We start from the raw sequence: 72,089 nt of genomic DNA, 5'->3' as shown, positions 1-72,089 counted from the left end.
GTTCGTTTCTTGGGAGGGGGTGCGCGGGACGGCAGAGAAAGTGGAGGAGTGTGGTTTGGAACCGAACGAGGACGATAAGGGAGTGGGAAAGAGGAGACAGGGGAAGAAAGGTCAAGAGGAGCGAGATGAAAAGGAGAGCTGGCCAGGGGACGTGGGGTAAATGGAAAAAAAGGAGAGAAAAAAAATGGAGAAGGCCGTTTGGAACCTCGGTGGGAGGGAGGGGACGCAGTTGGGGGGAAATTTGCGGCCGGGAGGCGGTCGGTAGCAGCGGGCATCAGGGCCAGACGGCGGGCGAGCCTTTGGAGTCCATCGGAGCCCCAGAAGCTGGCTCGCCTGCTGGGAGGCGAGGGGTGCCCGGCTTCAGAGGGAGAAGGGCAAGGGGCCGACGGCCGACGGGCGGACAGGGATGAGGGGCCGACGGTCTTGGCGGGAGACAAAGGCTCCTGGGGAAGCTGGACGGGGAAGGATTTCGCACCGGCCTCCCTGCCGACCGGTGGGGCTGGGGGGCATCCGGGGGCCCCGGGGAACCCCCTCTCCGGACCCCAGCGGGGATGGGCGCAGACCCCTCCACCCCCAGGGTTTTCTGGAGCTCCGCCCGATCCCGCCCCACTCGGTTCGGGGGATGGGGACACGCCAGTCCGGCTGGGAGCCGGGAGTTGGGAGCTGGGAGCCGGGATTTGGGAGTTGGGAGCCGGGATGTGGGAGTTGGGAGCCGGGATCTAGGAGCTGGGATCTACTTGGGAGCCGGGAGCTGGGATCTAGTTGGGAGCCGGGAGCTGGGAGTTGGGAGCCGGATCTGGGATCTAGTTGGGAGCTGGGAGCCGGGAGCTGGGAACTGGGATCTAGGAGCCGGGATCGGGGAGGGAGCTCAAGTGACTCCGGGCGGTTGGGAAGCGGGCAGCCCCGGCATTCCCACCTCATCTAATCATCCCTCCTCTTCCTCTCCCCCCCCCCAAAAAACCCCCAAACTTGGGGAGCAGCAGGACCGGGAAGGGTGTCCCGGGGACAGACGGGTGAGTGACAATGACGGTCCCCGGCGGGCCTGGCTGTCACGGACTGGTGGGGGGATGGGGAGGGTCTCTGTGGCCTGGCCGCCCCCAGCCCGGCGCCGAGCCCCCTCCCCCCTCCAACCTACCGAGGTTGCGGGGCTCCTGGGGACGGGGGCGAGATGGGGCCCGGGGTCAGGCGGCAGCGGGGAGGGCGAGGCCGGGCTGAGGATCGATGCCTCCCGCCGCTCCGGTCGGGGGCAGGCAGCCCCGCAACCCCGCAGCTCAGCAACCCCGCAGCCCTGCAACCCCGCAGCCCTGCAACCCCGCAGCCCAGCAGCCCTGCAACCCCGCAGCCCTGCAACCTCGCAGCTCAGCAACTCCGCAGCCCCGCAACCCCGCAACCCCGCAGCTCAGCAGCCCCGCAACCCCGCAGGCCGCTCCGCTCTTCCGTCCCTGCGAGGCGCGGGCCGGAGGCGGGAGCCCAGGGCCGGGGAGGCCAACCATCCTCAAAGTTGCCGAATTCGTTGCGGGTTTCTTCCCCAGAGGCGCTGCCGCTCCCCTTCCCGGAGTGGCGGTCCTGGGGGGGGCGGTGGAATCGCTTCTGCCTCGCAGGGGGTGGATTGGCCTCGCTCCTGAGGCCCCCGCAGCCTCCCGCAACTCCTCGCAGGTCCCCGCATCCCACCGCGGTCTCCCGCAACCGCCCCTCTTGCAGACCTCCCTTTCCTCCCCCACCCGCAACTGCACAACGCAGCTTTATCCTCCGACGGCCGGGAAAGGGGTGAAGCTCTCCACTGTCCGCCCTCCTCCGGTCCCGGGCACCTGGTGGAAAACTGCCAGCCCGTCATGGGGCGGGGATGGTCTCCATCTGTTGCCGGATCGTCCGTTCCCAGCGCTTAGTCCAGTGCTCTGCACCTAGTAAGCGCTCCATAAATGCGATTGAATGAATGACCGGCTCATGCCCAGCCTCATCAGCGGATCGACGGCAGAGGAGCCCCGGCTTTTTTCGGTCTGGGGGAGGTGGTGGGAAAGACCGTAAGGGACAAACAACATTTCAGCAGCCGCGAGGTGAACTTGATGGATGTGGGGGGGGGAGGGGGGAGATAAAGAGTTGTTTTGAAAGTGTTTTATGATGCGTTTGGAGCGGAGGGGAGAGCCTGGGGTCCCCCGACGGAAGCCAAGTCCGGGGCAAGCGGCTTCACCTGCCACCGCTTCGCGGCCAAGGGGCCTAATTCAAAGGAGGGAAAATGAAAAAGGGGCTCTTTAGTGGACGCGGGTTTGGAGCCGGTGAGGAAAGGAGGTCCGCCGAGAGCCATACCGACTCCTTAAGGACGGAGGACGCTGCCCCCCATATGCTTCCCCTCACGAATTGCCCCTCGTTTCAACTGTGAGCCCGTTAGTGGGCAAGGATGGTCTCTGCCTGTTGCCGAATTGTCCATTCCAAGCGCTCAGTCCAGTGCTCTGCACACCGTAAACCCTCAGTAAATACGATTGAATGAATGAATCCCTATGCGGAGTGTGCACGCCCGAATATACACCCAGGTATACCTCTTAGGCACGCTGCCTACTGTATCTACAGGGAGGGTATTTACCGAGGGCACATATGTCATCCATATTCTGTTAATAACACGTAATAGCACAGTCCATGAATCCCCTATACTCATGCGTGTGTGTATGTGGGTGTATATTTTCCTATATATGTATGCGTGTGTATATTCCCCATATATGCATGCGTGTGTGTATGTATGTACATTCCCCTATATGCTTATGCGTGAGTGTATGTGTGTGTATATTCCCCTATATCTATGTATGCGTGTGTGTATGTGTGTGTGTGTGTTCCCCTATATGAATGTATATGCGTGTGTGTATATGTACGTATACCATCTATTCATATAGTATATTCTCCCCCGATTTTTCGTATTAGAGGGTCCTTTTAATTATTCAGCCCAAGGGGGGCACCTTTTACTTATGCGCTGGTCTGCCTGGTTTAAGGAGAAAGGTATTTGAAAACGAGCACGGGTATAAAGAACTGCCGCACGCCAACGGTTAGCAAGGAGAGCGTTTACACGAAATGCCTTTCCATGAATAAAAAAAGCATTTTCCAAATGATCTTTCAAAAGCACAAGTCACTCCCCGGCGAGGAACAATGAAACAATCTCCCCGGGTATTATTCAAGCTAATGCTTTCTGTCTTAATAACCGGTTTACCTTGGCGCATACAAATAATAGAAGCCGGGAGCCCGGGACGGCCCCTGGGACGCTCCCCTCTCCCCCTCTTCCACTCCAGCCCCTCAAAGTCATTGTCGAGTGACCCCCGCCGTCATGTGGAGTGTAGTCATTAGCAGGGGCGCTAATTGGATTTGTTTCTCCGTGTCCTTATTTAAGACGTGATTGTGTTTGGGTTCCGAGCGCTGTGTCCAAAGGGGCACAATCAGGGGAGGTGTGAGGCGTGGGGAGCCACGGACCCCAGGGTCCTGAATTCACAGGGATCCCTCTCCCCCTTCCTTCTCCCCACTTTCCTCTCCTCTCCCCTCTTCTCCGCGCCCAATATACCCTCGGGTGACTCGAGTGATCCACGTAACAACCTGTTTCCCACTCAGCGACGTGAGTTTAGGGTTGCAAGCGGCCCAGAGGGAGATTGAGAACTCCTCTTATTTGGTCTGCTAGTCTCTTTCCCCTTTGGGACCCACTTCGACGTTCTCACCTGGTTCCAGGCTAGAAGATCTACATCGATAAGCAAGCCTCTACCTTGGGAAACACCGAGAGGGGAAGCTGCCCACATTTTTGTCCATATTTATGCCGCAGAATACTTAGGTCTGGACTTCCCCCCTCCCCCTTTAATCTAAAGCGGCTGGGGAAGCCACCAGGGGAGAAGGGGGCTACCATCCTAGCTCGCCTTCTAGTCCCTTCTCAGAGGTGATTGGAAAAGATGTCAGTATGCATATATATGTGTGTGTGTGTGTGTGTTTATCACACAGGAGATTGTCCATCCATTCGATCATATTTATAGAGCTTTTACTGTGTGCGGAGCACTCTACTAAGCGCTTGGAAAGTGCAATTCCGCAACAAATAGATGTGTGTGAGAGAGTGGGTGTGAAGGAGAGGGGTGGGGGTGCGTCTCCGAACGAAGGGTGTCAGGACAGGGAAACAATTCAAGCTGATAAGAGGGCATCGTGGAGAGTTGAGCGGCCGCACGCTAATCCCAAACCCTGAGAATCCCAAACCCTGAGAATCCCAAACCTTGAGAATCCCAAACCCTGAGAATCCCAGACCTTGAGAATCCCAAACCCTGAGAATCCCAGACCTTGAGAATCCCAAACCCTGAGAATCCCAAACCCTGACCCGGCCCACCCCCCAGACCGAGGGAGCCCCCGCTTCGATCGGGTGCCGCGGCCCAGGCCCAGCCACCCTGGCCCCAATCTGGAGTTTCGTTCCTTCCAAAAGAGTCTTCTTCGTTCATCTTTGGTTGCTGAACGGGTTCCCTAATTGTCCCGACCGGCCGTTGCTGGCCCGTTCGCGGCCCTTCGTCGACCCTTTCTAATGATCGATGTCCCTATTCTTAAGGAAAAGAGGGACGGTGCCACTTATTTATTTATTCATTTATTTCTTGGGGGTGGGGGGCTACAATTAGAACCGTGGCGGCCCCCTGGGAATGACACCTCCCTCGCCTGCGTTCTTTCAAGTCCCTTTTCCCGCTGTAGAAACAGGCCGGCGGGGCGGGTTGCATAGACCAACAGCGACACCCAGTGGTCGGGCCCGGAGCCGCCCGTCCCCCTCCCGGCCTGGCCGCTGCGTCTCTCCCTTAGCTCCCTTTCCTGCAGGCTGGACTCCTTCCATTTGCCCCTGCTTTTTCCCATGTTTGAAAAGGAGAAAAAAAGATCAAAGGAAGTCCACCAGCCTCTGACTCATCTGTAGACAGTCATTCGGGTGAGTGTTCCCTTTCTAATCCTCCCCTCCTCACCCCTTCTAGATGTGAAACCGTATGTTGGGTAGGGACTGTCTCTCTTTGTTGCCGAATTGTACTTTCCAAGCGCTTAGTGCAGTGCTCTGCACACGTTAAGGGTTCAGTACATACGACTGAAGGATCGGATGCGTGGACTACCCTGGTAACGTAGGCATCGCCATGTCACATCATTCATTGACGCCTCTAGACTGTAAGCTCCTTGTGGGCAGGGGACATGTCTATCGACATGTTATAGCGGACACTCCCAAGCAATTGGTACAGTGCTCTGCACACAGTGAGGGCTCAATAAATATCACTGATGGATAGCCTTTCTCTCTGTTCCATCCTTGACTTTTATTTGTCTACTAGATGCCCAGAGAGGACCACACTGTATTACTAATAAACACTGTCTGATCTTTCTGGATTTGTCAGTGTCTGGATCCTGACTAATCTTAAGCCATGACAGATGATGAATCAGTTCATATGAATTTTGTTTCTCTGTTCAAGAGCCCATGTCCCAGGGTTCATTGATGCTTCTCTTTCTGCCCCTGATTAGCGATGCCTGGCATGATGGGCCTCAACTCCTTCCGCTGTGGTCGTCTTCCAGTGTGTCTCCGTGATACTCTATTCCCTATGCTCAGTAGCTTGGGGAGAGAATGAATTTTCCACCTCTGGGTGGGTGAGCAGTTTGATATCCAACGTAAATCAATGTGATCTGAGTTCATTCCCCAGACCGGCTAGGAGAGATGCTGCACGAATCAGAGTCTGCATATACTAGTTAAACTAAACTAAATAAGGCCAAGGAGATTTGTCTAGAAAAGAAGTGGGAATAAAGAAATCAATCCATCAATCAATGGTATTTACTGTGTGCAGACACTGGAAATGCTAAGTAAAAGATAGTTTCACTAATACCCACCACTGATAAACTAAAAAAAAATCAATATTTCATAAGCATTCTGATACTCTAATTGTGTGCCCAATTATTGAATGAAAACGTTGGCATGTTAAAAATTAAATTTCAAATAACTTGATTTTTGTCATCCTAAATTTAAAAAGAATGAAGTAAATCAGACTTCATTTTTCTCCCTTCCTTATTTTGTAGATTTGTATTGTTGTACTGTAAGGGAAGAAAGTCAAGTGGCAATTTCTGGACGATAGAGCTTCTTGAGGTCAGGGATTGTGTCCACCCATTCTGTTGTACTCTTCCCCAGCACTTAGTACAGTGCTCTGCACACAGAAAAGCACTCAATAAACACCATTCATTGATAGACTGATTGTAAATACTGGTTAAGGAAGGGTTTTGAGCTGACTGATTTCGTTCCATCCCCCCAAAATTGTTGCTGATAACATTTACATTGAAAGTTTTTCACTAAGAATCAAATGATTTTACCAAAATGAAAACCACAAGCATATTGGCCTTTAATCATCTCTTAACCCCTCATCCATACTGAGACAACTGGCCGTTTCCTTGTCTTCCTTGTGTATTAAAATACGACTCCTCTGACTCCTCTATAGAGTCAAATGAACATCTCTATATAGTCGGGGTAGCTGTTTTTCATTTCTCTAGTTGTCTTTATCAAGTCCCTGCTGGCTAATAGAATAAAAAAAAATCAATCAGTGGTATTTACTGAGCTTTCAGCTGCGTACAAGACCCCGTACTAAGCGTATGGGAGAGTACAAAACAATGTTATTTATCATTGTATTATTTCTGCCTAGAAATTCTATCTAATAAAGAAATACATGGATGAGTTACATTCTCCCCCGGATCCCTCACTCTATACCAATCAGCTTTTCTGGCTTGGGTGTAAGCTTAGATTCACATTTCCATAAAGTATTCTTGACTGAAGATGAAGGAATAGACTCAGCAATCTCCCTGTAACAAATTCATGTGTTAAACAGATCTCACTGTAAAACTGACAGACGTTTCTACTGTCCTGGTTATGGGTCTGATTCTTATGGACAGTGTGTGCTACTGATTCTCTGTCTAATTTTCAAATGTTTCAGTGTCTGGTCTTTTGCTTTCTTTCTTTTTTATCTGCCTAGGAAATTAGCTCACTATTGCTTTTCCTTTCTTGGACAAGGTTTAAATCATCTCAGAGGGTGAGAGGAAGTTACAGTTTCAGTATTTGACTCCCCCAGGGCCCTCCCCAAACCTGGCAAACAAATAAAAGTTTGAATAAAATTAGAAACTGTATTTTCTTACCCTGCTCCCACATTTTCAGGACTAAAACACATTAGGCCCAAATTAAATCTATCGACACGGCTGAATTTCATGAATGACTGATGTGAGCCTAGAAGGAGTGTGGCCTAGTGCAGAGGCCTGGGACTCAGGAGACCTGGGTTTTAATCCCTTCCCGCTCTGCCACTTGTCTGCTGAGTGACCTTGTGCAAGTCACTTAAGTTTTCTGTGCCTGTTACTTCATCTGTAAAATGGGGATTAAGACTGGGTGTCCTATGTGGGACAGGGACTGTATCCAACATGGTTCAATCAATCATATTTACTGAGTGCTTACTCTGTGCAGAGCACTGTACTAAATACTTGGGAGAGTACAATATAACAATGTAACAGAGTTGGTAGACACATTCCATCCCCTCAACCTTATAGTCTAGAGGGGGAGACAGAAATTAATATAAATGGATAACGTGGTTATCTTGTATCTACCCCAGCTCTTAATATAGTGCCTAGCTGGTAGTAAGCGCTTAACAGATACCGTTTTTTTTTAAAAGGCATCAGTGCAAGAGATTGCAGATTTGCAATGTCTCACCTTGCAGAATTATTATTCTAGAAATTACCAGAGTGTGATTTGAGGAGGCATTGTTGTCAGATGTATGCAAGCAAAGAGGAGGAGTCCACCAGGGCAATTTATCTAACAACACACACTTCGGATTAGCTTGGGTTTGTGTCAGTGGTTCCAACTGCTGATACTGGAAGTATCTGCTGATGTTTCTGCCATCAGCATTGTTTTTCCAAGACACATAAATTGGACATTTTAATTGGAATCAGGCTAAATTTAATATGCATGTTCTCAAGCAGAATGGAAAGTGTTTCCTCTTTTCCTCTTGTAAAAAGAAGACTCTAGGAGAGTGGAAAACTAGATTTGGGGCCATTTAAAAGCTTAGTTGTGCTTTAGCTCAGGAGAACATTCTTGCTTGATTTCTTTACAAAACGTTTGGATTGGAGCTATTCACTATAAAGATTAATTTTCATGTTTATTTTTCACTATGGATCATCAGGACAAATTTTCATGCAAACTCTTTTTAAGAAATATGACTCGGTATTTTGTGTTCTGAAACACAAATGTATCTCTAGGTTGGCATAGCCTAAACCGTGGGGAAGTGCTCATATTGTTCCAATCAAAATTGACTGCTTTGTCTTGCAAGTCAGGTTGAAAAGGAACTATTTCCCCTGCTCCTTAGGTTCACCGTCCCTGCCCATTTCGATCAATCCCTTTTCTTTCCTCTCCTACTGAGGAACTCAGAGATTCATCTGTAGTCAAATTTTCCAAGTATTCCCATACAGTCACACCCCCAGGAGATACCAAGTCAAGGTGATACATGGGGAAGGAGGTAGAGCTCACTAAAGTTTTAGTGTCTGCCAGATTTCTTAAGACCTGGGCTAATCGACATCACCTTCATTGTTCCACATTTGGACAAAGCTTGACCTCAGGTTGGGGGCCTGCTACATGGGAGCCTGTGGGAAGAAGACTGCCCTCCCCTCTTCCCATATGAAGGGCATAGATAAGCACACTGGTATTGGTACTGCCAGTCAGGGATATCAAATACACTGGGCAATTTTGTACTCTCCTAGCAAATGGATGAACATGAGCTTTGTCATGGTGTCCAGAAAAAGGAAGATCAGTGTCCCAGGATGTAAGTATCCATTAAGTTTGATGTCAACAAGTATAGTAATATTCAGGGGGAAAAAATATGCCACCAAAAAGAAACTAATGGAATCAAAGATTTTAACTAGCATAATGATCAATCATGCCAAATAAACCTGAAGACTCCCATTCTCATTGACGTAAATTTAGGCCTGTTTCAGAACTGCCAAAAACGGTGATAGAAAACTCTTTTACAGGCTATCTACTATAATAATGAAAGTCACTAAACTATTAATCTAGTCCACTGAGCTACGAAGCAGCGTGGCTCAGTGGAAAGAACATGGGCTTGGGAGTCAGAAGTCATGGGTTCGAATCCCAAATCTGCCACTGTCAGCTGTGTGGCTGTGGACAAGTCACTTAACTTCTCTGTGCCTCAATTACCTCATCTGTAAAAGGGGGATTAAGACTGTGAGCCTCACGTGGGACAACCTGATTACCCTGTATCTACCTCAGCACTTAGAACAGTGCTCTGCACATAGTAAGCGCTTAACAAATACCAACATTATTAATAATATTATTAGTTTCCATTAAAACAATTCAAACCATAACATCACAATATTAGGTATATGAGTTGCAATTCAATTACAAGTCTCGGGGGCTGCAGAAGTAGGATCATATCCCAGCTCTGCCACTTGTCAGCTGTGTGACTGTGGGCAAGTCACTTAAATTCTCTGTGCCTCAGTTACCTCATCTGTAAAATGGGGATTAAGACTGTGAGCCCCACGTGGGACAACCTGATTCCCCTGTGTCTACCCCAGCACTTAGAACAGTGCTCTGCACATAGTAAGCGCTTAACAAGTACCAACATTATTATTATTATTATTATTCAACCTTCTTTTCTTCATAAAGATACTTGTAGTAGGCCAACTCTTTTTTAATAGCATTTTGTTAAGTGCTTACTATTTGCCAGGTACCGTACTAATCTCTGGGGTAGATACTAGTTTATCAGGTTGGACATGGTCCCTGCCCAACATGGGGCTCACAGATTTAATGTATTTTATAGATGGGTAACTGAGGCACGGAGAAGTTAAGTGACTTGTCCAAGGTTACACAACAGAAAAGTGGTAGAGTCAGGATTAGAACCCAGGCCCTTCCGACTCCCAGGCCCATGCTTTTGCCACTAGGCCATGCTATTTCTCTTAAGTGTTTCCCTTCTGAGCACCTGTTTATTTTTCCGCTCCTTTTTCCATGAAATTTATTCCATTATATTTACATTTTCATCTGCTTTCTTGAAAGTAGATAGAAGATTTTTTTTTAATCTCCAAACTTGAGCTGGAGGTGGAAAAAGCATAGCTTCTTCTTCTTCATCTGCTTTGACATCTTGCAATAATGCATTTGATTGTCGAAGTTCAGTGAAGTTCTTGTTGGACAACAATTCCTCTGTATGAGATTTAATTAACTCATTGACATTTGTATCATCCATTTCTAAATTAAATTTCCTTAACAATTCAACAATTTTTCAATAATATGATACTTTGGAAAAAAATGCATCTTTCCAAATTTGGAACACAGAAATTGACCATTGTTTTCTTGATTTTCAATCTTTCCGGATATTACTCCAAACTGTTTTCAGAATTTCAGAATATATCAGTATAAAGAATATTCGATTTTATGTAGAAGATATTCTGTTCCATTGTTCAGTAAAATTGGTTCCAGTTATCTGGCTCAATAATTGTTTGCTATTTTGCTGGAGCAATACTCATGCTAATTGCAAGTATAATCCATTCTAACGCAGAAAACAATGCGGAAAGGCTGCATTTGCAAAATAGAAATAGCCTGTAGTATTTATCTTTATGAATTTTCTCTACTATCCTACAACGGTTTCCCCTAATGATTAGTCTGGCATTAAGCAAACCGAATACCTTCGAATAGAAATTAATTTCCCCACCTTAAGTTATCTAACGAAAATTATGTAGCCCACAAATTCAATTTACTGCAATAAAGTTCCTATGCTAATTGCAATTATCCAATTAGTAATTATTACAATTTACATGAAGTAAAAAGGAATGCAATATTATCCAGCATTAGGAAGAGCTGCCTACAATTAGATGGGAATCTGTGACTCCTCGCACTTTTTGGTACTGAACCCTGTGAAGAATGGAGAAAAAGGGTCTGAATCCCCAAACTGTGACCCCAGGGATTCGGTTGGGGCTTAAGCAAATCTAGGAATCCTCTCCCCTTGTACTCAGAACAACCTCTAGCCCCTACAGCCATATCAAATCTATCCTAAATCTCCATCAGGAGGATGTAATGAATATGAGGCCATTTTGGGCAGGGAACTTCTATATCTACTCTTCTGTACTGGGTTCGCCCAAACACTTAATACAACACTTTGCTTGCAGAAGGCACTCGATAAAAACCACAGATAGATAGATTTGGTGGTGCCCAGTTGCTTTGACTTTGATAATCAAGCTGTCTATGAAGTGAAAATATTCTTTGGGAATTGACGGAGGAAACACACTCAATTTCAAACAGATTTTGTCCCTGCTCTGTCCCTACTCTTTTCTAACGTTTGCTAGCAATTCAGCACGAAGATGATTATGGCTCTGCTGTTGGGTAATGCACGTGGTTAAAAACAAGAAGAAATATACCGATTGTTATCCTGTAGGATCATTAGGTCAAAAATTCAAATTGGCTTGTAACATATTCTCAGTAATAGGTCAGAAGGAGAACGCAGGTATTTTAGTTATGCTGGTAATAAATGGACTTTAAAACGGATTTTAAATATTGAAAGGACCCCGAAAAATCATATAATCTACAGGGCCACAGCGACCCCAAGTGGTCATTTCCTCGATTGCACATCTTGACAGAGACAGGCCTGTCAGCCTTCGTTTTTTGAATAAACTTGGCATTATTGCATCTGCAGAGAAACAGCGTGCTAGTGATTCCCCGAAATTTAAATAGGGAAGACTTATGGAGCCCCGACAGCTGGGGTCAGTGTGATCTGATCGTCCTGATCCAGAAAAAAAAAATGCCATTCCCCTCCGAGATTGCAGACACCTCGACATTCACTCATTCAATAGTATTTATTGAGCGCTCACTGTGGGCAGAGCACTGGACTAAACGCTTAGAATGCACAATTGGGCAACAGATAGAGACTATCCCCGCCCAATGACGGGCTCACAGTCTAATCGGGGAGAGAGACGGACGAAAACAAGACAACATGATCACAATAAATAGAATCAAGGGGATGTACGCCTCATTAACCTTGTGTGCGACCTTGTGTGACCTTGGGCAAGTCACTTAACTTCTCTGGGCCTCAGTTACCTCATCTGTAAAATGGGATGAAGACCACGCGCCCCACGTGGGACAACCTAATTCCCTTGTATCTACCCCAGCGCTTAGAACAGTGCTTGGCACATACTAAGCGCTTAACAAATACCAACATTATTATTATTATCATTAACAAAATAAATAAGGTAATAAAAATATATACAAATGAGCACAGTGCTGAGGGGAGAAGAAGGAGCAGAGGGAAAGGGGGCTTAGCTGAGGGGAGGTGAAGGGGGGAAGGGGGAGAGAGCAGAAGGCAGAGGGGGAGCAGAGAGGGAGCAGAGGGAGCAGAGGGAGCAGAGGGAAAAGGGGAAGCTCAGTCTGGGAAGGCCTCTTGGAGGAGGCGAGCTCTCAGTAGGACTTTGAAGAGCGGAAGAGAGTTAGTTTGGCGGAGGTGAGGAAGGAGGGCATTCCAGGACAGCGGGAGGACATGGACCAGAGGTCAACGGCGGGATAGGTGTGACCGGGTGACGGTGAGGAGGTGAGCAGCAGAGGAGCGGAGCATGCGGGGTGGGCAGTAGAAAGAGAGAAGGGAGGTGAGGTAGGAGGGGGTAAGGTGATGGAGAGCTCTAAAGCCAAGCGAGAGGAGTTTTTGTTTCGTGTGGAGGCTTTTAAGAATAATGTTGGTATTTGTTAAGCACTTACTATGTGCAGAGCACTGTTCTAAGCGCTGGGGTAGACACAGGGGAATCAGGTTGTCCCACGTGAGGCTCACAGTCTTAATCCCCATTTTACAGATGAGGGAACTGAGACACAGAGCAGTGAAGTGACTTGCCCACAGTCACACAGCTGACAAGTGGAAGGAGAGTGACATGCCGTGTGGTAGAGCATGCGTCCTTGTCTTTGTTTTCGACTTCCCAAGCGTTTAGTTCAGTGGGCACTGAATACATTCTACCACAATTACAACCACCACCACTGCCACCACTGTTACTGCTACATCCCCTGCCAACTGCGTGAGTGAAATCAGGCACTCCTACAATAGTCCATCCCTGTCCACACGAACTTCGAGTGTTCCCTGGGGAGATCCCCGAATCATGAGGCCTTGCTCCAGAGCTGTGGTATTCCTTTCTCAGATCCCTGTCAATGCAGGCTGGCATTTCAAGCCATGGAACTTGGTGGCTGGAGTGATCAGAAGGAGATTGCGAAGCAGTGTGGCTCAGTGGAAAGAGCCCAGGCTTGGGAGTCAGAGGTCTTGGGTTCTAATCCTGACTCTGTGGCTGCTCAGCTGTGTGACCTTGGGCAAATCACTCAACTTCTCTGTGCCTCAGTTATCTCATCTGTAAAATGAGGATGAAGACCATGAGCCCTATGTGGGACAACCTGATTACCTTGTATCTACCCCAGTGCTTAGAACAGTGCTTGGCAGATAGTAAGTGCTTAACAAATACCAACATTATTATTATTTCCAATTTCAGTCATTACCCTCCCAAACTGATACCACCTCTTAATGGAGAGCCCTAAGGAGACCGCTTCTCTTGCCAGGCCCTGTCTGTTCTGTGAGCAAGACCCAAAATTGTGGTTATGTCTACACAAGCAAAGTGGATTTTGAGGAGATTTGGGGGATTACAACCTCCCCTCCCCCTACATGGCTCAACTGCAGGAGGGAAATCTAACACTCAGGCCAGTGTAACCTCTGTGAGGATTGCCCCTGTGCATTTCTGCCCAGGATTATCCCTTCAGGGGCAAATGCTAAGTCTTACCTCTAAATCCATTATCCTAGGTTCTCTATCCTAGGATCCCTAGGCTGGGATCTCGCAGCCTTAATGATTATGGTATTTGTTAAGTGCTTACTATGTGCCGAGCACTGTGCTAAGCACTGGGGTAGATACAAGGTAATCAGATTGGACAAAGTCCCTGTCCCAAACGGGACTCATGGCCCAAGTAGAAGGAAGACTGGGTATTGAATATCCATTTTATAGAGGAGAAACTGAGACACAGAGAAGCTGTGACTTGCCCAAGGTCACAGAGCAGACAAGTGGTAGAACAGAGATTAGAAACCAGGTTGATTCCTGGTCCTGGTCTTTTTCCACCAGGCCCCACTGCTTTTCACACTCTCCACACCCTACTGCCACTCTGGGCAGGAACAGACAGTCACCAGAGCCAGGGCAGGCTGGCAGTGGGGTGACAGAAAAATCCAGAATCACCAGACTCCCGGAGCAGTGACAATCAGTTGGATGAATTTCTAGATGAATCAGGAAACACTTGGGGACCCAATTAGAACCTCCTTAAGGGCACAACCCCAAACTCTCATTCTCATCCCTGAATGATTGAATTGTAATACACTTACTCATAGCAAATCACCGTATTATCTGGTGAACAAATCAGGTATCCACTAGTGCTGTTCAGATCTGTTCTCTTTAGATTTGCTTTGGACAGACACGCCCATTCGTGAGATGACTCAGTTAACGGAAAGTGAAATTAAACTGATTTAGCTGCCTCAGAAGCACAGTGAATCTTGATTATATGGGTGTGATTCATCCACCAAAATGGGAGTCAAGATGGGTAAGGGTGAGAGCAGGATTTTGCCCCTTTAAAACCTCCCTTCTTTCCTCTCTCCATCCTATGCCACCAATATAGTCATCACATTGTGCTGTCACATGAGGGATTCATGAATTGTATGACTGGCTCTTTGCATACCAGCTGTTCAGTTTCCATTTGGTTTGGCCCAAAAGATTGCCCACTCCTCCATCATGTACTATTAGTGATTTAATGCTCATCTCCCTATCATCATCATAATCATCATTAATTTATTGAGTGCTTACTGTGTGCTGAGCACTGTACTAAGCACTCGAGAAAGTATAACAGAGTTGGTAAAGTTCCCTGCCCACAACAAGCTTACAGTCTAGAGGGGGAGACAGACATTAATACAAATGAGTTTATAATATAAAATTTATTCAAAGAATTGACGATGGAATCAGCATTACACTTTAAACAATACTAACTCCCCAATCTCAAATACTGCACATCTGCTTCTGAAAAAAAAAGTTACGGTCAAACGCTCCATGTATCTAAAGTCCTTTATAGCTCTTGATAATGCCGGCATCAGTCTATAGCGTGGCTCAGAGGAAAGAGTCTGGGCTTGAGAGTCAAAGGTCATGGATTCGAATCCCAGCTCTACCATTTGTCAGCTGGGTGACTGTGGGCAAATCACTTCACTTCTCGGTGCCTCAGGTAACTCATCTGTAAAATGGGGATGAAGACTGTGAGCCTTACGTGGGACAACCTGATTACCCTGTATCTACCCCAGTGCTTAGAACAGTGCTCTGCACATAGTAAGCACTTAACAAATACCAACATTATTATTATTATTATACTAAACTGTAAGCTTCTGGAGAGCAGGAATAGTGTCTACCTACTCTACTGTATTGCACTTTCCAAGGCCTTAGTACCGTGCTCTACATAAAGCAAGTGCTCAATAAATACCATTGATTGATACTGAAAATTACACAACACAGGTCTTTTGACTTTACTTTCTGCATCAGGATTTATTCTCTTGACCTTTTTTATGACCAGACCTCTTTTGTTTTAAATATTTTTTAGACATCAGTGTACTCAGCATGTTGTTCTGGCCAGGAGAGTCTCAAGTGTACAGCAACTAGCTAAAAGGAGGGAAAAAATGTTGGTAAATCTGCATAGAAAGCTTGAAATACTACCACTGACAATAATTATTATATGCTAAGTGCTGAGGTAGAAACAAAATAAGCAGGTGAATCACCAAGAAACAGTTCCAGCCCCGCACAAGGCTTAGAATCTAATAGGAAGAGAAAACATATCTATGGTGCTTGCAAGCTTTTCTTCGAGAGACTGAGGTTAGGCAGTTTATTCTAATTTACACTGAACTAAGAATAAATATAGAATGAAAAGTGAACAGCCAATAATCAGGGCACTCCAGAAGGTGGGGGCGGAGGGGGGTGTACGATGTGGGCCAAGATTCCTTTACTAACTCTGCAAGGGCCCCAGATTCCCAAACAGAATGACTGTAATTTATTTAAGTGTATGCCTCTACCACTTGATTGTAAACTCCTTGGGAGCAGAGGTCATTTCCAGTATTTCGTTCTCTCAAGCACTTTCTGTAGTGCTCTGTGGATGCCACTCAATAAATGTTAATGATGAAAATGGCCAAAGTCAAAATTAAATCAAAATTACAAATTGGGTAGAGTGCCAAGAGAGAGATTCAGGGACTGAGTTTACAGAACAGTAATCAAAGCCAGAGGGGTAAACCTGAAAATGAAAAAGCTCGATTTCCAGATTACACAAGCCCCTCACCATATGCAAAGTCATATGAACATCCTAAGCCTCTTGCTTGGGAGAAGTCTGTAGATTGTAAGCTCCTTGAGAAGAGGAATTGTGTCTAGCAACTCTGTTATAATGGACTCTCCCAGGTGCTTAGCACAGTGCTCTGAACACAGTAAATGCTCAATTAATACCAGTGACTGTTTAGTACATTGATATGCGCCAGTAAGAACTCATAAATACTCAATAAATACCATTGACTGTTAAGTATATTGATATGTGCCAGTAAGTACTCAATAAATACCTGCAATTGATTGGGAAGAGAATGAAAAAGGTTTTATATGGAAATTATGCCAAATTAGCTCAACTCCAGCTTCACTTTTAGTCCAAGTATAGCTTAAACAGGGAGAAAACTTGACTGCAAATCAAACTTCTGATGTGGTTCTAAATAGAAGATCAGAAGCAGCCAACATCAGCCAAAAGTGGCACCAAAAACTTGTGCTTTTCTCCAGAGTATCATGAGGAACTCAATACTTCCAATATTGGGAAAAGTCAAACACCAGAATGCTTCAGTGGCTTCTGAATGATATAGGCAACCCAGGCACTTTGTTTTTGGGAACTTGTACATTCTTTTTTTTTTTTCACACTTTCCACCTCTGCAATTTCCCAGCCCACTTTTAATCATACCAGTTTGGGGCATGTTGCTTTTGTTATGACTAAACATCTAACAATATCTTAGTCCCACTTTACAGATGAAGAAACAGAGGTAGAGAGGTTAAGGGGGCTCATGGTCAGTTAGCTAATGGAGAAGCAGCGTGGCTCAGTGGAAAGAGCCTGGGCTTGGGAGTCAGAGGTTGTGGGTTCAAATCCCACTCTGCCACTTGTCAGCTGGGTGACTGTGGGAAAGTCACTTCACTTCTCTGGGCCTCAGTTCCGTCATCTATAAAATGGGGATGAAGACTGAGCCTCACATGGGACAACCTGATTACCCTGTATCTACCCCAGTGCCCAGTGCTCTGCACATAGTAAGTGCCTAACAAATACCAACATTATTAATATAATTAATGACAGAGCTTGGATTAGAGCCATGCCCTTTCTACTAGACCACACTACCTTCCCCAGCATCAATAACTGGGAATGCACATTCCAGAATGTTGAGGACAATTTGTGGCTGGTAGTTGTGCCTAAATAACTGCCGATATTCTGAAAATGTTATGGAAGAAGAGTATACGTGGCAGCAGATTGAATATGAGGGGTGAAGTCAAAGGCAATAATGCCAAGTTTTCAGGATTAAGAGTCAGAAGGTTGGTGATATTGTTGATCGGAATGGGGAAATTAAGTGGAGAAGATTTAGGAGGGAAGATATGGAGCCCAACTTTGGACATGTTGATCTTGAGGTTTCAGCTGAAAATCCATGTAGGAATGTCCTGGAAGGACGAGCTTTGAGATTATAGAATGGGAGAGAGATCAAGGCAAGCAAGGCAGATTAGGGGGTCATCTGCAGAGAAGTGGTAGTTGGAATCATGGGAGCAAATGAACAGAGGGCAAGTGCAAGGAAGGGTTAATAAAAAGGAGATTCAGAATGGGGCTTTGAGGGACACACAGTTAGGGATGGGAGGCAGAATAAACAAAAGACACAGGGGGAGAATCAGAAGACCTGTCATAAAGAACCAGTTTCCATCTGACACACTGGTTGGAAGATAGCGAGGTGGTATTTTCATAAGGAAGTGGTCCACGGTGATTTAGCCTGAGAGTTTGAGGAGGATTAGGACAAAGTAGAGTCTGTTAGATTTGGCGAGAAAGAGGCCACTGGTGATCTTGGAGAGAGGGGTCTTTTTGGAGTGAAGGAAGATGAAACTAGACTATAGAGGCCCAAAAGTAGGTTTGGAGGAGAGGAAGTGGAGGCAGTGGATGAATAAAACCCATTATAGTAGTTCTGATAGGAATGAGAGGAGGGAGAATGGGTGACTGAATCGTTCAGTGAAGTCAACAGAGTTTTTTAGGGGTAAGGATAAATGTGGGCATGTTTAAATAATGTTTCCTTCTGCTACCATAAGAGGGAAAAAGACTCTGTTTTTTGGCCTAGAATGCAGAGAATATGCTCAACATAGCAAAACCCTCTGTGGTCAGAAACATGTAACGTTCCAACATGAGTGGGAATCAATACTCAAAAAGTTCAGGAGTGAGAATGGAGAAACCCAAGCATAGCTGGGACGTGATCTAACCAAAAATCCTTCCTGCTAATAATCACATGAACCAGACGTAAAAGTCTTCAAATTTAATTTATTAAGACATTCAGTTTTGTCTGTCAGTCTACATCCAAATTTGCTACTAAAAAGAAAATAAAATAATGTCACAACTCACATTAGGATTTACCAACTTTGAAAAAACACTTTTTAGAGCCAAGCCTATCGTATAAATAAATGACTAGTTTCTTTTCATATCAAAATTCACATAAAAAATCACCTTCCCTCCCTCCCCAGTTCTACCTGAAGCCATGATGAATGTAAAAATTTAAATACGACACATCCTTGTCAAAGAAAAGGTGCAAAGTCTATCAACAGCTTTAAAAATGGCATCTGCGGTTTGGTCATACAGTGATGTATTCATTTCCAAAGTGCAAACATTGCCCAAATTTAACACTGTTTTGATTCAGTTGCAAGAATTAAACATTACACAGGATTAGAAAGTACAAGTGGGGCTTTTATCTGTGCCCTAAAGCTCATCTCACCTGTGTCCCTTCGGAGTGGACGACAGAGTGTTCACAAGAGCTTTAGTTTACTTCACACAGCCAGTACAGTATACAATATTAACAAAAATTCATATACATCAAAATGCTGAAGACTCCGTCATAAATTTCAAGAGTCATTACAGATTACATGAATGCAAATGTAATTTCCATGCCCCTGCCCCACCCCCAAAGCCTAATGCAGAGATGACGTATTAGTGCGGTTCAACCTCCAATACAATCGACGCTTTCACATCTTTGATTTTGTTTCAGTGCTGTAGAAAACTCAATCACCACGACTGAGTTCCAATCAAGTCGGGGGGGTGGGCATGGGGCCGGGGGCGGGGGGGGGGGGGGGGGAACAGACATCTAAGCGGTCAATAGTCTCTAATACCTATCTCTGAAACTTTGGGACAAGGCTAACCTTTCCTCGTACAAAGCAAAGTGTCTTTCCAGCATTTGCCTGCTTTTTCCCTTGCAGAGAGCTCTCTCAGATTTTAACCTTTTTTTCTTATCCTCTTGAAAATATTCAAGTTTTGATTTGATTTAATCCCTTACAATTCAGTGGCAGTTTCTGAAGTTGTCGAGATTGAATTTCTTGGCAAACCTCTATAAAATATCAGCATGGGATATATAAATATATTTTCACCAGCAATAACCGTAAAACTTTCACACAATGCCAAGGGATAAAAGCAAGTGGGCTACTGAGAGAATTTTCCTGGATCTCTGGAATGTCTATTCCTGGATAAACATCATCTCATCTGTTCTTCAAATCCAGACACACATTCAGTCTTGAGTTAAATCCTCCTGCAGAATCCCCTGCAGTTCTTGCCTTCTTTCCTCTGCCTGGATGCCCGCAACAGGACAAGTATCAGGAACCAGAGTATTATCTTTGCTGCCAACAGTTTCTTCTTGGCTCTTTGGCCTTTCAACAGCTAGTGTGTTACTGTCACTGGGGCCACTGACATTTCTCCCTGCAGGATGATCTACACCTGGGGGGTCAGTTCCTTGTTGAGGACCAATGTTTTGCTCTGCCCCAGGATTAGGCGGCTGAGTTGGATCTGGTCCTAACCCGGGGAGATAGGAGGAGTTTTTAAGTTGGCAGTGGCACAGAGGGCAGGTCTCTTGCACGTAGAGCCATTTCTTAAGGCAACCCGCATGGAAGAAATGACTACATGGAGTAATCACAGCAGTTTTCATGTCCTAAAACAGAAATGAAGAGAAATATGTAATTCTTCAATGCTCATGCCTTCTTTTAGGTTCCCCCAAAGCCTGTTTTCTATAACTTTTCCCTTCAGAACCCCCAAAGTTCAAATGGATGATCATTACACGGGCTGATACAGCAGTATTTTTTAACCAGTTCATGCTCTTAATTAGTTCTATGAAAAGTGAGTGTCAAGCAAAAGAGCCTTAGAGGAATATAGTTTCCCATAGGTAACAGAGTACATTAATGTGTTTGCACGATACAAATACTGGCCAAAAGCAACAAAAATATATTTCAAAACAGTGATTAAAAACTATATAGACAACCTTGTGAATATATACCAACAATAAAAGATTTCGAATTATCCGCTCTTTAGATATATACTTATTTTTCAGTGCTATTTTTCAAATTCTATTCCGGAAATGGAGCCTTCTGCTACCACTAAAGATCTGTCATTACTAAAAATCAATTTATTATCTACAAGAAAATGGGCTTTAAACTCTATGCGTGCCCATCCAAATACTGCAAAGGCTGAAGGGGAGAAGGGAGGTGTTTAAGCCGAGGCAAATGTAGCATTGAAAGAAATGCCAGCATTAAAATTCAAAAGAGTTTTCACTTAAGAGTGCTAAAACAAGGGTGGTCTAGAGAATCTACTTGTTGATTACATCTTACCACTGGCTTTAAATCATTCAATCAGCTTGCGTCCTCCTATCTGACCTTGCTGATCCATCACAATTCAGCCTGCACACCTCACTCTTCCTGTAAAAACTGTACACCTTGATCTCATTGATGACCCTTTATCCACATTCTTCCTCTGACTTGGAATAATGTTGGTATTTGTTAAGCGCTTACTATGTGCAGAGCACTGTTCTAAGCGCTGGGGTAGACACAGGGGAATCAGGTTGTCCCACGTGGGGCTCACAGTCTTCATCCCCATTTTACAGATGAGGGAACTGAGGCACAGAGAAGTGAAGTGACTTGCCCACAGTCACACAGCTGACAAGTGGCAGAGCCGGGATTCAAACCCATGATCTCTGACTCCAAAGCCCATGCTCTTTCCACTGAGCCACGCTGCTTCTCATGGAAGTCCCTCCCCCTCTGCATACTACAGACTACCACATTTCCCCACCTTCAAAGCCTCATCTCCAAGAGGCCTTCCCTAGTTAAGCCCTCCTCTGGTTACTACCTCTCCTGGCTGTGTTGCCTGTGAATCTTGGATCTGTGCCACTTTAGCAAGTGCTATTCATGCCACCCTGCCCTAGAGCACCTGTGTACTCCATAATTTATTTATTTAAATCAATGCCTGACTCAGTCTCTAGACGGTAAGCTCCTTGTGGGAGGAGATTGGGTCTACCAAATCTATTGTGCTGTACTGTCTCAAGTGCTTAGTGTAGTGCTCTGCACAAAATGCTCAAGAAATACAGTGGATCTTGAGATGAAATATTTCATTTCTGAATAATTTGTTCACCACCAGGGGCCGCCACATACCAACACTATAACTTTACATAAGTACTTTTAAATCAATCACTAGTATTTATTGAGAACTTATTGGGTGCAGGGCACCCCATTAAGTGTTTGGAAGAGTACAACTGAGTTGGCAGACACGATCCCTGCTTTCTAGGAGCTTACAGTCTAGTGGAATACTATATACTCAGTCATCTTATAAAACAGGGGTTACAATCCTGACAAACCCCACATTAAGGAAAGTTGCATTATAATGTGTTGTCTTGCCCACATACATACAATTTCATCTGGCAACACAACTTTATCTAGATGGACATGTGTTGCTGGAAGAAGATTCCCAAATCTCTATCAGTGTCCTACCCAAATGTTAGTTAAAAAAAAACAACAAAAAAACATGTTTTAGAAGAATTGGGTGCTACTGGACTAAAGTTGAAATCCCAGATGGCAACATCATAATTATTTGGTTTCATGAGTTTAGCACTACTGCAAAGATTATTTTTTTATTACCTGCAACGGCTTAGAGTTATCTTAACACAGCATCACCAAGTATGCAAATTACTGAGATTTTGGCTTACAGCAAAAGTATGCAGACTCTGTTTTTAACCATGTCATTCAAGCATTCAGCATTGGAGCCTGAACGACATATTTAAATTGGAAAGTTGGGAGTTTGAAGACATAGATGCTGTTGTAACTATCAATTTTCCCCTAGGGATGAACTTAGGCATGAAAACTTTAAATAAAAACCCAATTTTTTTTTTCAATTTTCAAAAACCCAAAAACTTAGGCTAACTCAGCAATTTTTGCCAAAAGCTGAGAAACCTTGGGAGTCTCCATGCATGCGATAAAGCCAACCAAGGAAAGCAGGAGGCAGTTAGTTTAGGCAGTTGTTCAGACTCTCTATGCAGTATCAGCCATTGATTTTGGAGGTGCGAGGCAATAACGTAACTGCAAGTAGTGAGGAAAGTGGAATCTTTAATCAGAACATATCCCAGAACTGGAGGTGATTACCAAATGATTTCCCTAGTCAGTGGTTTGTGTCCTGAACATGTCCAGGTCCGAGTGTCAAATATTACTTCATGTTGGAGTTCATTCCAGTTGCAAGAACAGAATGAAAGTAGAAGGCAAAATTCAAATTAAACATTTCTTGAGTCTATTTACATTTTCACAGGACATAAAAAAAAATTGGAAACATGATGGTGGGACCAAAACAGGAATTGTGACAGGCATAAAAAAATAAAGGAATAACGAAGTTCCACTGGGGGGGAGGGGGATTCATATTAAAGAGGGCTCTAGAGAGCCTGGTGACAGCTCAATTTATAACAACCTTAACAAAAGGCCAATGCCCTGGCTTTTTCTGATGGCACTCCACCCTCCCACACAACTTGGGCCTCAAGTTCCTGCTACCCCTGCCCTAGGAAGAAGATTGAAGTCTGCAGATTAGAGGTTAGCTATCCTCCCCTGCTGGGTTCTCTTTGTTTCCCCATCCTCTATTCTTCAAAATTCACTGGCCTCTGCTGCTGACCCTTTGTTTGCTTCCCCCCTACTTGCAGTGAGCTTGACTAAGCAAGCAGGTCACACAGCTGTGCAAATGACTCCAAGGGACATTTTTCATTGCAAAGCTAGTTTGAAAGATATAGTCTCTCATTCATCTGACCTGGTTTTCCTTCAATTGTGGATGCACAGTAAATATTAAAAAACATATTAAAACTTATGGGCCAAATTCTCAGATTTAAAAAGTCTCAGTCAGGCGTTTTGAAAATGCAGTCTACTCTATTACTTAGAATTTCATTTTAAAATAACCACCTGTGGGACATTCATTTCTACTTGGACATTCAGATTAAATGGACTGCCAACCCGCCCAAGGCCATGCCAGATTTCCACCCACTTAGACTGTTAAGTAGCATTTGGATACCTGGTAACAGATGGCACAGATATCATTGTGTTTCTCCAGCTGCTCTTTCGTAGCAATGGGCAACGATTTGATTTTATTCACAGCATCTCTGCGGAGCAGGAAACTCTTCCACCCCAACTGGGCTCGCAACCAAACATTGTAGTAAGAATGGATAAAGATAATCATCGAACCCATTACGGTCCACTCCCCAAAAATGGTTTCAGAGACACCATACGCCACAACACAGAGAGCCACAAGGAATTCCAACAGCCGGTAGGTGCCATTCACATAATAGATGACATCATCCATGTTCTCCACAGGCTCTTTTCTGAATTCTTCAACCATAAATAAGACATAAATAAAAAGAGTTCCCAGAACCTGAAAAAGACAGAAAATATTCTTTCAGAAGGTGTAATCATAGGTGCAACAAACAAAATCATCTTTTCTACCACACCTTTAATTATGGGTTTTTTTGGTGACCTCAAGTGCTTACACTCATCTCCTATATTAATGGCCTGGGGGGCTTACAGGTAGTCTATGTATGAGCAGCACCAGCCCAGGAATTCACTGAAATTTCCACATTACAGCACCTGATGTGACTCAGAATCAATGCCATTTATTGACTGCTTACTGTAGGCACAGAACTGTATTAAGCACACTATTTCTCATAGGCTGGGACCAAAAATGGCACCTATTCTCATCTTAGGATTGAGGAAAATGGTATCTGTCCATTTCCAGAGGCTCCTGATTTTCCTGGCATCAACTCCCCAAAAACGATAATAATTATAATTGTGGTATTTGTTAAGAGCTTACTATGTGCCAGGCACTATACTAAGTGCTGGGATGGATATAAGCAAATCAGGTCAGACATAATCCCTGTCCCACATGGGGATCACACTTTTAATCACCATTTTACAGATAACTAAGGCCCAGAGAAGTGAAGTGCCTTGCCCGAGGTCACACAGCAGACATGTGGCAGAGCCGGGTAGAACCCATGACCTTCTGACACAGGCCCACGTTCTATCCACTACAGCATGTTGCTGATAGAGAGGACACAGTTTCACTCACTTCAAGGCAAGGTAGTAGTAGTGAAGGGAGGGCAGGAGGAGAGAAGTAGTAAGGAACATGAACAAAATTTTTATTGTTAAAGCTGGGGGAATTCAATTCAGGACTAGGGTGAAGACTTAAAGCATTTTTAGTTGGGCCATTTAATCACTTCTTATGGTATGTTTTTCGTTCATATTCCAAAAAACTGCTGAACTTAAACCTGTTTTTGGGGGGTTTTTTTGTTTTTGGGGGGTTCTTTTTTGCTTTTTGCAGTCCGAAGGGAAGAAGCTTTCTAAGTTATTCTTTGTTCATCCAAGACTTACATGGTAGTTTAGCAGTCCAGTTCTGCAGTGGAGAAACAGTAGGTGGAAGGCTTATAACTCACGATAAATTCTGAATACTCAAAGACAATGGGTTTTTTTGTTTGTTCGTTGGTCTTTTATGGTATTTGTTAAGCACTTAATATGTGCCAGGTACTGTTCTATGTGATAGAGTATATACCAGCTAAGCAGGTTGAACAGAATCCATGTTCCATATGGGGCTCACAGTCCTACTCTCCATTTTTACAGAAGAGGTAACTGAGGCACAGAGTAGTTAACTGACTTGCCCAAGGTCAAACAGCAGTCAAGTGGGACTAAGACGCAGAAATGCAGAAACCATGAGCCATAAAAAATGGGCCACCTATTATCATTAATTTTCTGAAATTCATTTATTTTATTCAGGCAAAGTATAAGCAAATCATGAATAATATTAAGATACTCCTGTGCCTTACCTGCAGGGAAGTCAAGATGCTACTGGAGATAATGATAAGAAGCCAAAAATCCATGTGAAAAAACTGGCAAATCATGTAGGCCATATAAGCAGGGAATACCAATAAGAACAAACAAAGGCTGACAGCTCGGAAGTGTTTCCATAGGCTCCTGCAGAAACATAAGATCCTTTCCATAAAACTTTTCCCAACTAGTATAGAGGAAATAACTATCAAAGTGAAGTCTTCAGAAATAAGACAACTGGATTTCACTGGGATAAGCACTTTCCTTGAAAAGACAAGACGCCTGGACTCAAGAGAGTGATTTACTCTTCCATAGCACTCCTTACACCCCAAATCACTGTCCATACATTTCACTTGTATGAAGTTCTCAAAAATAAATAGCTCCCAGAACTACAGTTACAAAAAAGAAAAGTTAAATGATCATTCTGCCAATCAATCACATTTATTAAGAGCTTACTGTGTGCAGAGCACTGTACTAAGCATTTGGTAGAATGCATTATTATAATAATAATTTTGGTATTTGTTAAGCACTTACTAGGTGCCAAGCACTGTTCTAAGCACTAGGTAGATACAAGGTAATCAAGTTGTCCCACGTGGGACTCAGTAATCACTGTTTTCCAAATGAGGTCACTGAGGCACAGATAAATTAAGCGACTTGTCCAAAGTCATAGAGCTGATAAGTGGCGGAGCTGGGATTAGAACCCATGACCTCTGACTCCCAAGCCCATGCTCTTTCCACTGAGCCATGCTGCTTCTCTATTGTAACAGAGTTGGTAGACATGGTCCCTGCCCACAATAAGTTTGCAGCCTTGTTGTGCCCTAAAAAGGGAAAATGGAGGACTTTGATGTTCTACAGGGCATAAAAAACTGAAAGTCTTGTATAATCTTGTACTATAGGCACCCTGTAGACAGGAACAATCCTACCAATTCTTTATAGTGTACCCTCCTAGGTGCTCAGTACAGTACACTGCACACAGTAAGCACTCAATAATACAATTGATTGACTTTGTGTTGGAAATCTACACTATATTCTCTTGGGAGACCTCTTTTCTTAGGTCATGAACCCAACAAAGTAAATAGTTGTTTTCTTCTTTCAGGTTCATTAACACAAGATTTTGTTGATTATCAAGAAAATCTCAATATACCCTATCTGTACGGGAAACAAAAACCTAGTCTACAGCTCATTATCACAATGAAATACCGAACCATTCCTAGTCAGAACTGCTATAATGAGATTAAAGGCAAACACTTTGGTAATCATTTGCTTCCTCTTCTGTCAAATGCTTCCTTCCATATGAGAGATTAAGAGTTTAAACATAAAGCTAAAAAGGATACAGCTCTATAGTGAAATTCAAACATAATCAAGAGCACTGAAAAAAACAATCACACTAGTTCCTTGTAAGCCATTCACCCACCAGTTATTTTTGTCCTAGAAGTTAAACAAAACAACAAAGACAAAAGAGCTGGTTCATCACCCATAAGTCTAGCAGGTTTTAGGATGACTTCTTCCAAGTTACAGAATTAAACAGTGCCCCTTTGGAAAAACCATACCAAATTTCAAGAGCTACAGACAGCAGAAGCAGCCAGTGCTTTTCCGTTGAAAGTGGAAAACAATATTTTGCATGCTTGTCCTATTTTTTCTGCAGTGTCAGACATGCTTTCACATTAAAGACTCTGGAAGCCAGAGAAGCAGCATGCCTTAGTGAAAAGAGCACAGCCTGGGAGTCAGAGGACTTGGGTTCCAACCCCAGCTCTGCCATTTGTCCGCTGGGATAGCCAAGATATCTGAGGCTCTGAGTTTTACTAAAAAAACCCGTCATTTCCGAAATCCAAAAAAAGTTGCATTAGCTTTCTTTGATCTGGTCCTCTCAAAGCACCACCAAAACATAAAGTTATATGGATATCCAAGATCATTTTAGAGCACTTAAATTAAAGAAGTGGTGTGTGTGTGCGCGCTCACGTTGGTTCTGTGTACTAGGCATTAAAATGGAGTTTGATTAATCAATATTGCTGTGACATTTTCCAGATTGAATTCTCTTTAGGAAATGGGTGATAACTCATATTCTTTGACTTCTATGATGAAAGAGAGAAAGATAAAAACTAGCCCCAGTGAAGCTGAACCAAAAAAAGGGAGGGAAATGAGGGCTAAGGGCAGATCAAACATTTTCTTACCCCAACTTTTGAAACAATATTCAATTTTTATTAAAAGATCTCCAATTTTTGGGGTTTTGGCCAGTTCCCTAAATATGCTAAAAATCTTGTTTCTATTACTTGCAGAGAATGTTTCAAAAATCTTTGCTTTAGAAACGTTCTTACTTGTCTCTAGATGCTCCCAGCGCCAGAACAATGGGATCTGCAATTTCTAACATGGACTGCAGAATAGAAGCAACCACAATGAAGAGAATAATACTGAGCAGGAATGCTCGATGAACAACTTGCAGTTCTATTAGGCCGGTCTGTACTGCCAGAATTAGAAGTGTAACTCCTTCTGTCATCCCCCTAGAAAATTAATTTAAAAAAAAAATTAAAATGGGGAAAGAAACAGAGAATCAACATATTTCAGTAAAGGGAGAAAAGCCAGTATGTTTTTACACAGCAGTGTTTCTTATTCTTAGGGTCATCTTAAAACTGCTGCATGCATCTGTTGACTCCAGCAATTACTTAAATAGCATTTAAAATGTGGCTCTCTCGCAGTCAGTTCAAAGTTTGAATAGAGTGACTATTCCAATGACCTCCTACTTGTAAAGATGATTTTACCAACCAAATAGCTACTATCTAGAATTAAGAGAAAATAATAAGGACTATGAAGGACATTATATGAAGCAATTAGGCAGGAAAGGAAAATTCTAACAAAGGTCATTAAACTGACTTAAAAAGAACCACAGAATGGTAAAGGCCACAATGAAAAGGATCTTGTCTCCTATTCTTGATCAAAGGAAATAATTTTTTAAAAACATATTTGAATCGATTTAGTATGTTGACTTCACTCTTTTTAAAGTGAAGCCATGACAGTGTACACCTCTTTGTTCATTTTCAAAGCAGTGAATATGTGTATGTCTGCACAACTCTTGCAATTTTAAACTATTAAATCATTTAAAAGGAGGCAATTTTTCCAACCCTGTGTACCAGTTGTTTCTGCCACCCATATATTTCTACTGAATAGTCTCGAGTTATTCCATGATTTGAGGGCTAGACAAATGAGGATTAAATGCTCCTTTAAAGGTGGAATTTTGCAAAAGTGCTTATCCAATTTACTTAGTATCACTCATCCAAATGCACCAAAGCACTTTTATGAGCATTTAAAACAGTAGGGGCAGCAATTATTTTTATAACTGGAGAAGCTAAAGCCCACAGAGTTTGTATGGCTTGCCCCAACATTACACAACAAATCAAAGGTGCCACAGAAAATCCGGTCTCTGATCTTTCAGACTTGATGTACTAAGGAGCTAGAACATCCAGGTGTTTTATTATGGCCTTACAGAGGCCTGAAGTCAGGTTCAGAAAGGTTAGAATGCCCTGAGGATTAGAGAGCAAAAGGGCTTTGACTCCAGCCCCCAAAAGGGATTGTGTCCAATCCTGTAAAAGTCCCAAAATAAAATATATTTCTCTCAGGAGAGTCTATGACTCTTCCATGATATCTTAAACCTCCTCAAGAAATTCACTCCTACCCAGTTCCAAAAGTTTAAGCAAGTTGCCTCTTTTTGATTTCAATTTTTAAACAATTTTAGTCCCATATAAAGTAATGAACTTACCGATTCATTGCAGGGTCATTCATGAAGGCCCGATAACCCTGCAAGTAAAACTTGCAAAGGGTCAAAACACCCAGAGCAACAAAAGAAACTGTGAATACCAGACCCAGGAGAGAGTACGGTGTGCTACAGCATTCGGCAATACTACAAAGGAAGCAATATCAGAAACAATTTAGAATCGAGACATGATAAGCTGAAAATCAATCAACTACTGGTATTCATTGAGCACTTACTGAGCGCAGGGCACTGTACTAATCAATCAACGCCATTTATTGAACATTTGCTACATGCAGAATACTGTTCTAAGTGCTTGGGAGAGTACAATACACAGCCCTGCCATAAGTTTATAGTCTACAAAACACTTGAAATGCCCTTATTCAAATTTAGTTTGTTCCCTCATCAAAATTCAGTAACAGATTACCCAATCACACCTGTTAATATCCAGACAAATAGCTGCTTCTCTAAAAATTAAAACTCACAGCGATCCAAAACACTGGCATAATCTAAACTGTTTAGATTAAAAAGGATGCATTATATTCGATACAAGGCCTTCAGCTAGGTGGCCAACTTTTATGTTAACTTTTTAAACTATTTTACCTAAATACATTAGACTTCAACAAAAGCCTTAATCTTATTACTCAAACCATAAAACTTACATAATTGTTTGCATATCATGTAGAACAACCACCTGTGGCTTCACTATTTTCATAAATATGCTTACTGTTTGCAACATGTGGTAAGACGATGCTACAATCTAAATCTAGCTTTATTACAGGGCAATTACTCAGTGATTAGATGTGTGTTCCCAAGTTACTCTGACAATTTCAAAACAGCTGCTGACAATTTAGGTTCTATGCCAAAGTTCTGGATCGCTGTGCGTTTTTAGAGAAGCAGCTATTGGTCTAGATATTAAGAGGCATGACTGGGTAATCTGTCACCGAATTTTGATAAGGAGGGATAAGAAGCTAAAGTTAGGACATACTGATCAGAAGGTTAAAATCTGTGATGAATCGTAGTAATTATAATGGCATTTGGTAAGTGCATACCATATAATATGCACCGGGGTAGATACAAGTTAATCAGACACAGTCTCTGTCCCACATGGGATTCATAGTCCAAGAAGGAGGGAGAACAGGCATTTTACCCCTACTTTACAGGTGAAGAAACTGAGGCCCAGAGAGTAACAGCAGTATTTATTATGTGCTTATTGAGTGCAGAGCACTGTGAGAGAATACACAGGTGGGAATAAGATGTAGTCCCTGTCACAATCTAAATTGGGTTAAGTGATAAACCCAAGGTCACACGGCAGACCAGTGGAGGAGTTGGGATTTGAAACCAGGTCCTCTGACTTCAATTGCCCGTGCTCTTTCCACTAGGCAACACTGCTTCAATGCTATGTTATGAAGTGTATTCACAGATCTTAAGTTAGATTATGAGGAATCAGCTGTTACATTAAGCTTCTAACAGAACATTCTTTAAAGAAAAACTCTGTAATCCCTGTGCTTTTATTTTGGCAAAATATTTAACATTTATCCAGCACTTTAAAGTCTTTTAAAGTATTTAACCTTCAATTGTCTTAGCTCTTCATCAAAGTCCAATTTCTTTTTTGTAAATGTTGATATCTATGCTTTGGGACTGCCATTGCAATCTACTCTTTGCATTAAAATGTTTGGTTCTACACAGAGTATGGATAAAGCTCTTGGGTAAATGTGAACAACGACAGATGGACAGTCAGCATTAGGTACTTGAGAGGAAGAGGAGTGATTGATTTACTGACTGCCTTTCGTTGAGTAAGTTAAGTAGTCCTGCTCACTGGAATATTTTCATTACTAAAATCTGCAAATCTCAGTTCACTGCCTAAGCATATCACAATTATCAAAGTTCTTTATGACTACTCTGCATCTTTAAATATCATCTTATATCCAGAACTTTCAGAAATTCAGAAAATTCTACCTGTGTACCAATGAGCTGTTTCATTATTATGGAAAAAAAAGAACATGAGAGCAGAAAAGAGAATGACAATGGGGTAGGAAGTATGTGGTGCTACAATCTTCTGTAGCCCTGCCTGGAATGGGGGAGAGGGACAGGAAGTGCTCCATAAATACAACTAAATGAATGAAAGGGAAGAAAGGAAAGGAGGAAAAAGGAGAGGAGAAAGAAAGCAAGGCAGGGGGTGAAGAATACGTGAGGAAAACTGTGAGAGTATGAGAGAACATGTGACTATCAAGAGATTTTCTGTTTGTGACTGCTCTAGTATGCTTAAGAGAAGAATGTTATTCAGAAACCTGCAAACAATTAAAAAAAACAGTTCCGGTGCTCATCCATCATTCACGACATTTGAAATTGTTTTCCGAAAGTTTCTGATTCTCTAAAACTCATTAGGTAATACCTTTAAAAAATGAGTTGACATTCGTAAAGTAAATAATTTAAAACTCCAAATGAAGAATTACAGGAGTTGGATTACAGCATGCCAGAATTTCACTCAGGAAAGTCAAGGGCAGCAGGTATCCAATACATATTAGTGATGATATTGATTCATATCTGACTGACCACTGGATTGCACAAGTATTTTCTGCTGAAATTTAATCAGTTAGTGGTATCAGGTCAGTGTCTGCTTTGTGCAAAACAGTGTACTGAAAATCCAAAAGCGCATAAAAGAAGCAAGGACTTTATAGATCAATTAGGGTTATGGGGTTTTTTAAAATGGTATTATGTGCCAGGCACTGTACTAAGCGGTGGGGTAGGTATAAGTTAATCAAGTTGGACAGTCCCTGTCCCATGTGAAGCTCACTGTCTTAATCCCCATTTTACAGATGAGATACCTGAGACACAAAGAAGTGACTTTCCCAAGATCACACAGCAGGAAAGTGGGGGAGGTGGGATTAGAACCAGCTCCTTCTGACTCCCAGGACTGGGCTCTATCCACTATACCAAGACTCAAATATTTACAAATAATGGGAGCAAGAGGAAGAACAAGACTATAACTGGAAGTACCAAGGGTAAGGAAAGATGAATAAATACATAAGTGAATACATACGTAGGCAGATAATGCTGAAGATGGGTAAATATATAAATCTTAAGGGTGCATTTTAGGTATGTGCTATGAATTAATCAGGCAAGGATTGCTGGTTGAAGTAATTTCAGGAGGGTTCTGAAGATGGAGAAAGGTTTAGTCTGGCAGAAATAGGAATGAAGGAAGAATTCAGGGAAGAGGAACGGCATGAGCAAGAGGTCAGAAGCGGGAGAGTTGGGAGTGAGGTATGTTCAGAAGGTGAAGAATAAAGCATGTGAGCGTGGAGGCCAGGAGGTTGAAAAGAGCCATATGTACAATGGAAAAAGCTGGTGAGGAAAGGTCAACAGCAAAGAGCTTCTGTTTGCTGTATTTGATAACTGCTACATTATGTGGCCAACTACTACAACAGAAACAAACAGAAAAGCAATAAAATGCTATTGAACTGGTTCTTAAATTTTATTAGAACTTGAATTATTCTGTTTGCTGTGTATTTGTGAAAGCTTGGTAACAGAATTTACTGTGGTATTTTTTCCCCCAAAGGCCATAAAAACATTAAAAAAAAATTTAATATTTAATTCAGTGCACTTTTCCTTCTTTAAATCTGACTAGTCAGTTCTGCCAAAATGCATTTTAGCCAGAATACTGGAGAAGAATTAGGGAAATTTTCTTGACTGCATATCTTTCTGTATTGAACATACGGCAGTGCCAGAAAAAGCGATGTGTACATGCTTGCATTGTTAGTCAAGATTTAAGAAGATACAAAAGTAGGGAAAGATGAGAAATATGAACACTGTGGGTTCTGATTATTTTTTAAAAAAATTTTGCTCATATATATATAAGGGAGAAATCAACTTGCCATAAGTCAGGGTAACATCACCCTGACTTAAATCTAGGGCTGGTGATGCTTCCCTTTTTCATTTTCCTGGTAGAATAACAGAGGGTTGAATATCTAGTGACCTTTAGCACAGCCAGATAGATAAGTGGGAAGAGAATGATTCTGAATCAGTGAGCATGCCCTAATTTTAGATCTCTCAACTGATTTACAGTCACTTCTCCTCCAGGCGGCCTTCCCCAATTAAGTCTTCTTTTCCCCAGCTCCCTCTTCCTTCTGCGCCATCTCTGCACTTGAATCTGTGCCCTTTGGACATCTGGTATCCTCCCCACCCTCAGCCCCACAGCACTTATGTACATATCTGTTAATAATTTATTTCCCTCCCTAGATTGTAAGCTCATTGTGAGCAAGGAACGTATCTACCAACTCGTACTGTACTGTACTCTCCAAAATGCTTAGGACAGTGCTCTGCACAAAGTAAACATTCAATAAATACCATTGATTTAAATGCCCTCTTCCTCCACCACTGATTGAAACTGAAACTCTCAGTCTTCAGCTTTCACCCTAATTCATTAGATTTGCTGATTTAGTCTCCTAGTTTTAACTTTTAAAAATGTATTTTGAAGGTATGAAATTCATCTCCCTGTTTCTCTCATGTGTGACATACTTAGAAATTCAAGCCCTATATACAAGATTACTGCAGTAGAGCCACCTAGGGCCTAGAATAAAAGAAGCTGGCTAGGATTGGTGTAGTGGTGGAAAGCCAGCCAACTTTTGTTAGTGATGAAGGAATGAAGTATTCTTCATTTATGAAGAAAAAATGACAGGAGATGATAATGCTACTAAACTGAAACCTTACGTGCAGTGGGTTAAATGGTTAATGAAGGGGAGATGTATTTCATTAAGTACAAGGTTGACAAAGTACAGAGCAAAACAAGAGAAATAACTTTTTTGTTAGTCACCTAACATTTGTGAAAATTGTTATATTTGGTGATTTTGATCTACAAATTCTGAAAATAAATTACAGAGCAAAAGGAAAACAATAAAGACACAGAGAGATTGGCTGATGCATCTTGGCTCTGATTGACACCACCTCATTTACCCCTAGTCCCAGGAAACCACTGAATAAAAGTTCTATCTTACTAATTAGTTTGGCAATTAATAATAATAATAATTAGTAGTAGTAGTAGTATTTTGGTATTTGTTAAATGCTATGTGCCAAGCACTGATCTAAGCACTGAGATAGATACAAGGTAATCAACTTGGACACATTCCCTGTCCCACATGGGGCTCACAGTCTCAACCCCTATTTTGCAGGTAACTGAGGTACAGAAAAGTTAAGCGACTTGTCCAAGGTCACACAGCAGACACGTTGCGGAGCCAGGATTAGAACCCACGACCTCTGATTCCTAAGCCCATGCTCTTGCCATTAGGCCACGCTGCTTCTTGATTCTGTAATACAGAATCTGAAATATCAATACAGTCAGTGGAAACTTACAGTTTCTAGAATAGAGTTTTGAATTTCTACGGAAATATTAACATTTCTTGTTCTTGTTAATTACCTTGTCAGAAAAAGGAAAAGAAGCCTCTCCCGAGAAGCCGGCTGATCCCGTGTACTGAAATAAGAGTAAATCTGAAGAGCAAACAAGACAAGCCAGAAGACCATGAAAAGCACTGGGACCACCAGTTGATTCCACAAAGACATCCCCAGTGCCAGTAGGCCATAAACTTCCACTACCTAGAAAAGGCAACAAGACAAGTTTGTGTAAATTACATATTCACATTACTGTGGTTTAAAAACAATGTGTGTCCTAGGGAAGGTAAGATGGGAAATCACTGTCTTTAAAGTAGTTTACTCTGCTTCAGAAAAAAAAAATCTTGAGGAAAAACTGTTTCTCCTACTGCAAGATTGCTTTGAGTTATCACCTTAGTAACGGATGAAAGAATATAGGCTACAGAATTCTCAGAAGTATGCTATATTCAACAGGAAAACATCAGTAATGATTACTGAATTATAGCAAACATTTACTGAAACCACTACAGTTAAAAGAGCAATTGATTTTGGAAATCAGCAATCTCCAAAACTGACTTGAATTATTCTGGGCAAAACAGACTTTTGAATTTGCTTTCAAATAATTGCCACTTTAAGCTTCCAAAAGACAAGCAACTTAATTTGACTAAACCCTCATTTTCCCTACCCACTCTTCCTTCTGCATTGCTGATACGCTCGGATTTCTACCCCTTAAGCATTTTATATTCACCACACCTTTAGCCGCACAGCAATTATGTACGTATCCTAGATTTCCATTTCCCTTATCTGGAATTTATTTTGTCTGCCTAACCCTCTGGAGTCTAAGTTCCTTATGAGTACAGGTTGTATCTTCCAATTCAACTGTACTGTATGTTCCCATGTGCTCAGTACAGTGTTCTGCACACAGGGAGTGCCTAATAAACATTATTGATTGACTGAATTTGGCCTAAACAAAATAAGAAGAAAATACGGCCCCAACTAAGTCTTAACCACTACAATTTGTGTAAATGTTTGTGTAAAACTTGGGAAGAAACTTAATTATTTAAATAATCTTACCTGAACCAACTCTCTATATGCAGATTTAGCAAGATTATATGGAACCAGAAGATTGGAGGCAAGAAAATATAAGACTTCCAACCCAGTAAAAATCATAGCAAATTTGTTGATTATAACAATAGTTTCCAAAGGTACAAGGCAGAGTCGGGCCAGCAGAGGAAGCATGTGAGCCGAAAAGAGCCATATCTGTTTGGTTTTCATGACACAGGAGCACAATGTACACACTACCAACTGACCTAGAAAGAAAGACAAAATCAAACATTGATATTGTGGTGAGTTACCACCATTACTATCATCCATCCACCAATGTGACACCTGGAGAAAAGCTCTAAAGAATAAAGCTACAGTGAACTGCTAAAAAAAATCTAAAACAAATCTGCCTCAAACAGTTTAAGTTAAAATTTAGCCTTTCTTGCTAAGGTAAATGAATTGTATGCATTTATGACCCAGTGTGGAAAGCACAGGTTTGGGAATAATGGGATTTGGGTTCTGATCCCGACTCTGACACTTGCCTCCTGTATGATCTTGGGTGAGTCTCTGTGCTTCAGTTTCCTCATCTGTATAATGAGGATGAAATATCTGTTCTCTCCCTCCCGTGGACTGGGAGCCCATGTGGGACGAGAACCGTGTCTGGCCTGATTATCTTGTACTTACCCAATAATTAGTACAGTGCTTGGCACATAGTACACACGTCACAAAAATCACAATTACTGTTAGAGGCCTGCAACAGTCCCAGAAGGGTGATTGAAATCATCCTCATTTTAGATTTCTTGAGCCTTTTGTCCAAACCAGAAGGAAGTGATAGAGGAGATACTGTCATTACTATCATGTACCGATGATTCTCAAGGCCAAGGACTCAGATATGAGCCATAAGGCAAAGCGGTCTCTGTAGCAACCCTGAAACCCCAAAGTGGGAGAAGAGGAGGTCTCCCTTTTCCCCCACCTGCCCTGGACACCACCACAGACCTGGTGAAAGTGACACATTTCCCCATGCCAGTAGACCCTTCGCAAGTCAAAAGGAGCTACCTCATTAAAAAATTCGGTTTTCAGGTTGGCCTGGGTATTATATATGAGATCTTTGTTGGGCTTAGGTCTGAGGCAGGATCAATGCTGAAAATTTTGGCCCATGTCAATTTCTAAAAGAGAAGGGAGTTTCTGTTGAGAGAATATTGCTCAACATGTGATAATGGGGAAAAAGAAACTCCTAGAACTGGGTTACATAAAACAACAGAAAAATATGCTATAAAGGAACAAACCTACATTTGGCAGACCTATAGGTTTTCATGCCAAATGTCTGTGGCTTTCACCGTGCTTAAAGCCATGACTGTATAGGATATACTTGGGCTTCTCTTTATAGGATGACATAAACATTCTGCAAACACAGAAAATTCCCACGAGTCTGTGCCAGCATCATGCAATGATGAGCCCTGGGGTTATTGGCTTCTTTTGGCTTCTTTCGTAGAAGAACATGAATCATATGATCAATTTGCTTTCAGAAGGGATTACTAATCCTGCTAGTAGGAGGAAAGGGAGGGGTGGTAGTGTTAATGGAATTCCTCTCACAGCTGCAGGAGAATGGCAAGCGCATTATTGCAGATGTGCCCTTACTGACCTGAGTACTCTAAACAGCAAATCAAAACTTCAGTGCCTGTTGAAAGGCAGATATCTTTTTATTGTAGAAAAATAGTACAAATGCCTCCAGTAATTTGTAATGTAATATTCAACACTGTTAAAATTATTCCAACTTTCTTCTAAAGAACATGAAGGGAGAGAGACCAAGAGAAGAATGGAGTTAATACACTCAGTTTTAACAGAATGCATATTTTCACAATGTGTTTTGGACAGAATGTGATGGAAAAATTAGGGAACCTTATTCTGGCAAAAAACACATCTGACTGGATAAAATGAAGTGTAGTGTTGGAAGAAATGATTGTGTGCATATGTTGGATGGAGTTAGTATTACAACACAGGTTTTCCTTAATGCTAGGTTCTGAAAGAACTCAACCCTGAAGTGCCTGAAGAATTATGTAATTTTAAATAAAGGAATGTCCTACCCTAAATTACACTATAATGTGGAGGGCACATTCTTCAAAAACTCTATTAGGGACAAATCACATTATATGAGGCATGGGTTAATTGACACACACTGATTTCTTCCAAAACTGCAAACCATCCAGGTAGGCATGCAGTTCCAGAACATTTTATATTTTGCAACAGCATTCTCTCAAAGTCATTAGGACTATATGTATTTAACAAGATCATCAAGGTCCAAAAAAAGCAGGGGGAAGGGGAATAACATTTGATGCAGGAAAGGATTTTGGTGTTAGAATTTAGCATGACTGTAATGATCTCACTTTCTATGACCCACATTGTTCTGTTTCAACAATTTTCCCCACAGGACCCATGATATTTTACTTTGGGGTATTTTTTTTTTAGTGCCCACTGGTTGCATTTCACTGTACTTCAGCTTCAGAGTTCATACTAAAATAGCAACTTGTGTGTACCAGTGGGTTACCTGTCAGAAGATAAGAGCTGAGGGCAGCAAAACAAGGGGAAGTGGGAAGCTGAGAGTAGCAGGGTTGGGAAGTCTGGGATCACAAAGTCAAGTGGAAAGGACTGGAGAGGAGCCAGGAACTAAGAAAGAGAGAGGAGGATGATTAAGACTTGCAAAAAGATGGGTGTGGATCACTTCATCCTTCTTCTACTCTCTTACTAGGCTCTTCTTGACATGGACAAACTTTATTCAGGCCAAAATCCTAGTCAATCAGCTCAGGACTATTATTCTTCCTAATCCTTAATCCACTCTAACCTGCAGAAGAAAGAGGGGGTTCAAGTCCGATCCATGACTTTCGTTTCATGACTCAATTTCATTTCAAGTCCCTCTCTTCTCATATCTGTGTTTGTTTCTCTCTCACACACATTTAATGGGGCCTGAGTGCAGCTGGGCAGGAAGTAGCACCCACTTTTGTTTACGGTCTGCCCCAGATTTGAATAACACCCGGTTATAGGGACCTTGATTCCTTGATCCCCAAGCCTCATTACAAACTGAGTTTTGCTGCATTCCCATAGACCACAGCAATCGATGGGAAACAATGAAGGTATCGTCAGGCTCAAATGATGCTAATTCCCACCATGCATATCTAGGGTACCTCCTTCTGTGACCCTCAGCAATAATATTTCATCTTTTGAAACATTTAACTAGGTTCCCTAAATTCTTCAGTCACAGGCTGACATGAATGCCAAAATAAATTTTTAAACCTGAACAAAAAAACTTTAGGACCCAGTTTCACTGAAAAGCAGTGGAAACTTAGGCTTTTATTTCAATATTAATTGTTCTCCCTTGCCAATATGACAACAACATTCAGGGAGAAACAGGTTTACTCAATTTCATGTAACTGCACTTAAACTAGAAGAGTAACTTTATCTTTAGTATCTATAAATAAAAGGCCTCTAACCATTTAGTAGAGTCAAAGTAATGCACAATTTCAAGTATTTTATTAGCAAAGCTTAACAAATTTCATAGAAAGAAACGGCCAAAAAGCAAACCATTCTGGAAGAGCCTGTTTTTGCATCTTTAAAAAAGCAAAGTTTGTTCAGCATTAATTTCACTATTCCCACCCACCACATCAGTAAGATCCTATTCTCGTCTCATATTTGCTCTCTATTCTTTGGCCTAGGAAAAGGAGAAAGTGAGACATATGGTCACATTGGACCCAAAATGCTTCAGGGACAGCAATTGCTGACTTTTTTTTTATGGTACTTTCATTCATTCAATCGTATTTATTGAGCGCTTACTTAAGCGTTTATTACGTGCCAGTCACTGTACTAAGCGCTGGGGTAGAAACAAGCTACTTAGGCTGTAAAAAAATCCATGTCCCATGTGGGGCTCATAGTCTTAAACCCCCACTTTACAGATGAGGTAATAGGCACAGAATAGTTAAATGACTTGGCCGTTGTCTCAGAGCACATTAGTGGCGGAGATGGCATTAGAACTCAGGTTCTTCTGACTCCCAGGTCCATGTTCTATTAATAGGCCACACTGCTTTGTTGCTACTGCCTCCACCACTCTGTCATCAGGGAAGGCTGGAGTATTCAGGTAGAGGTTGTGCAATCACCACCAGCAGCTATGAAACGTACCTTATTTAATAATAATAATAATGTTGGTATTTGTTAAGCGCTTACTATGTGCCGAGCACTGTTCTAAGCGCTGGGGTAGACACAGGGGAATCAGGTTGTCCCACGTGGGGCTCACAGTCTTAATCCCCATTTTACAGATGAGGGAACTGAGGCACAGAGAAGTTAAGTGACTTGCCCAAAGTCACACAGCTGGGAAGTGACAGAGCTGGGATTCGAACTCATGAGCCCTGACTCCAAAGCCCATGCTCTTTTCACTGAGCCACGCTGCTTCTCTGCATTTAAAGAGACTACTGCAGTCACCTTGACCATTTCAAGGTTGTTACAACATCCAAGGTAGAAAACAATGAAGGAAGAATAATTTAAAGGATGGTGAAAGAAAGGGGGAAAAAAAATCAAGTGATGTGGGAAATCTCAATGTCAGAAGGTAATAATGCCAGGAGAAAGGATTTAGGCTGCAGGAAGAACTGCAGAAAGACTTCTCATCATTTTCCTTTGGCATGCGTGTTCTGCTGTCACTCACATTCCTGGTCTTTCATTCTCTCTTTCTCTGTAGCTATCTCTGACTTTCCCTACTTTTGCCTTTTCCTTCTAGTAGAGAGGGGAGTTTGTTGGGTTCTTTGTTTTTCAGGAGCTGATTTCCAAAGGAAGAAACAGAAATTTGCTTTGAGTGTAAAGATAACAAGTCCAAGTCTGATAATACTCACCTATTAGAGCTGTAGTGAAACGATTCATAGATAAAGGTTCTAAGTACATTGGTCCTTCATATGCTGACTCCAGCTCACTTCTAACATAGTCCCTAAAGAACAAAAATCATACATATTTGATTTTAGAAACCAACATAGGGGCAAAGAAATATATTCAATTTACAACCTAAAGTACACATAGCATTCTAACTAGATTAGGCTAGAATCTTAGGTCTTCTTGTGGCTATATCAAAATAAAATGTAATTATACCTTCCAAAATGCCCCCTTTTTTCATTGCAAATATTTTAATAGTGAAATAAAAAAATATTTTCTCCTAAAGAGACCTTATCAACGATTTGTAAGCTCCTCCTCTATACTATAAGCTCCTTGTGGACAAGGATTGTGTCTCCCGACTCTACTGAACTGTACTATCCCAAGTGCTTAATACAGTGTTCCGCACACACTAAGCAGTCAATAAATACCACTGATTGATTCGTTTCAGTAAACATATAAATAAGCTAAGGCATCTTTACTTTCAATCATTTTGATTTTCACATTACTTACAAACAAGTGCACATAAATTTTAATAAAAAAGGAAATGGAACCAGTGGGCTGCTTTTTAACCTTATTTGTTATAAGCACATGGGAAGAGAACTAGGTTTACTGTAGGTTAAATAAACTAGTTGCGTAAACTTCAAACACATAAAACTCCAATGAGTTTTCATGAAAGGATAAGCTAAATATGCATTCATGCACTTTAAACAGCAGTACCAATGTTTAAATTTTGCATCTCAAAGGTTACTTCATAACAGTGGGATAGTTTTTATAAAGATCATGAACTCTTTAGATACTTAATTTGGAGAAATTTTAGGTTCACCAATTTTTCTAATTTGAAAACCTTTCTCTATTCAGTGTGGATTTGGGCTTTTCGTGTGTTTAAGAAAAGGCAAATATCTTCATTAAGTAAGCATGAGCTGACAAACGTCTTTTATACAGGATCCTTATTCATATCCCATCTTCAAACATTCCAGGAATCCCAGCTTCTGGTAATATTTACCTTTTCTGAGAACAGCTACTTCCTTTGAGACAGTGACCTGAAACTTCCTCATTCCAGCATAATAAACAGAGAGCAATTCTTACATAATCATTAAGGTTGACAGAGGTGAAAATGATCCAAAAAAAAAAAAAAGACACAGCTTTGGGAGCATTGGAAGAAGCATATTTAAGGATAAAATTACACTTCATTGGTTATCAAGCAATGACCAACCTCTACAAATAGTTTCCTAAAAAAACGAACAAAAAACTACAAAATTTCTGATTTGCTCACATTTTCATTTTGCTTGATAAGATAACATGAATATTGCTTCAGTACTATCTAGAGTGAAGACATCACAAACGTGAACAGTTATAGTATGCACTCTTTGCTTACAGACTTATTTACTGGCACTTCCAAACTTCTAAGTGGTTCTCATGCTTTAAAAAAATACATGCCTCCAATTAACAAGGGAAAGGCAAAAATTTTACACTCTTAATTTACCCAAAAATATGAAATTATGAAAATATCCACATATTAATGGTGCCACTAACCTTTATTCCAAAGATGCCTCTTTTGAATTTGGGGACACAAATACTTAAAGACATAAAATAAGATGCTAACATTTTGCATTTACAAAGCCTTTGAATAGATCTTTTTTGAGGAAAAAAATTAAAATGTGGTCCCCAGGAAGTAATTGGTGAGTTTGATTTTCTGCCTCAAGTCTCAGAGGACATCATGCTTCCCAATGATCTCATACTGACTGGTAGTAAAACATCTTGGGAGTAGAAATGGCCAAGGATGAGATAATTATATGTATTACACAAAACTAAATGCTGGCTGCAGAAACCAACTGCCCCTTATCCTTCCTTTCATTTAAGGTCAGGTGGGAAATGCTATGTAGGGAGAGCATGTACTGTAAGTACCATGGAGATACTGGTGGCATTCCAGATGTTGGAAAAACACCTCAGCTAATGAGGGGATGATAGGCACATTCAGAAATCAGGCAGATATCATGATAAAGTTCAAGAAGCCTACAGGATATCTGAGCAATAGGAAGGAGCAACATATAACAGAGGCCTTTGAAATGGGGATAGAAAAGTGGCTATCCTGGCTTAGGTTGTTTTGGCTTATGTGTGACCAGCTCAAGGCCCATAACAAACCTGAGCCAACTCAAACTCTTGCAGAGCTCTGCCCATAGCTAAACAGAATTTTTTCACCAGGGGAGGAGATCACATTGCTTCCAGCAAAGCAAAAGTTAAGCTTGTGCCTCGCAAATCGTTTTTCAAGAACAATTCCAACTTTTCAGAAACCACGACCACTGAAATTTATATATTTGCTTTCCAGTTCCACAAATATGCAGCATTAAGAATGAGGCATACTGAGTTACTCGTGCAACAGACTAACAGATGCAGATGTGTATATGTTGAGTGTAAAATCCTTTTCCCATAGACAGGGAAACCTATGGTGGAAATTTCATAATTGCATCAAGTCACACAGCTCATGTGTAGCAAAGGAAAAAAAATTGCATTACAGATTTTCTCAGGCCTATAAGCCTTCCTATTTCCCTTACGGCCTTGTATGGAGATAGAAAACGATAAATATGCAGAGAAATATAAAATTACTATATGCCTACCATTTTGCTCCATTTTAAACACTGTACATTGCTTAGTAGTAATGAAAAGCCTAAATAAGCATCACGATCTAATGAATGCAGCACTGAATTGGGAGGTACAAATGAAGAGAAGCAAGATGGCCCACTGGATAGAGCACGTTCTGAGACTCAGAAGGACCATGGGTCTAAATCCCAGCTCCGCCACTTGTCCGCTGTGTGACACCAGGCAAGTGTCTTAACATTTCGGTGCTTCAGTTACCTCATCTGTAAAATGAGGATTAAGACTGTAAGCACCAGGAGGGATGTGGACTAATTATGACCTAATTAGCTTGTATCTATCCCAGTGCTTAGTACAATGCCTGGCACATTACTTTAGCACTTACTAAGTACCATTAAAAAAAAAAAAAGTATAACTTTGGCCTGTCAGATTTCGGTCTGGTCAAAACAGAACAGCAGCTAAAGTCAGGCTTTTGCCACCCTCTTCTGTTGAGATACAGTTCTTGAGTCATTCAAACCCAGGACAATTGGGCATTCACTCCCTAAAGAGTTATGCAACAGTACAAGTCCATGAAATGAGGGTTAATTTTACTTATATGGGATCCCTTGAAATCACAGTAAGACCACTATGCTTCACTATATCACTTACTACAAATTAGTTAGCTTTTCTTTTAATCCATTTCCACCAAACACCCATTGGCTTTCTTAATAATGCTGGTATTTGTTAAGTGCTTACTATATGCAGAGCACTGTTCTAAGCACTGGGGAAGATACAGGGTAACCAGGTTGTCCCACATGAGGCTCACAGTTAATCCCCATTTTACAGATGAGGTAACTGAGGCACCGAGAAGTGCCCACAGTCACACAGCTGACCAGTGGCAGAGCTGGGATTCGAACCCATGACTTCGGACTCCCAAGCCCATGCTCTTTCAACTGAGCCACGGTGCTTATCTAGTGAAGTTTGAGGTCTCAAGGAAAGGTATTTACGGTCACCCCTCTCAGGGTCGCACCTGGAGAGTTTCCAGTACTCTACCAGTCTCAGCCACCGGAGGGAGAGTCAAGCAGAGGCCTAACCATTCCATTCCTAACTTGGGCAGTGGCTAGTGAGTGGAAGGCAATCTGCTACAAGTCAAAACTCATCCCTGATGGGCAGCTGCGGAATGGGAAAGAGTCGAGGGCAGAGACTCAGGTTTACTGCATGGAAGGCGGCAATGGTAAACCACTTACGTATTTTTACCAAGAAAACTCTGTGAGTACACTACCAGAAGGATTGCAGATGGACAGCAGGGCGTTCTGGGAGAGATGTGTCCATGGTATCACTATGGGTCGGAAACGACTAGACGGCATAAGACAAGACATACTGTCAATAGAGTCAATTTCAAATTTGAAGGACACATGTGCATATGTATAGGATTTACCATTGAAAAAAAAGAGTGGACGGCTTGTTGTATCTTTGATATTTGTCATCATTAAGACCCAATGATGGTTTTGATTACATTTCCTTACTGTTTACTATTCATTTGTACCAGGCAGCCCTGACATGGTCATACAGAAAATACAGTGGATAGGGTCCTCCTGCTCTATTAGTCAGCAGAAGCCATAACATTGTTGTACATTATTCAAAAGGTCTCCCAAGAGAATTTATATTGTCCATGTTCAAGCAAATGTGTATAAACTCTAATTTTCATAAAATTCAGAATTTTTTCAAGCAAAAAAGAACGGGTGAGAAAATCCTAACATAACCAATATAGCTGATTCTCTCTTCCACAAAGATGATTTGCAGCTTGATATTCATTCCTAGGTATTCCATATGTACAGAATTACCAAAACCTTGTTCCTACCCTAAATATTAATACCCTTTCTTCTTCTAAATTATCTTTTCATCTGGGTAATATGTAAAGGCAATCTTGAGCAATAAAATGAACTCTTCAAAACCTTAGTTATCATATCCATGAAAGATAGCCCATTCTCTTCAGGTTTTAAAGCATTACAAGGGTATAAGAAAGGTGCATTGAAAATGTCTCTTCAGAGTAAGATGTAATTAAAATGAAACAGCTTATAGAAAAAAATTTCTCCCTGGTGACCACTACTACGCATTCTATTTTTAAATAAGAGCACTCTAACTCAAGATCATGTCACTCCTGTTGTATAGCCAGTCTGCTAAACCACTGCCCTGGAGGATAAGCCCAATCAGTGGAGAACAATTTGTACTTTCTAGCTACTTATCCTGGAGATCTACGAACTCAATACTAAATACACACAGTTCTCCTATAAAGCAAGATTGACATTCTTGCGAAGCCTCCCACTTGGGAAAACATGAGCTGTTATCTGTTCCAATGCTGCATACGTGCAGTTTCTTCCAATACTATGGTATACCAAGTCCAAATAGGCTCGCATTGTTCCCTAATTTTCCAACAGTGTTCTAGCCAAAACATAGTGAAAACACAAACTCTGGATGAACTGGTATAACTTATCACAGGGATGAAGGTGCTGTGTTACTTATACAGTATTGGCATTAAAGTTTTCTGACAACTCTGATAGAATTGAAATCACCAGGCTTGAATTCCCTAAAGTCACCACCATTCACCGCCCTAACTCTCTCCTATTTCTATAGGGATGCTTCTCTTCTTTCCCAGTCTCCCATCTATTTTCAAAAATCTGCCCTATCTGTGTTTCTGACCCCGCCCTGTATCGTGATCACAAAACCCTCACTCCCACCCTCCTACCTTCCTAACAGTCATCTTCAGCTACTTAGCTCTCATGATTCTTTCCCCTTTACTTTCAAACAGGCTCAAATCATCTATACTAAACATCTTTCTCTGGATCCCACTGCTTTCCTCAGCTCTCATCCCATCTCTCTGTTTTCATTCTGCTCCAATTCCTCAAACAAATTGTATACAAACACTGTCTCCACTCTCTCTCTTCAAACTCCCTTTTTCACCCACTACAATCCTCACCCTTGTCCCCCCACTCTCTCTAAGGTCACCCATGGACCTGCTCCTTGCCAAACTGAAGGGCTCTTTTCAATCCTAATCCTTCTTGAACTGGAAATGCTCTCCATCTTTGATTTTGCCAGAACAGTTCTCTCCTGGTTCTTCGCCTATTGGTGTGGCTGCTCCTCTGCAGTCTCTTTCACTGGCTCCTCCTAGGCCTCTCAACCTCTAAGGGTGTGTCTGATCCTTCACAGTTCTGTTTTCTGACTTTACAGTCTCTCCCTCAAGGAGTCCATCCTATCCGATGGCTGCGATCTCTATGCGTATGACTCCCAATCAATCTTGCTCACCTCTCCTCTCACTACCATGGAATTCTAGTTCCTTTCCCCATGAGATATCAATGATCTATTCCATCTTTCATTAGTACAACTTTTGACTATCAGTAATATTTGATTAAAATGCCAAACTACAAAGCTAGAAAATATTTCATATTTGAATCTTTGATTTCAAGCTTTTATTTTCTTATTTTTTTCCCCTCAGTTAGACTTCCTAAATCAATAAAACCAAGAGAAAGTTAGTGAACCAGGGCTAATCGTTTTTCTGGATAATATTAGAATGCGCATTGCTGAATAGAGGGACAATACTGTATAGACCAATTGTATGTGGTCTGAGGCACAACAAGATTTTCAAAATGTTTCACTTTTGTTGGAGAGAAACCTATTTGTCATAAATTTAATGTTTACATTTAGTATGTATATATGGTTATATATTTATTGACATACTATTTTAAGTGATGTCTTTAGGTGCAGTTTCCAAAAATCCTTTGTAGCATAAATTCACAGCGTTCATTTAAAAAGTCTTTTTCGTCCCCAGTGGTTCAGATATTTGAATGTACTCTACTATAGATAGGAAAAACATTCACAGCTGGACTGCCATGTTAAAATAACACAAAAATCACAGCATTCATACTATACTGTACTTCCCCACCTGCTTAGTACAGGGCTCTGCATATGGTAAGCATCCAGAACAGAGCCTCACAGGACACCCACATTTAGGGAATGGCGGTGGAAGAGAGAAGCATGAGAAGCAGCATGGACTAGTAGAGCACGGGCTTGTGAGTCAGAAGGACCTGAGTTTTAATGCCAACCCCACCATTTGTCTGCTGTGTGACCTCGGGTAAGTCATTTAACTTCTTTGTGTCTCAGTTACATTAACTGCAAAATGGGGATTAAGACTGTGAGCCCTACGTAAGAAAGGGACTGTGTCCGATCAGATCAACTATTTTATGTGTGTGTGTATGTATGTGTACACCTCTTGCTCAAGAAGGGAGTTTGTCTAAGAATATGAGCAAGGAGACAGACATTGTGAGATCCAGAGAGCAAGCATTTAACAAATACCATAACAGAAAGGAAAAGAAAGAGTTGGATATATATGAAACTAGAAGGGAAGGATTTGCTCAAGAGTGAAATAAAAGATAGTAAAGGAGAAGAGGAGAGTGAGAACAAATATTTTTAACAGATGAGAAAGGGTGGGGTCAGAAGTCTAATGGGGGGGGTGTCCGGTGGTGGAGTATAAATCAGACAGCAGATGACAGCTTGGAATCCCTACTTTGAGTCCTCCAATTCTGGTCATCATGGCTTAGAGAAATTAATGTACACTCAGTTTCCCACAGAGTGTGTTTTCACTATGCATTATACTATGCATTTCACTATGCGCACAGCATGGACTTCTTAGAGAATGTACGTCGGTGTGGATACAATGTGGGGCAATGCTGAAAGAAATGGTTGTGCACATGTATGCAGTGTCAAATTCATGGTATTACAGTGTTAGCTTTCATAAATACAAAAATCTTGGCTTATAGAAGAAACGGGTACAATTCTATCTACATATAGCCCAAATTACTCCAGATGAAAAGGAATAAGAACCTGTCCATAACATTCTATTTTTGCTTTTGCCTTTCCAATGTCATTTTTAAGCAAAAAATTAAAATAATAGTAGGGTTTGAGAGAGATAATCACACTCCTGGGTGTGAAACAGACACACCTTTATAATGAGGCATTCTCTAGGGCTTAGTATAAGGATGTATCTGCTAAAACAAGGGAGCTCCAGTAGGTTAAAAGTGTAAAAAGAAACTTATTAGTTGAAGTTAAATCCCAGTCATAGTTTCTGACTTAGTAGCAATATTCTGAGATTCAATGTTGCTCCATCTTAAATACATGATTCTCTGATATTTATAACTTTACCTTAACAGCATGCAACGCAGCCTATAATAGACATAATTCCCTTTCAGTTCAGCATGGTTGTACCCATTTGAGAAACTCTAGTAATCGATTCATATTTATCTAGTCCTTGACAGCAATGCATAACTGGGGAATTTACCATACCATAATTTAAAATACCGTTCTCTAGACTTCCTACCTATCCAACTGTCTCTGTTTTTCCTTAGAAAGGCTATAGTTCTTAAAAGGAGGAAATAAAGTCATTGAGTAATATAAATCAAACAAATGCCCATTTTTCCTGCCAGTTAACTTACCATGAATAAAACAAAATGCCTTGATTGCCTGCTGAACTGGATAGAAAGACTCATTCCAAATGGGGCAAACACCATTATCATTAAAATGACAGCATAAACTCCTATATGCAAACTCATGAAGTCTTTGAACTTACAATACAAATAGTTCCTGAAAAGGTTCATCTTAAAACAGAAAGTCAGAACCAATTTTCTCATGGGGGGGGGGGGGGGGGGGGGGGGGGAGGAGAGAGAAGGGGAGGAGGGTTTGGTCCTGAACCAATAAGGTCAAATGTCCTATTTTTACCAGAATCTCCAGAATTGGGTTCTCAATTATAAACAATACAGCTACATTAACATATTTACATTGCATCAGTGAGGTACCACAACAGCAAAGGTGATTTACTTCATCAGAAATAAAATAGATATATTTTTTCTCCCAATTACTGTCCCTGGAGATCAGGTAACTGCCCTCTACTTCCCAGCCTCTTAACTTTTCTCTCCGTTCCTGTTCCAATCTCAGGTTTTTACATTATTTTCCTGTTTCCTTGATTTCTCATGCACTCCCAATGTTCATACCCCCAGAGGTAGTGCCACAAAGAAGGCTGCCATGAAGTCAAAAACCAATGTGTTATGAAGCTGAAACGGGGAGAAATAGAATTAAATTCGAATTTAGAAATGTTTTAAATGACATTTGTCTTAACTCATTCAATTGTATTTATTGACCAATTACTGTGTGGGTAGCACTGTACTAAGAGCTTGGAAGCTACAATTCGACAATGAAGAGTCCCTACCCAACAATGGGCTCACAGTCTATAAGGGAAAAAAATATGGAACCCTTCACGAATTTGCAGGCAAAAACATCTGAAGTCAAGGGCTTCCTGTAATACTTTCTATTCTCTAAATAGGCATACCCCTGACATTGCTGAGATATATTCTTTGAAAATATGGCTGTATTTTGGGATAAATGATCCTATAGGTTATCATGCAGTTAGTGAGGTTCCATTCTAGAACCAGCTGAGACACGACGACAAACCCTACAGGTAAGTAAAAATGACACTGTGAATCCTTTCCCACTAGCCCCCTTGATTTTCCTTTCCATGCTCCTAAGTGCTTTCTTGTTCCCTGAATCCTAAATATGACCATCTCTGTTCTCCACATCCCCATCACCAGTGCTTCAGGATTTTATATTTTGAAACTCGGTTTATAGCAAGAGCTTTGGTTTCCAGGCAGCCGGCTCCATCAGGTCATCCCCTCCCCTCCCTGGCTTCCAGCCTCGGCCTACAAGGGTGCAACCGCCTTGGCAACCGTGGCCACGGCAGCTGCTGTTGCCTCCATCCTGCTCCAGACTTTTCCTTGCCACGGCTGGGCCTGAAGCGGGCTACAACTGAGAAAGGGAGAGCAACCACCACCCGGAGTACGGCTGCAGTGAGAAAGGACTGGCAGAAGGTAGAGTACCTGGAATGGTGGGGAGGTTGGAGGGGGGACGGGGGACGGGCGGAGCAGGGCAGGCATATCCGGCCATGCTGACGGTAGCATATGCAGCTTTGGGCGAGAGGCAGCAATGGCATCACGCATTCGTGGATTTTTGGCAGCAGCAGCAGCACATGCAGCTTAAGGTGGGTGGGTTATGATAGTTTTAAACGTCACTAGTTTAAAAATAACGGATTGCGGTTTGGGAAGGTGGACAAAAAACTGTTTAGAACAGAGAAGGATGGGAAGGGAAAATAAAAATCAGGTTAGAGAGGGAAGGGATTGGATATTTCAGAGGCAGGGGTTAAGGATCCTAGGTACATCGGCAATTACTGCCTGACATTTCTCAATACCGTATGTATTTTTTTCCCCAAAAATTATGAAAGTAGTGAGGCCATCAATGAGGGAGGTAAAGGAAAGAGAAGGCAAAATTTTCTATTCTCTTTATGGCTACCTAATATGTAGGAACTATCTTCTCAAGGACACGGTCAATCAATCAATGGTATTTATTGAGTAGTTACTGTGTGCACAGCCTGTACGAAGTGCAAAGGAGACAGAGTTGGTGGACATGAAAGCTCAATGTTGAAAGGATAATCACAAGATTGATCAATCTGAATATGAGCAGTCTGAATACAATTTCAACATAACTCCAATACTGGTTTACATCAAGGAAAAAGTTGAATAAAAATATTTTAGATACTCCCCAAAAGAAGTCCACAAAATCCATGCAAGTATTTTGCTAGTGTGACAGAACTTTAATCCAAAGCATCAACAGCAAATATTTGGTCTCATTCTTACCTAGATATCTGGTGTCCAGCATAGAGAAGTAATGCAGTCAGGACATACAGGTACAGCTGAACTAGATGCTGTCTAGGCAAGGTAAGGAGGACAACACTTAAGATGTAACCTGTAGGAGATAGTAAAGCAGGAGATCAACGAAAAATGACATTAATTTATTCCTCTGAATAAACATATTTTGCTTGCAAATTAGAATTGTATAAATTTCCTTAGAGCAAGTTTGAACAAGTTTTCAAAATGTCCCTGTTTGACTGTTAATGTCTCAAGAGAATCAGAGAAAAATATCCGGCATATCTGATAATACAGCTGGCTATGTTCATCCAAAATGTGCCTGTGTCACAGGGCATATATTTTTCCATAGACTCAGATATTATTACTTAGGTTGCACTCCAGAACCAACTCTAACTTGACAGCCAAGCACTAGAGGAAAGTTAGGTGTCCCGCTATGAGCTATCTTAATAATAATGCACCTCTGGGGAAATAACTTGATATTTTTTCCATTTTTCACTTTCTGTTGAAGCAATCCAGGATAAATACCAAGGGACAGCCATATAGAGAAAATGATACTGAATTGAGGAGATGGAGGCACCAATATCTCTTAAGCAAGTTTTTTTTTTTCTGCATTCTGAGTCAGTATATAAATACCCCTGCCCACTTGGATTTCTATGCTTCTTTCTGTAAAGAACACCTCAATCATGCTCCCGTAGTCCTACAGAGTGGGTAAGGATAAATATCGTTACCTGTTTCCAGATGAAAAAACCAAGACTCAGGATGTTAAACTCTGTGGTTTAAACCTACACTGACAGAACTGGAGCTAGAAATAATTAAATTCTACTGTCCTACTGTTATCCAAAATAAAGCTAGAAATAGAGGAGTCTGTGGCAAAGCTTAGTGTCTTAGACCTGAGTCAATCAGACTTAGAGTGACCAGTCGTTTACAATACATAGGGGAACGCAGACAAGCACACAAATAAAAATAATCATATAACATAAATCACTGAAATACATGCACACACACACACGTGTGTGTGTGTGTATAAACCATGCAACACACAAAATTGAAAACATATAAACAGGGAACAACATTGTAGCCATGGGCCTTAGCCTTCCAAGAGAGTACCTCAGGGAAGCAGTGTGCCTCAGTGAAGAGAGAAAACAGACTTGGGAGTCAGAGTACCTGGGTTCTAATCCCGAATCCACCACCTGTCTGCTGTGTGACCTCGGACACGTCACTTGCCTTCTCTGTACCTGTTTCCTCAAACGTATAATGGAGATTCAATACCTTCTCCCTCGTCCTTTGACCGTGAAGCCTCCATTCATGGGACAGGGACTGTGTCCCATCTGACTACTTTGAATCTACCCCAGGGCTTACTACAGTGCTTGACCCGTAGCAAATGCTTAACCAGTACCATTAAAAAAATGGGAACTTTCCACCCACAAGCTTCCTCAATCCTGGGGGAGCAACAGTGTGAAGGGAGAGAATGGAGAGAATGGAGAGAGTTTCATCCTTTCAGAAATTGCTTTTGATTGGCCTTTCCCCTCCTCAACACCATAGGGAGTTGAGATAGCATAGATTCTTCAACCTTTATCTTCTCACAGCTTTTCACAGTTGTAATAGCTCTCCACAGATATAAGAGCACAACAGAGACATTTCCCCTTCCAAGCCACTTCCTTCTAATATCTCAAAAGACGTTTTGTTTCAGCAATATTCAGTAAACTCTCCATCTATTTACTCTTTCATCATCAAGCCAACAAAAAACCTCTCATTTCTAATCTCCTTTACCTCTTCTTTCACCGCTGTTCCGAAGGTTCTAAAGCCTTCTCAGAAGCAGTAGAAACCAGTTGTAAGAACAGGGAAAGAAAAATAAAATCACTCATAGCTGTAAATGATTCATTTTAAATGGTTTCTTCCCCTCTTCTCCAGAAGAAACGTCCTCTGGAAAATATGACTGCACAATTGGAGGGAAGGAAACCTTCATTTAAATGGAGGGAAAGGAAAATGTAAGGATAGGAAAAATACACAGATAACTGTGCATCTCATTTCAGGATTTGCTTCAACCTCTCCCTGCACCCAATCTTTTTAAGTGCTTCTATTTTCAGTCAAAGAAAAGGACTGGCTCCATTTTACTTCATCTTCCTTCTGATCGTTGAAGTGCAAAAGATCAGTGCAAAGGAGGGAAGAGACCACTTTTATGAAGAAGAAATATAGCCCAGCAACTCCAATTATTACCTCTTCGGAGTAAGGACCCGTAGTCATAGAAAGGAGAAATTTCAGCAGGGTACAGACCGTCATGTTAATATGCCTACCTATATCCTTGTATCACAGGGCTGTCTTTCAGAAGACAGGTCACAGCTCTGCCTAGTAGTTTATCCATATAAAATGTGGAGGGAAACGGGAATACCGAGAAGCAGCACGGACTGATGAAAGAGCATAGGCCTGGGAGTCAGAGGACCTGGGTTCTAACCCCAGCTCTGCCAACTGTTTGCTGTGTGACCTTGGGCAAGTCACTTAACTTCTCTGTGTCTCAGTTTTCCTGTTCTCTCTCCTACTGTAAGCCCGTCGATTAGACTGTAAGCCCGTCAAAGGGCAGGGACTGTCTCTATCTGCTACCGATTTGTACATTCCAAGCGCTTAGTACAGTGCTCTGCACATAGTAAGCGCTCAATAAATACTATTGAATGAATACTTAGATTGTGAGCCCCAAGGTGGGACAGGGACTGTGTTCAACCTAATTAACCTGAATCTACCTCAGCGCTTAGATCAGTGTTTGCCACAGAGTAAGCACTTAAATACCATAAAAAAATGTAAAGAACAACTGGATAGAGCACGGTCCTGGGAGTCAGAAGGACCTGGGTTCTAATTCCAGCTCCCCCACTTGACTGCTGTGTCACCTTGGGCAAGTCACTTCACTTATTAGTTACCTCATCTGTGAAATGAGGATTAAGACTGTGAGCCTCATGTGTGAGAGGGACTGTGTCCAACCTAATTTGTTTGTCTCCACTCTAGTTCTTAATGCAGTGCCTGGAACATAGTAAGCACTTAAAGAATACCACAAATATTAAAAAGCAGAAAGAGGATCCAGTTATCCTCATGACATAGTGGACAGAGCACAGGCCTGGGCTTAAGAAGGTCATGGGTTCTAATTCTCGGCTCCGCCACTTGTCTGCTGTGTGACCTTCAGCAAGTCACTTCACTTCTCTGTGCCTCAGTTACCTCATCTGTAAAATGGGGTCTGAAACTGTGAGCCCCATGTGAGATACAGTCTGTGTCCAACCCTATTTGCATGTATCCACACCCCATGTTTAGTACAGTGCCTGGCACACAGTATGCACTTAACCAAAGCCATAATTATTATTATTGTTATGATTATATATCACTGTCTTCCAGAGAGAGAGGGAAGACCATGAATAAGGGGGCAAGAGGTGGCTGCCAACACAGTTAGTAGGAAGGCCAGGACAAAACCCTGAACCTTCCTTTTAATAATGAGCCTATCTGTTAATTTATCCAAACTCTTCTTGAGTGCACTGTCTAACTCAGGGCTGGCTAAGCTTTGGCTCACAAATCACAGAGCTCTCACTTGTCATGCAGCATGTGCACATAACCTTCATTATTTCATTGCCACAGCGGGCTGCAGCATATGGCCCCCAGCCCCACCCCCAGCTGTCTCGCCTCACCAGTGTCCCTGATTCCCCTGTCGTCAGGACAACCTGCTCTCCAATACCTCACCACCACAGTTAAGGAAAATTCTTCTAAGCTTCAACTCTCAGCCAGCCATGCTGTTTTTGGTTAGTGGCTCTTCAGTTTACGAGCCTTGGGTACCCTTGGACTAGCTCTTCCCCCACATCCAAGCTTCGTAGTTACCTCATCTCCAAGTAATAGAGCTCAAAAAGTGAGGTATTACTGTGTCTCAATTCCCTCATCTGCAAAATAAGGATAAAGAAGTTAAGTGACTTAAGTAAGGTCACAGAAAAAAAAGGTTGTAGCATAGCTGGACTAAATCCTAGTCTCCGAAGCCATTTGTCTCAAGTGAAGGTAGGAAAGAACTCAACCAAAAATAACATGATAAATCTGCAAGGATGGCAACTTGAAAGAAGTAAGCAAAATGGTTCAACAATATTCAGCATATTTCTCCCATCTCGCCCATTCATCCCTCAAAGCATATTTTCATTCACATAGTGTCCACTGTCTTAGCTACCAAAATGAAGCATTAAAAGGTACCCAAATCTGGTGTATTTGAACCCATATCAATAAAAAACTGCTCTTTGCCACAAATTTTTCTGCCCTAGTTGAACTGCAGAGAATTTGAGTTTCGGGAACTGCAATGTACAGTGAGGGAATTATTTATACAGACTTCTGTATGAAAGGGATTAGAAAACAGAGCCAGGTGCTTCATTTTTTTTCCCTAGGATTCAGTCACTGTTGTGAACTTCCTTCATTGGCCCCCTACTCTTTGTTATGTGCATGTGTGTACTTTTGCATGTGTACACTCTGCTATAATGCATATTTACATCACCCCATTTGCAAATATTTTTATGCCTACCTCCTCAGACTATAGACTGTCTTCCCTCTAAACTCTACACTCCTTGTGGGCAGGAAATCTAATAATAATAATAATAATAATGTTGATATTTGTTAAGCACTTACTATGTGCCAAGCACTGTTCTAAGCGCTGGGGTAGATACAGGGTAATCAGGTCCCACGCAGGGCTCACAGTCGTAATCCCCATTTTCCAGATGAGGTAACTGAGGCACAGAGAAGTTAAGTGACTTGCCCAAAGTCACACAGCTGACAAGCAGGGGAGTCGGGTTTAGAACCCATGGCCTCTGACTCCTAAGCCCGTGCTCTTTCCACTGCTGCTTCTTATCTACCAAGTCTATTGTTTGTCCTCTCCCAAGAGTTTAGTACTGTGCTCTGCACACAACAGGAACTGAACACCATCAATAGACTGGAGTGTAAGCTCCTTGTGGGCAGGGAAAGTGCTCAATGCGTCTGTTGTACTTTCCCCAACTGCTTAGTATAGCACATTGCACCCAATGGGCACTCAAAGCTAATGAGCAAAATTAGGTACTGCTTTTTCCACATCACATATCTATCTGGGATACATAAGACAATCCATAAGCAAATTCAGTAAAGGACAAAATGGCTGTTAGCATACGCTTGATGTTGGTCAAGGCATGAGTACTAGAAAGCAATTTGTTCATAATGAAATGACCTTCAAGAACAGTACCACATTATACAAAAGCTGAGTGCATTTAAATGTGTTTGGGAGTGAGGAGGAGTGGTAGGGAAGGAGATTCGTTCAGCAGTGGCCAGGAGAGGGGTAATTGTATTTACAGGACCTGATTCCTCCTACTTAAAAGGTACACAATGGGTAAACCCACCAATCAGCTAGGAAGTCAGCCAATCAGAAGGCTAGAAAACAGAGATCCAGATAGAAATCCCAAGTCTGGATTAGGTTTTTAGGAGACAAAAAATGCTTTCTTCTGTTTACTGTAATAAGAGAACATCAGTCCTATTCATTGATCCTGTAATATATTGATTACTGTAATAAGTCGTAAATAAACACCAAATAGAAAATTCAGAGACTTTAAATTAAAATAGCAAACAACTGATCCCATTTTCTATTATAGAAGAGAGCTGAAGAGGCCTGCTCTCCAAATTATCTGAAAAGGACAGCCATAACTGTGAGGGGATGTTTGGAGGAAGAGTGCAAGAGATCTTATGGAACAAGCATCTAATAAACATGAACAAGTGTCTGATAGAAAAGCAGCATGGCCTAGTGGATAGAGCTCAAGCCTGGGAGTCGGAAGAACCTGGTTTCTAATCCTGCTCCAACACTTGTTTGCTATGTGACTGGGGAAATCACTTAATTCTCTGTGCCTCAGTTATCTCATCTGTAAAATGGGGATTAAAACTTTGGGATATGGACTGTGCATCTATCCCAGTGCTTAGTACAGTGGCTGGCACATAATAAGTGCTTAATACCATTTTTTAAAAAACCAAGGACAGACATGGAGAAGTGCTGGGAGTACTATATGGCCTGGAATATAACAAAAGAAACTAGGGAAGTATGCATCATGCTACATATAAAATGGACAATTAAGTGCTTTTAAAATGTATTCCTGTGACAGCTGAATTTTCACATTTAACATATTATAAAGTATTGTAGCTTCATGGTTAAACATGACTGTACCGTAGATGAAATGACTGCATGTAATCTAAAGGAAAATGCATCTATCAAAACACATAATAGTCTTTAACAGTGGCTAAAACAGATTTGTGGTAGTCACAACGTTAATAAAAGGGTCAGTATTCTTCAGAGGTCAAGAGTATGCAGTTAAACATCTTCACAAAAAGGATGATGTTACATGTGCACATAACATCAAATTCTATATTAAGTGCCTCCTTCCCACCTAGGAGCTGTGGTAGACTATTCTACTAAAAGGTCCCAAGACAATATGGAAAGCATTATCTAGCTAAGAAGCTTTATATATTCAAGTACTGCACAAAGGTGGGTTTGAAGATATTTAATAGCTACCACTGGGGTTTTTCAAGAAGGAAGCAGCACTCTCAAAATCCTGTCTCCCTAGGACATATTTCTGTCGCAACTGAGCCATAAAATACTTCCATTATGCTAGAAGTCTCTATTTCGTGCAATCACTGAGAGAGTGAACTATTAGGGCTAGTTGTACTCAGGAGGTCTTAGTTCAGTTTCCACTATTACTAGCCAAGAGAGTGAGCCATTAGGGCTAGCTGTACTTAAAAGGTCTCAGTTCAGTTTCCACTAGCCAGAGTATTAATTCCACATGCATTACAAGCCATTCAATTTATAAAATAAGTAACATCTAGCATTTGTGCCTAAAATTTGATGACATTTCACTCTACTGAGTCTAAAAACTGATTTTGAAAACATTTCTCAAATTGCTAAGTACAGTGCTCTGCACACAGTAAGCCCTCAATAAATACCATATATTGAATTAATATATAGTAACATATACAGCTTTCAAAATAAAATTCCTGTAAGTATCTTTCAGCTAAGCTGATGGTCAGATGAGGCACACCCACTCAGAGACACTAGGTTTAATCTGGTATTAGGGATTTCTTAACTGAAGGAAGGCTAGGTTGTGTGAGATTCCCTCAGGTGGCAAAAAAGACTCCTTAGAGGAAGGCCCTCTTTTTTTTTTTAAATTCCCTAAAAGTCTACTGTTCAATTTGGCTCGTAATACAGAGTACTGAAGGGTGACAAGAGACAGTTGACCTGTGTCCTCGAAGAGTTTATAACTGAAAGGGAGAAATATTCTTCTAGTTGGACAATCGAGAGCTTATTTCACAATATATGCTAGGTAACCACTACTCACCAACATAATGCATGTTAAGCGCCAAATACTTGTACTGGAAAAGAGGGTTGTTATTGAGACTACTTCTTTGGATCTGCTGGAAAAAGGAGCTGACATCCCATCTGTACAAGACATCTAAAAGCATGATGCTTGGAACCCGTAGGGCTACATTTAACACTGCCTCCAATTTCTCCTTTGCAGCCATGCTTGTTGCTTGTTCCCTTTCAATACACTTGTAGCCAACCTAAAATTGATAAGACACAAAATAAATAAAAAGCAGTCAACATTAGCAGTTTTTAGGTAATCATTTATAAACATATCAACGAATGCAATGACTCCATTTTTTTTTTAATTCTTAAATTTAGTTACTGCTTCCAGCTACTTCTGAAGCAAACTTTGCGAAATATTTTCCACTGCTACTTTTTACACTTCTGGTAAGACTTTCCATTTTGATTTATACCCATGACTCAAAAAACTCTTAGAGCTTATCGCTTCTATGTAGATAACATTGAAAAATCCTTATTAAAAAATTCCTCGGTACCTTCTCTCGTTTAAGTTTGACATGAAAATTTATTCCTATAGAATTGTTTCTGCTGCATGCAGCTCTTGAAAGACCACTAATTATTCTTTAAAGAACAGTACATTGAAAATTATGTTCTTTGGAAAGATTTCTCTTAATTACACTTTTGGCTTATGTTCGCCGACAGTTTTTCCACTCCCCCCAAACCAATGGTATTTATTCAGTGCTTTTGGGAGAACATAGCACAACAGAGTTGGGTACATGATCCATGTCCAAAAGAAGTCTGCAGTCTACAGAGTGAAATAAAGACTAAATTAGACAAGGGAAATGGCAGACTGTAAGACGATGTGCTGTAGGGCTGAGGGTGAGGTGAATATCCAGTGCTTAAGGGGTACAGATCCAAGTTGATCAGTGACACGGTGGAAAGGGGAGGGGAAATAGGGCTTAGAAAAGATCTCTTTGGAGATGTGACTCTAAGGGAGTTCTGAAGGTGGAAAGAGTAGTGACCTGTTGGATATGAAAGGGGAGGGAGCTCCAGGCCAGAGGGAGGACGTGGGCAAAGGGTCAACACTGGAATACACGAGATCAAAGTACAGAAAGTAGGTTGGTGTTAAAGGAGCAAAGTGTGCAGGCTGGGTTGTAGTAGGAAATCAAAAAGGGAATGCAGAGCGGGAGAGCTGATTGAGTGCCTTAAAGCTGATGGTAAGCGATAAGTCTATCAACTCTATTACACTGTACTCTCCCAAGAACTTAGTACAGTGCTCTATATACAATAAATGCTTAAAAAAATTCTTGATTGACGTGTTGGTGGATAAGCAAACTTTGGAGGCTATTGAGGAATGGGGAGATATGAAGTGAACTTTTTATAGAAAAATGATCTGGGCAGCACAGTGAAGTGTGGACTGGAGGGTGGAGATAGAGGAGGCAGGGAGGTCAGTGACCAAGGAGCCACTGGAAAATGAGCTGTTGAAAATGCTGTCGGGGGATGAAGGGAGAAGTATTCTGATAACCAACTTTCAGACGTCTAACAGAGAAGCACACATTTGGCAATACGTATTTCTTGAGTTGTTGGTATTTGAGCACCTGGAAAAACACTGTACAAACCATTGAGGGGGAAAAAAAAGTCTACATCTAAAATGCCAGACCGAATAAGCTCCTATAGCTCGTCTTCAGAACAATATTCTCCCCCATTTCTTCCTTGTGTCAAACTGCCATCTGTGCAAGCAAGATACTACAATGCAAATGTTAGATATTGAGCTTTCAACCCCTGCTATATGTTCAGCATTGTTCTAGCTATAGAACAACCCACACCACACTGTAATGGGGGAAGAAGATGGAAGAATGTGAAACAACCAAATGTAGGAGAATGCCAGCTGGAAATAGCCCATCAGTGGTGAGGGTTTCTGACCAAAGACCCACTCTGGTCATCTTATATGGTGGAAAGGTTCAGTGGGAACCCTGAAAACAGGTGGCTAACATGGATGGTGAAGCCAGTAGCAGCCCCCTCTAGACTGTAAGCTCTTTTTGGGCAGGGAACATGTCTACCAACTCCATTATATTGTACTCTCCCAAATGCTTAGTACAGGACTTTGTACAAAGTGCCCATTAAATATGACCGATTGACCGAGTTAGCTACCCTGGCGATTACCTGGTAGCTTATGGGACTTCCATCCAACATCAGCACTATGCTGCAGTTACTTTGTCCATAAATCCTTTTTGCTATAGAAATAATAGCCATAATAATAATGGTGATATTTGTTAAGCACTTAATATACGCTAGCACCAGACTAAACATTGGGGTATAATACAAGATAATCATGTGTGACACAGTCGCTGTCACTCATCGGACTCTCAGTCTATATAGGAGGGAGCAAATTCTTGCATCTGTCCACTTATTTGCCTGTTGCACCCACTGGCCCAGCAAGAACATGACTGGCAGGAGCGAGAGATTGTGGGGGTCACTGACCAGACCAGGATAACACTATAATCAGTTCCTTCACACAGCTTCTCAGTCCTGCAATCAACATAACTGTACTGAGGTTCACCCATAATTTATGATGAGAGACTCTACCATTATATAGTTTAAAAACGTTACAGCTGTCTTTTATGCTCAGAGGACTCTGCTAAAGGTGAGATTCCACTTATGCAAGTGAATGTTTTAGAGAGACAATTTCTTGCACTCTGGACTCACGAAAATAGAGGTAGGGCATCTTTCTGGCCCTCTGCCATGTGGAGTGCATACTGGATCCCAAAGAAGGACTGTCTGCACAGTAAGAATGCTTCAGAATAACACCGTGTCTCTCCCGCAATGTAAGACCAAAATAAGGCTACCTATAAGACTAGTTTAGGTTTGGGAGAAAGATAACAGCAGCAAGACACATCCTTGAATTGTTTTTGCAGCAGTAGTGGTGGGTCATCCAAAATCTCTTGCTCAACCCCCACACCCAGAAGCACAAACTGCAAGATGTGTGGACTCTGGGCTTTACGATACATCATAAAAGTTGGGGGTTTCCAGCTCTGCAGTGTTCTCGTATCAGTTTTTCAGGTGGTATGCCTAAGTCCAGAGGTTTCCAATCTCTTCCCCTTGGCTCTCATTGCTAAAGCTGGAAACTTCTGGGCTCACAGCAATAGCCGAGGAGTGGATGCAGTGGCTCAGCCCAGCCAAAAATCACCGAAGTTCCCTGTAAGAAGCATTTTTCAGACCTAGAAAAATTGAGTGTTGACTACATATGTCCTGCAAGATCCAAGATGACCACTGATTCTTAGTACAAATAAAAGCAGGGTCCACGTGCATGCCAAGATGCCCCAAGCCCCACAGTTTTACACAAATTAGTCAGTAGGCTAAAGGCAGGAAACTCACACTTCCCTGTAAACACCCCATTTCTGGATCAGGCCAATGGAAAGATATGTGGCTAAATTCCTTTAGACAAGGGATCATGTCTACTAATTCTACTGTACTCTACCCAAGTGCTCAATACAGACTTGATACCTGGGACAGTATCTCTTTAACATTTCTGCTGAGAACACAATTGAGGTTTTGGCAATAAAAGTCTAGATTTTACAGAACACATGGAAACATTTAGTTCTCTGGAAAAATAAAAGATCACAATGCTATAGTTAAAGCTTTGTCAGTATTTCCAATGTATACTGTAATTTTCATGGCTTACTTCCTCTGTCATTTTTAAGCTCCACTGAGGTAAAACTTGGTATTGCGTACTACCAACAAAATTATTTCTTTCTGATACAGGGGGTTCTCAGCTCTAAATCCTGGCTGAAAGAGATCCCACAGTCACTTCCACTGGGTCCTCAAGCCCTTCTGTTCTTTAAACACAGGTTTCGGGGGCATCCCTACTCACTGCTCCCCAAGTCCCCACAGGTCCTAGAGATGTAGAGGATTAGCCTACCACACCCCCTTCAAGAGGCTGTCTGCAGGATGCTCCTGGACAAGGAAGGAAGGACAAGGAAGATACCTGTGCATTCTCAATCCATGTGTCTCCCCAATCCCCAGAGCTTCTTCTCCAGCCCCTAGCATTGGCAGACACCAATATCTGACATCTCAAAATGAAAGCAAATCCAGTTCAAACTGCCTTTTCCTGGATCTGCTACTTCTCCCCCCAGGGCCTTCTGTTCTTCTCTATTTCAATCAATCAGGTGTATTAAGCACTTACTGTGTGCAGAACACTGTACTTGGCGCTTTGCCAACATATCAGACTTAGTTGACATGTTCACTGCCCACAACATCTGGAGAGCCAGTAAAATAATTTACAGATATGCACATCAGGGTTGTGAGGCTAAGGGTTGGGTGAATAAAGGGTACGAATTCAAATGCAAAGGCACACAAAAGACAGAGGGGGAGTAAAGGAAATGACAACTTACTCTGAGAAGACCTCTTGGAAAAGATGTGATTTTAATAAAGTTAAGAAGGTAGGGAGATCGCTCAGCTTTACTATTTTACAACAATCCATTTTCAAACCAAAACTCTAATTTCTATATTAAGCCAAATTATTAATATAATTTAAATTATAATAATTTTTTTTTGCCAAAGAGTGATCTAAAATTCTATTCTCAATCCTTGCATTTGATCTTTAAGACACCCATATGTTTAAAGTTATTTTCATTTTTGACTTAAAATATACAACTATTAAGCCAGCACATATGCCTCTTTCAGGATTTTTGCATTGTTCAAGCTTAATGTATTTCCTGAAAGTAGTAAATTACATGATAAAATCCTAGCATAGAAATAAAAATACTGATGTCAGATAAAATTAGCTTCCCTCTTAAGAGACCAAAGTACTTAATAAATACGATTGATTGATTGAGATCATCCTTTCTAATACAAATGACTAATCCTGTCAGAATGGTCCTGGGAAACATGCTGTGGGAAACTCAAAATGATAATGAGAAAGTTTCTAAAAAAGAAGATTATTGACAATTTTATATTTCCTGAATTACCTCTCCTTGGGGACTGACTTGTGCATTAATAAAAACCTTAACTCTCCAAAACTGTCATTTGGGCATACGATTTCAAATGAGTATCAGGATGGGAGAAAAATTATTAAGGCAAACAACTCAGAACACAAAAGCTGAAGAATCAATCAACCAATCAATGGTACTCAATTGAGAGCTTACTATAGGCAGAGCACTGTACTCAGCGGTTGAATGTTCTTGGACAGTATCAATCAGCGTGGCTCAGTGGAAAGAGCCTGGGCTTCGGAGTCAGAGGTCATGGGTTCGACTCCCGGCTCTGCCACTTGTCCGCTGTGTGACTGTGGGCAAGTCATTTAACTTCTCTGTGCCTCAGTTACCTCATCCGTAAAATGGGGATTCATTGTGAGCCTCACGTGGGACAACCTGATTACCTTGTATCTACCCCAGCGTTTAGAACAGTGCTCTGCACATAGTAAGTGCTTAACAAATACCAACATTATTATCCCAAGTGCTTAGTACGTGCTGTGCACGCAGTAAGCACTTGTGCACTTAAGCACTTGTAAGTACAAGAAAAGCAGTGTGGCTCAATGGAAAGAGCCCGGGCTTGGGAGTCGAATCCCGGCCCTGCCACTTGTCAGCTGTGTGACTGTGGGCAAGTCACTTAACTTCTCTGTGCCTCAGTTACCTCATCTGTAAAATGGGGATTAACTGTGAGCCTCACGTGGGACAGCATGATGACCCTGTATCTACCCCAGTGCTTAGAACAGTGTTCTGCACATAGTAAGCGCTTAACAAATACCAAGATTATTATTATTACTATACTAAGTGTTTGGGATAATAGAATACAAGAGAGTGTTAGTCCCTGCCCACAAGGGCCTTACAGGCTACAGGGGGAGACAAACATTAAAATTACGGATATCACAGTACTTATGGTTAGCACGGTAAATACCACTGACCGACTGAGGTGTACATAAGTGTTGTGAGGCTGAAGATAGGGTTAATATGAAGTGATTAAGGGAAAGAGAGATGCAGAAGGGAGAGAGAGTAGAGGAATGAGGACGTAGTCGGGGAAGGCCCCTTGGAGATGTGATTTTAATGAGGTTTTGAAGGTGGGGAGAGTGAAGGTCTGTCAGATATTGGGGTCAGAGGGGAGGAAGTTCGGGACCAGAGGAAGGACACTGGAGGTTCTTGAAGAGTGGGGAGATGTGGACTGAACAGTGATTTAGAAAAATGATCTGAGCAGCAGAGTTTAGGGTGGACTAGAGTGGGGAGAGACAGGAGGCAGGGAGGTCAGCAAGTAGGTCAATGCAGCATAGTAGCCATTTGGATGCACAGGAAAGGACTGATTTTAGCAATGTCCTGAAGGCAGAACTCATAGAATTTCATGACATTGAATATATGGGCTGAATGAGAGTCGAGAATAACACCTCGCTTATGGCCTTGGGAGACAGTGAGGACAGAGGTGTTGCCTACAGAAATGGGGTAAGGCACAGGATGGACAGGGCTTGAGCTGGAAGATGAGAAGTTCTGTTTTGGACACGTTAAGTCTGCGGTGTCTGTGGGATAGACAGATTAGAGATGTCCTGGAGGCAGGGGGAAACTGCCTCCAGTTTCTGCACAGAAGGGGTCTGGAAATGTAGATCTGGGAATCATCTGGGTGGAGATAGTTGAAGCCGTGGAATCTAATGAGTTTCCCAGGGGAGCAGGTGGAGATGGAGACTAGAAAAGGACTAAAACTATGCCTTGAAGGATTCCCACATTTAGAGGGTGGGAGGTAGAAGAAAAGCCTGCAAAAGACACTGAGAAGGAGCAGCCAGAGAGATAAAACCAGAAGAGGCCGGTGTTAATGAAGCCAAGACTAGATACAGTTTCAAGGAGAAATGGGTGGTCCACAGTGTTGAAGGCAGCTGAGTCACTGGGAAGGATTAGGCTGGAGTAGAAGCATTGGATTTGGCAACAACTGTGCCAGGTATCCATCCCGTAAGGCATGTTGACCTTCAAATGTCTAACTTCTCCTTTGTGATGATATTGATATTCCAACAAATTGTGAGCTACTCATCCCAGCTCTGCCAAATTTTTGCTGGGTGACCTTGGACAAGTCACAACTTCTCTGGGCCTCAGTTCTCCTGTTCTCCCTCCTACTTAGACTGAGACTGCCCAATGCGGGACAGGGATCTTGTCCAATCTAATTAGCTTGCATCTACCCCAGGGCTTCGAACAGCGTTTGATACATATTAAGTGCTTAAAAAATACCATAAAAAGATGATCTCCCCATCTTTAAAACTCTTCTGAAATTACAGCTCTCTTCACTTTATATTTCCCAACTTCCACTTCAACCTTTCTGACAATCATTTAAATGCTATAAAATACTGTGAGCACTCGGGTACATATTTTATGTATTTAATTTCAATCTTATCTGTAATTTAGTAACTATCTATTATAAAATCCTTGAAGGCAGGGATTAGGTAAACTAATTCATATGGTTCTCTTAGTTTGCTGCTCTGCAAACAGTAGACCCTCAAAGGAAGGCTATTAACAGCTTGATACTTAGATTACTTTAGATGATATCATAGATCATCCTCCTAGGTGTCTTGGAGGACAGTTAATTTTAAGTTACTCTGTTCAGAAAACCAGACAATTATTTTAAATTCCTGTTTTGAATATAAGCTTAGTGTGACTCAAAGACAGACTGATTAGACTATTTAGAATACATTCATGCCATGATTTGATGGTCGTTCATCATCTACTATATATGGTACTCATTTTGTAAAATTCTAAGTGGCAGTGAGCAAATAGTCTCTCTTCTTCCAACCTTTCCTTGCAGCTCTTTGTGGATTTTTTTTTTTTGCTTGGGTTTGAGTAGCTTTTTGGTGTTTGCTTTGTATTTTTCACATCCTTGCAAATAAGCAACTCACAGTTTGCTGAAATACAGTTCATCACAAAGAGAAATCAAACATTTGCAGGTCATCCTGAGAGGATGGATATCTGGCATACTTTCTGCCAAATCCAACGGCCTCTTCTCCAACCTAATCCTCCCCAACAACTCAGCGGCCTTTGACATTTTCAACCACCGTTTTCTCCTTAAAACATTATCTAAACTTAGCTTCACTAAGTGTTTGGTTCATCATAGTAGCAGTTTGGATGGAGAAGAAAGGCCGATTTTAGCAATGATGTGAAGGTAGAACCGATAGGATTTGGTGACAGATTGAATATGTGCGTTGAATGAGAGAGATGAGTCGTGGACAACACCAAGGTTATGGGCTTGTGAGACAGGGAAGATAGAGGTATTATCTACAGTGACAGGAAAGATGGGGGAGAACGAGGTCTGCGTGGGAAGATTCAGAGATTCTTTTCGACACTTGTAACCTTTTAGTTTCAGATCTGAAATGCCCTACTAGAAAGACTGCCTGATACTGTTAATGGAACTGAACTAGTGAAAAGGCGGCACTTAAATACACCAAATCAGTTCTAAATAACTTAAAACCAACAGGTAGTTTGGCAAAAAAAAAAAAAAGCAGGTCACTTTAATGCTCAAAGAAAACCTGAAAGTCAGATGGAAAATACCAGTTAATATTGGGAAAATAAAAAATAAAGCCACTTCCTGCTATGTGAGTGATATATGGTGTTTTCTTTTTCTCCTGAAAGAATTTTTCAAATTTGCTCCTTGATCATTTCAAGTGATGAGGAATCGTCAGAGAAAACTTTACAGTGACTTTTCAGGAATATATTTTTGTAACAAATTAAAAATGTTTCACAGTAGAAGAGACATTCTCTCATGGCCTTTCAACTTTCTCCTACTGCAAACTGTACTCCTCCTTTTATGTCTTTCTATCTCCCTATTGTAGGGTAAACAGAGCAGGAATCACATAGGACACTTTCTTAGCTCAAGCACTCAGCTCATTACTATGCAGCACCATAGGTGTGTAATAAAAGTGTTGGTGATAATAATGATCAATAACCACAATTACAGTGTAGGATGCTTCAAACTCCTAATCTCAGAAGAGAGGAAAAATTTAAAGAAAGCAGCAGTTCTTTTCCTTTTTTTATAACTGGGTAAGGGACACTAGGAATTAGCTATATTTTGGAAAATGAACTCACAAGAGCGATTACACGCTTTTTATTTTTTCTTTAAAACGTCACGTTGTGTAATGGAATAATGTTTTAAGCAACAGAGAACAAGTTTACACACAGGTAATTCCGGAAGTATATCCTCTAAGTGATTATCACCTATAAAAAATGCAAAGCAAATACAGCGCACCGAGGGTAAAATACTGTGTTATGCAAATAAACAGACTTGCTTGAAACTTTAAATAGCTGATGCCAAAGAGTAAATTTTAAAATCGACTCATTTTAAAAAATTCTCTCTTCCATTAATGTCAGAATCCCACTCCTCCACAATCCACTAAAAGTTCTCCCACAATGTAATTCACAAGGGAAGCACAGGGAAGCATATGCATCTGCCAAACTAGAGACTTAAAATTAAAACCCCAAACTGAGCTTTAAGAAGGCTCCTGTGGGAACGAAATACGGTTCAGTAAGCACCAGAGAGATGCACATCTTACATAAGCCTTGATGCCCGATTTAAATACAAAATGACTATCCCTTTGAATTCGTTGTCTCCTGTCTAGAGTCTGGGTTGCTCACCAGCGGATAGCAGAAGCTCGATTAACCTTTTGAAAAGGCCCCGGGAGCGTGCTGAGCTCATTTCTTCCTGCCTAGCAAGGGCAAAATCTAAGGCCGACTCAGGAAATAGAAGCATCGCTACCTCTACTACCGTCGAGCCGTCAACCCGGGTCATGACTGCAGTTCATATTTTGGATTCGCTTCAAGATTCACAACCGTTTCCACATTCGCAGTTCGAAGGGGGGAGGGAGAGAGAGGGGCCTTTCGCAGGAGCGATTTATTTCCCGTTGAACAGTGGATTGCAAAGCAAATCCCATCCACTAATCTCTGATGCCACTACCCTGCAAAAGCCCCTTCCTTCCTCCTTCACCCCCTCTCCCAGGCCGCAGAGCTCGGCTGCATTTGAACTCCAGTAACCTCTGCAAAGCTCGCTGCAAAGCAGGCGGAGCAAGGAGCAGCAGCAGTCGCTGCCGCCGCGGGGCTGGGGAATTACGCACAGAAATCTCAGCTAAAAGAGGAGGCCCAGGAACTCCCCCCCTCCTCCCTCGTTGACTGTGGTGGATTCACAGTAAACACCAAAAACTCTCTCTCCCCCCTTCCTCCCGCCGCATAAGGAAACTTGAGGAGGGGAGCTGTTGCGGGGCTCTCCCGCTCATTCTCTCAAAGGAGGAAGGGAATTCTTACCATTAGGGGGAAATGAGCCTTTGGAGGGAAAGTGGAGGATTTCAGGTTCTTCCCCTCTTGTCGTTTTCCCTGGTCTGACATGTATTTTCACGTCTGCCTCCACCCCACTAGTCTGCAAGCTCCTTGAGGGCAGCGGTTGTCTCAACCAATTCTACTGTCCCGTACTCACTCTCCCAAGTAGGTGGTACAGTGCTCTGCACACCGTAACCACTCAAAGATCTGGGGATTTAGGGGAAAAAGGATGAAGAAAGGGCAAAGTGGGGAAGGCGAGCACCGGGGAGGAGAAGACGCAGAGAGAAGAGTATAGGGAGGGCCGCACTGAAGTAGCAACTCTTTAGAGAAACTGATTTTCCGACCCTCTCTCAACAAACTCCTCAAACCCCAGAATGGATAAGGGATAAAATGTTGGAAGCCACGTCAAGGATCATATTCATTCATTCAACCGCATTTATTGAGCGCTTCCTGTGTGTAGAGGCCAGTACTGAGCGCTTGGAAAGTACAATTCGACAACAGAGACAATCCCCAACCAACAACGGGCTCATAGAGAGAGAAGAATGAAGGACCACAGAAGAAAGGGAAATTCAGAGATAATCGGGGTATTTATTGACTGACCACGGTGTGCAGATCGTGTAGAGGACTGTACTGGGCGCTTGGAAAGTACAATTCGACAACAGAGACAATCCCTACCCAACAACGGGCTCATAGAGAGAGAAGAATGAAGGGCCACAGAAGAAAGGGAAATTCAGAGATAATCGGGGTATTTACTGCCTATCTACGGTGTGCAGATCGTGTAGATGACTGTATTGAGCGTTTGGAGAGTCCAATTGGACAACAGAGACAATCCCTACCTAACAACGGGCTCATAGGGAGAGAAAAATGAAGGACCTCAGAGGAAAGGGAAATTCAGAGATAATCGGGGTATTTAGTGACTGCCTACGGTGTGCAGATCGTGTAGAGGACTGTATTGAGCGCTTGGAGAGTCCAATTGGACAACAGGGACAATCCCTACCTAACAACGGGCTCATAGAGAGAGAAAAATGAAGGACCATAGAGGAAAGGGAAATTCAGAGATAATCAGGGTGGTATCTGCTGCCTGCCTACGGTGTGCAGATCGCCTTACTGAGCGATTGGGAAAGTAAAATACAACTTAGTCGGTGGACTCTCAAGGAGCTGGGTTTAGTGGGGGAAGAGGAGGGATCTGCTGCGGGGAGTAAAAATAAAAGGCAGCGAAAAAATAAATTAAGGACCACGGGAATGGAGGCGGGCTGGCAGGAAGAAAGAGTTGGGCCAGGGAATGGAGGACGATCAGGTTATCGTGGAAAGTCTAAGGCTGGAAGTTGCGAGAGGGAGCGTCTGCAGGACGGGCAAGGAGTAGGGAAGGGAAACCTGGAGAGGGAGGGAGCCGGGAAAATTCCGACAGGGTCGTGAAAGGGGGGCCTGGAAATGTGGAGGGCGCTGGAAAGGGGTGGGGGGATGGCGGGAAGGTCGGGGACGAGGGAGGATTCGGGACAATGCGGGAGGGGACGGTGAGATTGAGGGGGAGGGAGAAATCGAGGGTCCCCAAGATGGGCGGTGGAAAGGGGTGGTTGGGGAGGAGTGCCGAAAAGGCAGAGGGGGGCGATCGGCCTGTGGGCCCGTCGTGGGGCAGGGATTCATTCAATAGTATTTATTGAGCGCTTCCTATGTGCAGAGCACCGCACCGAGCGCTCGGGGTGGCCAATTCGGCCACAGAGAATGACCCTCCCTGCCCCACGACGGGCTTACAGCCTCCTGTGTTGCCCAGTGGTCCATTCCAAGCGCTCAGTGCTCTGCACACAGGAGGCGCTCAGTACGATGGAATGGGGGCGGGGGGAAGAGAAAGCAGGGCGTTAGGAAGGGAGAAGAGGGGAGGAGGATGGAGGGGTTTCGGGGGCGCGGAGGCGGGTGGGTCCTGCCGCTCACCCGGGCGTCCGGGGGCCCGTAGGAGGCCGGTCCGGGGTGCGGCGAGGCGAGGCGCGGCGGGCGGGGGCCCCGGGCGGTGTCACAGAGGCGGCTGGGGTCCGGGCCCGGGCTGCTCGCTCGGCGGCGGCGGCGGCGGCGGTGGCGGCGGCGGCGGCAGGGCCCCCGCGCTCACCATCTTCCGTCCCCGCGGAGGCCGGCTGCTGTGGCGCTCCCGAGCCGGGCTGCTTAGCGGGCGGCGGCGGCGGCGGGCTGGGGTCGGGGGTGGGCGGTGTGGGCCATGGCCTCCCGGCCCCGCGGCTCCCGGCCCCGCGGCTCCCGGCCCCGCGGCTCCCGGCCCCGCGGCTGTTGGCCTGCTCGGTCGGCGGGCTCCCCGCTCGGGCTCCCACAAGCGGCCCCCGCCCCCACGCCTCTCCTCTGCGGCGGCCTCCCCACTCACCCTGCGCCTGCGCCTGCGCACCGCACGCCCGGCCCGGGCCTCAGGCCCCACCCTCCACCACCGCGCGTGCGCGCACACACCCACACCCACTCTCTCGTTTTCTCTCTCTCTCTCTCTTTCTCCCCCTCTCCTTCCTTCTCCCTTTCTCTTTCTCTCCCTCCCCCTTCCTTTCTCCTTCTCTCTCTCCCATTTCCCTTTCTCCTTCCCTCTCTCCCTCCCCCTTCCCTCTCTCACTTCCCCTCCCTTTCTCCTTCTCTCCCTCGCCCTCCCTTCCCTTTCTCCTTCCCCCTTTCCCTCGCCCTCCCTTCCCTCTCTCCCTCCCTCCCCCTTCCCTTTCTCCTTCCCTCTCTCCCTCCCCCTCCCTTTCTCCTTCCCTCTCTCCCTTTCCCATTCTCCTTCCCTCTCTCCCTTTCCCCTTCCCTCTCCCTCCTCCCTTTCTCCTTCCCTCCTCCTTTCTCTTTCCCTATCCCTTTCTCCTTCCCTCTCTCCTCCCCCCCACCTTTCTCTTTCCCCCTCCCCCTCCCTTTCTCCTTTCCTCTCTCCCTTTCTCCTTCTCTCTCCCTCTCCTCGTCTCCCTTTCTCCTTCCCTCTCTCCCCCTCCCTCCTCTCTTTCCCCTTCTCTCCTCCCCGTCTCCCTTTCTCCTTTCCTCTCTCCCTCTCCTCGTCTCCCTTTATCCTTCCCTCTCTCCCCCTCTCCCCTCTCTTTCCCCTTCTCTCCTCCCCGCCTCCCTTTCTCCTTCCCTCTTTCCCTCCCTCCCTTTCTCCTTCCCTCCCCTGTCCCCCCCTCCTTTTTTTCCTTCCCTTCGCTCCCTCTCTCCCTCTCCTTTCTTCCTTCCCCTTTTTCTCTCCCTCTCTCTCATTTTAAACCTAAACGCAGCAGGTGCGGGCGCACACTAACGCACACGGATCTTTTTACTCTCGCACTCCGTGAGAACCATCGAAAGAGGACCGAGGCGTTCACGTGCAACGGTATTCGTTGGCGCCTGCATCAGTCCTAATCTTACTCAAATTTGGATGTCATCCCCTGGAGGGTCAGGCTGGATCGGTTTGTTCTCTGCAGTTTGGCCAAGAGCATAATATGTGCTCACCATTAATGGACGGTGATGTTGTTGCCCCAGGCTTTGCAGTAACTACTACTCAGAGCACCATTTACCGTGTGTACTAGGTCTTGGGCAACATACTGTAGATGCGAAAGAGGTGTCCATGCCAATCATCCAGTGGTATTTATTTATCGAGTGCTTACTGAGCGCAGGACGCTGTACTAAGCGCTTGGTAGAGAAAACGCAACAGAGTTGGTAGACGCGTTCCTTGCCCCGAGGATCTTACGGTCTAGAGAATT

At 42.7% G+C, this 72,089-nt stretch overlaps 1 protein-coding gene, 1 long non-coding RNA gene and 1 other non-coding gene across 3 annotated transcripts; 2 read left to right on the top strand and 1 right to left on the bottom strand.

Annotated features, from left to right (window-relative positions):
* Positions 1-19,386: 19,386 nt before the first annotated feature.
* On the bottom strand, positions 19,387-70,397 carry RNF145 (ring finger protein 145). Its single transcript, XM_001506573.5, has 11 exons — positions 70,315-70,397; positions 58,140-58,362; positions 50,782-50,890; positions 40,444-40,535; positions 35,603-35,838; positions 34,578-34,753; positions 29,174-29,314; positions 27,738-27,920; positions 25,422-25,569; positions 23,624-23,980; positions 19,387-20,246 (listed from the first exon to the last, which is right to left on the bottom strand). Exons 2-11 carry the CDS (start codon positions 58,321-58,323, stop codon positions 19,830-19,832), a joined length of 2,043 nt encoding a protein of 680 aa, XP_001506623.1. The 5' UTR covers positions 58,324-58,362; positions 70,315-70,397; the 3' UTR covers positions 19,387-19,829.
* Positions 44,061-44,198, top strand: LOC114806859. Its single transcript, XR_003754915.1, has one exon. It is a non-coding gene; the product is annotated as a small nucleolar RNA SNORA7 (small nucleolar RNA).
* Positions 49,369-56,542, top strand: LOC120638029. The gene is made up of 3 exons (XR_005659482.1): positions 49,369-49,553; positions 49,740-49,959; positions 56,412-56,542. It is a non-coding gene; the product is annotated as an uncharacterized LOC120638029 (long non-coding RNA).
* Positions 70,398-72,089: the final 1,692 nt, after the last annotated feature.

The sequence above is a fragment of the Ornithorhynchus anatinus genome, chromosome X1, assembly GCF_004115215.2.
Source record: "Ornithorhynchus anatinus isolate Pmale09 chromosome X1, mOrnAna1.pri.v4, whole genome shotgun sequence".
Lineage (NCBI taxonomy): Eukaryota > Metazoa > Chordata > Mammalia > Monotremata > Ornithorhynchidae > Ornithorhynchus > Ornithorhynchus anatinus.
Note: the sequence above shows the minus strand (reverse complement) of the source record. Positions and strands in the feature narration are given on the sequence as shown.

What these genes read in the sequence shown, in the direction of transcription:
- RNF145 (XM_001506573.5), bottom strand. Translation starts at nt 58,323, where the DNA reads ATGGCTGCAAAGGAGAAATTGGAGGCAGTGTTAAATGTAGCCCTACGG. An exon ending in CATATAGAGAGTTGGTTCAG is followed by an intron (nt 34,754 to 35,602) that starts GTAAGATTATTT and finishes TGCCTTTTCTAG; the next exon opens with GTAGTGGAAGTTTATGGCCT. An exon ending in GCATCTTGACTTCCCTGCAG is followed by an intron (nt 23,981 to 25,421) that starts GTAAGGCACAGG and finishes TGTCTTTTTCAG; the next exon opens with GTTCTGGGAACTCTTTTTAT.